General features: G+C 44.8%; 1 protein-coding gene across 1 annotated transcript; it reads right to left on the reverse strand.

Moving 5' to 3' along the window:
* Positions 1–366: 366 nt before the first annotated feature.
* FAM20C (FAM20C golgi associated secretory pathway kinase) lies at positions 367–60,673 on the reverse strand. The gene is made up of 10 exons (XM_075767156.1): positions 58,942–60,673; positions 56,846–57,018; positions 47,809–47,887; positions 14,435–14,527; positions 12,539–12,654; positions 4,361–4,541; positions 3,636–3,745; positions 2,020–2,101; positions 1,868–1,927; positions 367–1,519 (listed from the first exon to the last, which is right to left on the reverse strand). The coding sequence occupies exons 1-10, from the start codon at positions 59,463–59,465 to the stop codon at positions 1,267–1,269; spliced, it is 1,671 nt and encodes a 556-aa protein (XP_075623271.1). The 5' UTR covers positions 59,466–60,673; the 3' UTR covers positions 367–1,266.
* Positions 60,674–72,089: the final 11,416 nt, after the last annotated feature.

Consider the following 72,089-nt stretch of genomic DNA (forward strand, 5'->3'; position numbering starts at 1 on the left):
GGCTTTTTGCTACCCAAGTCAGCAGCCCTGATGTATCGAAATCCTCTGGGCAGCGTGTCAAGCCATAATCTTTCAGAGGTGTTGCTCTAGAGCTTGTTTCTACAGCTGTAATTGCCGGAGGAAGGGATGCTGAAATGATAATCAAAACAATGCTTTCATATGAAAGATTAGCCCTTTTCAACACCAAGGTCCTTATCGGAGCTGTAATGCGTATTAATCACCAATTCCCTACCTCAGCTCGATTTGCTGTTGCTACAAAAGGGGACGACAATTTAAACGACTACTTCTGGAATCCTTGGCTGGCGTGCACAGCTTTGCTCTGAACAAGATTTCCAGTGAAAAATGAATCCGTTTAGACACAATGGCTACACGTTTTGCCATATCTTTATTGCACTTTTACCACGTTGCAAACAATTCCACAAAAATGCTGCAAAAGTAAGCCTAGAGCTGCTGATAGCAGCTTTTTACCCATATATGTATATATTTACACAAAACTATCAAAAGCAAAGTTGAAAAGTAGCAGCTCAGCTATGATAGTCTAGAAAGATAAGAGCTGCCACCTCGTTATGGACAAATAGTACAACTTGTCATTTTACATCACTTTGTAAAACCAACATTCAAGTATTCCTGTCAATGCACAATTAGTGAAATTCCCTTCTGGTAACCACTGTATTTATTATAATAATAATTATTATTTTTTGCCTTTAAAAGTTCATAATGCCTTAACCCTTTAAATGCTGAGTAGCTGGGGGGAAAAAAAAGCATTCGATTTAAATAAGATACAGTGGATTAGAGCACTTAAAGGGTTAACACAAAATACTAAGTGGACTGTCACCACAAATAAAGTGTGAGTCACAAAACTATGCTGTCCCTCTTAGTTAAATTTGGTAGGTAGGTCTGGGGTTTCATAGATATACCATATATAAATACAAAATATTAAGTAAAGGCCTCCTTTCTATACAAAAAGGACAGGAGGTGTTTTGCTATCAGACTGTTGTCTGGCAATGATCTGAGTATTTTCTGAATCTTTTCATAATCTCTCTTTAGGAACTAATGAAAAGCATCACATTAGACTTATTTTTCTTAATGAACTAATCCTTTGCAGAGTCTACACTTTACCTACTTTGGGAACAATTATATCTCATTTCTGAATTCACTGAATTCACAAAGTGGCATACACAGTCTTTTGCAAGACTTTTTTTTTTTTTCTTTTTCCTCTTTGAATCTTCTTTACTTGGCTGGTAAAAACGTAGTCTTGCGATTTCACTACCTCTCGGTCGTAACAGTGTTAACATCAGTGTTAAAGTCATTTTCAACCACATTGTCATAACCATCCTTTTCTATACAGTCACTAACAGCCTTGAGGACAATCCGCAGCCGCCTGTCCATCGCCTCCAAGTGAGGCTGGTAGAGAATGGGAGCTATTTTATCTTTTAGTAAAGATTCCTTCATCAAGACACTGAGTTTGTATTCCTCCTTGGCTAACAACTGTAATCGCAGATAGGTAGACTTCCTTATTCTAAGAGAAAAAGGAGAAAAAAAAAAAAAGAAAATCAGTATTTTCATCACTATCGATCTCGACAGGGCTAAAAGGCTTATAGTCGGCACAGCAATAATAGTGTAAGAACCTTATCGTGTGACCCAAAACGGCAAGAACCAGGCAAGACCCTTCCGCAGGGTCCCGATCTCAGCAAAGCACTGGAGGTGTCCGTGCCAGTGCTCAGGGCTAGCTCGGGTCAGGCTCCCTGGGCAGGACCGTAACATCTCCACCTCCCCATGGGACGCAGTAAAGGGTTCACTTAACATTTCAGTCCTATTAGTGGAAACAACTAAATAAATGGGACACGATTCTGAAGATGAAACGTACCTGCAGCACTGGTTTAAAGGCACCAATATGGAAAGTTCGTCGTGGGAATATTTTCCAAACCTATTTAAAGATAACAGCAAGAATATTACAAAGGCTGTTTTAAAGACTTTTTTCTTGCCCCCCACCCCTGAAAGATTATTAAAGGTATTTACCCTCTTCCATTATCTAAGTGGATAATAAATGTTTCATTTCCAAACTTCTCAAAGGTTTCGTAGTGATGTCGATCCATGTTACCTATGGAATAAAGAGAAAAAAGACCGTTCTCACTCGGCTTGCTGCTGAGCCGGCAGACCAGGACAATACAAAAGCCACGGTTCAGCGAGAAGCCCAGCACTCCCCAACCGCGACGGCTCTGCAGGGCAGAGAAAGCAACGAACGGATCTACGGAGCTCCATTGCCTCTACTGTGGAAACCCCAAAGTGTGCGATCCTGGAGGATGGGCTGTTCTGCCCCTCCAAGCTTTTCCAGCTCCCTGGAGTTATACTTAAGGTCTAGAGGACCCATCAAGAGACAAAACAAACCTTCCCACCCTCCAGCAACCCCTCCTGCGGTGCGCCAAGGAAATCCATCTCGAGGACGATGGCATCTCAACAGCTTCAGGAGCCTGGTCTTCTGTGAGGTAGCTATGTCCTGAGCCAGCAGAGCTTCATCAGTGCAAAGGAGCCCTGCCGCTCCAGCCCCGGTCAGCACGGCGTGCAAAGCAGCCGTGGTACGTGTGTGCCAGGGGCGAGGCTGAGCTTAGGGAGGGCAAATCGCATCCTTCAAGCAGGGATGTTAGTCCATATGACTTTGCTAATATTGTATTAAACTTTTTGAACCATGACCAAACATCTTGTTTTTTCCTCAAATAAGAACTTTGTCCAAATTTCTGGCTGCCTGAAAAGCCAAAAGGATAATACGGCCGTAACATATGGATCGGGATGCTACTGCAGTGGTACAGCTGAAGAGCTCTCTTTGGGCACCCGTGGCAGGCAGACGCGTGATCTGCTTTTTGAGGTCCATGCGCACAGTACTGGTGCCAAGCTATGAATTTTGTCGTCATGGCGGGGGTCTTGAGCCACTTATAGATGCCACATATGGCTCCTGAGCTGTGATTTGGCCTCTCCCGCTGCAGCCTATTGCAGAAATCTCAGTAGCGACACTGCCAGAGCTGTCCATGCTGGCACGTGTCCGAGGATCAAGTATGTATGTTGGCACCTTACAGGTATATTAGCTGCAGCAGAGCAGGGTTCATGTAAGAATGTCTCAGTGTTAATCACTGAGTAGGCTTGGAATGGGTCACTATTACCTTCTTGTTAATAATTATTTTATTCCCATCAGGTTATATAAACAGCAGAAAACTTCCTGATACGTACCACAGCTGCCTTTGTGACAACACGACACTTTTTTTTTTTTTCTTTCCCCTCTGACGGGTTAAAAACAATGAAAATAATGAACAGCCCTTGGATGCAGGAGCCACACGTTACAATGGCAAAGCACTCACTGAAGCAAACTGTGAAGCCCTTAACTGTTGCGAAGGAGACTAGCCTGACCTGCATTCATCATCACTCGGCATTTCTGAACATGTTTGTTCCTTTAATCTGCACTGATGGGAATACGTAACCGTGTAAATCTGCATTTTCTCATAATCATCTAGAACGGCACATACAGTAAATGCAGCTTCAACCATGCTTTAGCAAACTGCTGAGCTATGCAGAGCGATGTAGAAAGAAATGGTTCTTATTCTAATTAAATGTTGCATTTAATTTTTGAAAGAGATGAAACATACCCATTAGGAAATCAAAAACTGTCATATCCATTATATCCAGAATTCTGGTCCCACTGTCATACGGGGGTGTTTGTTTAACCTCTTCGCAATAATCTGGATCAACTTCCCATCTGGAAAAGCCAATATTTTGATATTTTATGTGACATACAAAGCTTACTGAGTATTAAAAAAAAAAAAAAAAGTTATTTTGCAAAGATGTTGTTGTATCATGTTCAATTGAGGGCAGGGTCAGGTAGAGGCAGCAAATTCTTCAGGCTGCTTCCGATAATGCAGGCAACCAATAAAGACTGTGACTGATGAAAAAGGAAGAAAATCACAAGATTGAAAACTATCTGGCTAACAGCTTCAAGATTTAGGAGACCAGCTGCGCCATCAGCCGTGTAATGAAAACGTTTGAGACGTGGTTAGGGCTGCTGACAGCAGTGAATCTTCCTCCCTCTGACAGGACTTAGATGGGTCCCGTTGCATCCTGTCAAAACCACGGGAGGTGTCTGTGCCACGAGGGAATTACGCCATCGAAGGTCCTTTCCGGTTCAGGACCATAAGCTGGAGCTCCTTGCAAGTGTAAGTACTCCGGCCCTTCCCAGGAGCTGGACCCGCTGAGGAAATGCAGATGCTCTCCTAAGCCTCAACGCTTTAGATAAGGCAAGGGCAGTAACCGCAGCGCTGCTTTACCTCCCTCCCGCCCTTCGCAGCTGGCGCAGCCTTTGCTCACCACTACTCACTCTGCTTTCTTGCGCTTGTGGTAGGAACGTCTCCAAGGGTTTCTCCAGGTTTTCCTTTTAGCTAAAGACAAATCAGGTAGGAAAGCAGCAAGAGAGCCTTCGATCTGGTCTGGTTTTCCGCACAGGGCGTGCTCTGTTGAGCAGTAGTAGGAGCATTCCCCGTAGAAGCAGATGTTGTTGGCTGGTAAAGAAACGAAAAGAGTTTTAAAACCTACCCTTAAATTAGTGTTCAAGAATTCATAAAAGCAATGATGTATGGATGAGCAGAAATAAATCTCGGACCCAAAACCCCATTACCACACATAGTTTTCTTCCACCGAAACCACTGGGAAGACATTCATGTCAGGGGCTGGGATCATGCGCTGTGCTGAGCTCTCTGTTACTATTTCCAGTCTATTCATATTCCAAAAGCCCAATTTTTTTTTTTTTTAATCCTTTCCCTTCTCCTTTCATTTTCCCAGACTGATACATCCTTTGGGATCTATTTGTTACCCCAGGCTGGAACCTCAAATCCCACAGCTGAACAAGTGGCGCGTGCCCAAAATCAAGTCACCTTTCAAAATCTTGGCTTGTTTCTTTAAGAACAGACAACAACATTTCATTCATTTACTTGCTGCTATGAGAAGAACCGGCAGTTTTACTACGGAGAATTGTTTACCATGAAGACTCCTGTGGGGGTGTGTGTGGAAGTGGGAATAGCACAGATGTAACTCTGTCAGCACGCATCCCAAACACAAATTTCTTCCTCCACGCATCACGTTACTCCAAGAACCACAGAAAAAGAACCTGCAGCAGGTTTTGGAGCGTCTGTTACCTTAAAACCTCCCCAAAGCTGCCACCACTTATTTCTGTACCAACAGGAACGCCCACCTCTTTACGAGAACCCCCTTCCCGTGTGAATTCGCTGGAGGTGGGAGGGAGCAGCTCATCCCCAAACCCCACCAACGCTGGACTACGAACAAGAACAGGAGCACAATGCTGATCTTCTTGTTGATGTGCTACAACTCTTTTGACATTGCTTCATGCAGATAAAATGTCACCAGAGGAAGAGCGTGCCCTTTCCTTATGGTAACGCGTGGAGCTGAGAAGTCACTTGTTTCCTCATTCCCCACAAGGCCTCGAAATTCAAATATTGCATCTGCGCTGCTCCCGCTTCGGGCAGGCTCAGTACAGATGAGGCAGGAAGGGCTGTAGAACAGAGGGGGGGATGTTCTGCCTGCCACAGGAGACCACGCGGCTCAGAAAGGTAACCGGGGGGGTTTCATCTCCTGGCGGAGATGGCACGCTGCCGGTGGGCAATGCAAGGGAGGCGGCGAGTCAAGAGGACAGGGAGCAATACCGGTGCTACGGAGATAGCAGGAGGCAACGGGGCAAGGAGCTGCAACTGCGGAAGGAGGAGAAGGAGAACGTGGAAGAGAAATAAGGTCTCGTGATGTTTTTGATCATATTAATTAACCGTATTATCCGAGACCAACTGCGAACCTTGGATTTACATCGTCTAATTGGACTAAAAGGCTGGTGTGTTACTACTTGACAGTTTGTCTCAGCTCTTCATTTCCAAGCCTCTATCGATGGCCATCAGATTTGTCCACTAAGTTGTGATTACTTTACTCTGGACGCAGCCTTTTCAAAATCCTCTGTTGTCACTGGCTCATGAGGGCCAACTCCAACCCGAACTGTATATTGACATTCACAGGGCTGGCTCATACGGGTTAAATATGTCCTGACCCAGTCCAGAAATATTTACCCTGCGGTCAAAAACCTCGTTGACAATTACCGAAAGAAAAGTACTTCAGGGAAGAGAAAATGAAGAACAGAAATTACAAAAGGAAGGAAGGGAGCACTCAGCATGTCCGTACCTTTCATTTTGTAATTTAAAGTGTTTTACCATGCAGAATACCCTTTCTTAAAAATTATTTTAAAAGCTTTTTCTTACATATAAGACATACTTAGTCCCTTCACATTTTAATTAAAGGAACAATAGTTCAATACTTCCCATGAGCTAAGAAGTGACCAGGTCCTCGACCACCAAGCCACTCGGCTTGGCAATTTCCTGTGAACCTTGGTGCTGCTCATCACACGATACATCTATTAATTTCTAAACAGAAATCTCACTCATTCTTCCTTTTAAGCAACTCAGTAATATAACTCACATCTCTAAAGGTGAAGTTTTGAAAATCTTTTTACAAACCTCATGGGGAAAGAGCAATCGTGGTTAGGGAAGCTTGGGTTGGAAGGGACTCTGGAGGCCTCTGGTCCAAGCTACATCTTCAGGCCACCACTACCATCAGAGTCATCAGACCGGTGTTGCCTTCTCTTGTCCAGGCTAAACAAAGCTGAAACCCTCAGCTTCTCCCCTTCCATCAGATGCACCAGCTCCAGGACCACCTCAGTGGCCCTCCTTCGGACTCCCTCATTTCCTCAGTCTAAACTCAAGTGTAAAGTCAACATCCAGACAAACCCAACCTAACGCAAGCCCTGGGCGCGCTGCCCTGCGGTCTACAACCACTCTCGAGATTTCTTTTCAAAAACACTATGGCAGGATGGACGTGGCAAAGCTTTTGCAGGGCAAACACAGGTGCCCCAACTTCGCCTTTGATCATCCTGGCAAAACCAGGAGGGCTTCATGCCTCCCTGGGAACTTCTGCCATAATTCAGGATGCAAGCGAAGAGCTGTCCAAGCACCTGTGGGCAGCGCTGCCAGCTGCAGATGGTCTGCAAACAGAAGGATCGCGCTGGGCTGTTAGGAAGGTTGGGATATTCTCGGCCAATAAAAACTGGGGGAAAACATCTGTGATTTATACCCTTAAAAAAAAATTATTGCAGAAAAAATATTTAAAGGGATTCCAGGCCGCCCCAAGGGATGATTTACAAGAAATCACGTACCGATGCTCTTTGCTGCAGGCCAGCACACAGGAGCTGGGAGATACAAAGAGATCCCTCACTTCCCAGGTGTCTGCTGCCTCGGTGGGAAGGCAAGGCTCCCCCCGCACTGCAGCGAGGATTTATGTTTCCAGTGATCTGAAGCTGCAGTGGGGCTGGTGCTTCAATTCAGCTGTGTCAGCATCACCTGCTCGTCTGCGAAGGGAGGGAACCTATACAGATTTATCTTGATCGCCTGAGACAACTTATCTTCCAGGGTTTCTATGACCTGACTTCCACCTGGCAGCGGGAAGCTGATGCTCGGTTATCTGCCACCGTAACTGTTTTTTAAAGAGCAAAAGACCCAGCAATGCCTCTCCCACGCTATCGCAGCCTCTGCTGCTCACTATGTAAATCTGACCTTTCAAAAAAGGAATTATATTAAACACAGCATTTTGCACAGTGGGAAGATAAATACTGTGTTTAATAGTTTGCTTCTGAATTTAACTTTGGGAACAATGAAACCCTGGTCTGTATTGTCAACGAAAGCAACTGGGACTAATCATTTGACAGTAATCACACACTCGTATCCAGATAAATCTTCAGGAAAGCTCGGGGGCCAGGGCAGCGATGGCATTTGCTGCTGCAGAGTGACACAGCTGGCACGTGCGCTGCCTGCACCACGCCGGGCCGTTCAGCCCCGCTCCTGCCGGGCTCCTCCGGCTACTGATTTTCCCACAGAGCCCCCACCGCCTGCAACGGGACTCCAGTCCTCCGAGCGATGGCAGGATGCGTCCTGTCGTTAAGACAGCAAACTTGCGGTAAAACTGCAAATGTATTTCTCGGTGAGAAGTTACTTTCAATGGCAAAGCTTTTTCTGCCGGTTGTTATTCTCCCCGTGGGCTGGGGTACTTAGGTCCATGGCTCCTGTGTGATTTCTGAGGGTAGTGGAGGTGAAAGGATGCTGTATCTCAAGTTGCTATTAAAGTAATTAACTGCTTTGATTGCTACAGAATAGAAATCCTGATATGTCTACCCTAGTTCTTATACATAGGCAGTGAGATGAAGCAGCCTGAATTATCTGGGGAAACATTCATTTTTAACATTTCTTAAAAACGTAGCAAAAAAAGAGGTACCAAATATAGAAAAACACAGTTCTCATTTAAGACTTCAAGGTGCCGTAGCAAGCCTTTTTCTTTGAAACCTAAGTAGGTGACCCACATTCTGCGCAGCAGGCTGAGGGTGAATTTCCAGCTAGAGACACGAGCCCAGTGCTTCGCCGGCAATCTCACGCTAAGAGCAGGGTTTGGCTTTTCGAAGGCAAAAATCAAAGGCAAAAGGGAGACCAGGTCTAACTGGAGTGTGGTCCTTCTCCTCCAGTTAAAATTTCTCAGCCCATATGTTCCTTTCTCATATGATATAGGTGCTTCTGTACAGCCCCCCGTCCCTACGTACACCTGCAAAAGAAGCGACCGCAGGAATTTGTGCTCCTGGAGAGCGGGTAGAACCGGCAACAGCAGCAGTGCCGGTAAACCAGAAAGGGAGGGATGCTTATATATGCTGAAATGTTCAAATGCTGCAAATCTGCCACATGCAAACTCCTTCTTTAAAAACCAGAATTGTTTCCTCAAAGCACTAGAGAGGCAAGAGAATCGCAAACGGTGTTGCAAATGTCTGATTTTCATTATCTGAGGATGAATGGATACGATTCGTAATGAAATCCACACAAAAATCATGGTCTGGTGATCGAAACTCCAACTAATTATAACAATTAAGAACCAGAGTGCCTGTGTACTCGTCTGCACATTTTCTGTGCGTCATCCCGATAGCTGAACAATAATTCTTCTCAGGAAGAAAAGGAACAAGTGGAGATACCTTAAAGCAAATTGCTTGGCAGAGCAATTCTTTTATTGAGATTTGCATGATTCTTAATAGAAGACATTTAGCAAGCCTGTGCAACTGGAGTACTGGAAAGAATCCTGAATATTTACTAAAGCAATGCATGAAAAGATCTTTCTTTTACCTGCTCAAAATAATAGCTAATTCAGAATTGCTATTGTTTGCTGAGAGGGGAAAAAAAAAATCCATAATCCCTTGGAATTGGTTAATATGAACAAAAACATAGTGCTTACTAGCTGTGTAACATTGATTTCTTTAAGCTGCTGCCTCAATTACTTCCAAAACGAAGGCTGACATCATTAATATGTCTCTTTTTTCCTAGCAAATTACCATTCATTTGTAAGAGTAGCAGGGCTACTGCAGTCTGCCCTACTGCAAAGGATGTAAAATTAATTTAAATAATTACTGACCTAATTCCATTTCTCATGTTTAGTCCAAACTGCCTGGAAGTGCACTTTTCTGCAATCTGCTTTCTCTCCGAACGCAGCCTAATGCATCAAGTGACCTGTCTGCTCGCAGCCATTCCCATTTCCGCTGGAAGAAGGGATGCTGCTCTGCAGCGCGCTCTGGAGCCAGAACTGCCTGCACCCTCCTGGCCCCGATTTCCAAGCCTGATGAGACAAGCGAAGTGGCCCTGCGTGGAAATGCAGTGAGGTTTCTTCCAACACATCCCCGCGCTGGTCCAGGGAGTAACACGGTGTAGTGATGAGCATCATCGATATTTACCCTCTGCGGGTTTCCACTGCCAACAGCGGTCTCCCAGCCCGAGGGGAAGAGCTTTCTATAGAATCAATTACATTTAGTGCTCGTTTAATTTTAAGAGATGTATATGGGTGCCCGGAGAGGGATACATTGCCAGCGGACGCCGCGTGTCCCCATGACCATTAATCGTCCCTGAGCACGGCTGGGGATGGAGATGCAGAGACACAGCCACCTGAAAGGGAGTCCCGGGGGGGCCTCCATAGCTTAACGCGGGTGCAGACTGGTTCTCGCAAGCATCTACACATCACACCTCAACTGCTCAGCTGTGTAACCAGTCCTCCCTCAGAACCAGCTGACGGTGGTGCCCCTCTTCTGCCAGAGGGGACAAGCCAGCTTCTTCCAGTCCTCCCCAGGCTCCCTGGTCCCTCTCCATCCTCACCTCCCCAGGCCACGGGGCTCATCCCAGCACCCTCCTCTTTTAACCTTTTCCACCCGCAATCTGCTGCTTCAGCTGCCTGCGAGGTTTGTGACTTTGTTTCTAAATGCTTAATTTAGAACCCTTATTACTTTTTCATTAAGCATTAATTAATGCCTGCCTTTTAAGGTCAGTATGAAATACAAGATGGAGGTTGGGCATATGTTAATGAAAATCCGACTAATTAAACTGGGGACTTGTAGGGAAGAACTCTGACAAGTAACCAACATGATTTAAGCAAAGTACATTGATTTAGGAAATGTAAAATTGAAAGAAAAATTAATTGCTTAAGCATTTCCTTCTCCAGAAAAGCCTGATTCATAGTTAATCAAATATTTTAATTGAACTTATCTGAGGCCTCTAAATAAATTTGAATAAAGGATTATGCTTGGATCATCCCTTGGATGACTGGAATTTCATAATGGCAAGATAAAGATCTTCATCCGAACCAGCGGCCTTAACTCTGCATTGCCATGCTCTGGCTGCTGTAAGCTGCTCAGTACTTGAGTACAGTTTTGTAATTCTCAGAAATCACTCAAGTTCACCCCTAAGCCTTGATATATAACCTGGGAAGACTAAAAAAGCAAGCAAACCTACTAATCCATCTTACTTGCTAAAACGGGAATAAAATGGCTTATATTTCAAATGAGCCGAAGTACCTTGTGCCCACAAACAGTCACAAGATTTTTTTTGCCATCTTTTGTGTGTGATATTGTTTGCCTCCAAAAAACAAAAAGTAGAGAGAGAGACAGAGAGGGAGAGAAAGCAACTGAGGCACAAGAGCCTGGCTGGAGCACGCAGAAGTGTCTGCACATCAGGTTTGATGAACACTGTCACCACGCACTGTCACCACTGTCACCACGACTGCACAGGTAAAACTGGAGGGCTCCTACCACGGGGTAGGATGAAACCTCTTGTAATTATGTAATGTATTTTACAAGTGAAGTTACTGGAATAAATAATTGTCTGCTCAACTGTGTCCTGCAGAGCTGAACATAAATATGAAGTTAAAAATAACAGCCATAGTAATGACTTTATTGGTGATCACAAAAGTGTGATAAACATTTTAAGAGAGAAAGCTCTGCAATGACAGGGCTCTTGTTTCTAGCTAACAGCAATAAATTACAGTTACGTTGGGAAAAACTGTAATTAAGTCTTTGGATCTTGACTTCAGGGATCTGGGATAAAGAGCTTCGGGCCAATCACACGCAGTGCAAGGGAGAGCTCTCCGGAGGTTTCTGCCCCAGATTGCCTGGTACACAAGACACAGCCCCAGTTCAGCAAAGCACATTTGTGCACAGCTGAAATAATATGAGTTATGCTCACTGGAACATGGTTACGTGCTTTAAATTGAACGTTTCCCTACATATTCTTCCTCTAAGAACACACTTCAGGATGTACTTTTGTACTTAACTCAGAGCCTTAATTTCCCATCTCAGCACCCCAGATGCTGAACAGAGATGATACCGCTTCCTCCCACCCTTTGCCCATCTTTACCCATTCCAGCTGTATATTCTGGTGAGCAGGGCACGGTTTTACCCCGTGTTGGTACAATTCCCACCTGGTGGAGCTCCATCCTTGGCTGAGGCCACCAGATGATGTGAAAGAGTGAAGAGTAATAGAGAACGGTATCGGTTCCTGGGGTCAGCCCTCAAAGCAAGGACGAGGACTGGGAACAATTCAGGTCACTTCTACTCTGGCCTCTGCCCAGTGGAGAATTGGAGCTGGAAGTGGGATATGTTACACAGCTATTTGCTTGATTTCTTTCAAACTCCTGTTGTAATAAAAACTGAAGTACATGACTCTGAGAAAATTAGGTTTTGGTCCTCCAGTCAAAACCGAGAAATAAATGCATCTGACCAATAGAAGTGATGGATCACATTGCAGTAGAAAAAAAAAAAAAGTCTAAATAACTAATGGGCTAAGTAATAAGGTTTTGGGTAAACTGAGAGCAACAGAAGAAATTGCTTTAGAAATTGCTCTACATAAACCATTTGTTGAATACCTTGCTTTTGTGAACATAAAAGCCTGTCTCTGTGGATAATTTGTCAAGGGGAAAAGGCACTCAATTCAAAACAATAAAGTCTTCTTTGTAGGCTATGTCTCCACATTTATTTTTATTCAAAGGTCTAGAAGACAGTTCTATTAGAAATATCTGAGCAATTAAGCAATCTACATATCGTTCCCTTAAGTACATGTTCGGCGGGATAGAAAGAATACAGGGTTATTTCCAAGACTACCTGGTGAGATGAAAAACGTTCTCCACAGTTTCTTGTCACGCGTAACATCTCGTATTTCTCTCGTCATGTTAACCAGTCTACCTGCAACCGGTGGCACGCGACGGAAATCCAGGATCCTGGAAGAGAAAGAAAAGAGACAGTTTATGTAAAGGATTAAAATTTAATGATAGTGATAGGTTTTAGGAAGGTTCATTACATTCTGAAGGCACATTTATCTGTGGTCTTTAAGGAGTAAAAAGCCCATCAACTTTAAACTGGATAATCCTTCATATATTAAAACATCTGTCCTGCATATGATCAACTCTGATTTGTCTACATAGTATGGAGCAGATGCAAAATACAGAAGAGTATGGGGACACATTGTTCCATGAAAAAAATGAAGATACAGAGAAATCCAGAAATAAGAGACAGTAGAAACTTATTTTTGACTTTGTGCCACTTCAGGATTGTTATAAAATGCATTTTGCTCACCACATCTTTAAGTGACTTGAGGAATGGGATTTCAGCTTCTTTCCTCCATAAACACCATCTAATAGTAACTTTTTTTTCTCCTGACAGTCTTAGTATTTGTTTGATTTATTTGCTTCTGCTCTTCTCTGTTTTAATACCCTTATACTAACCCGAACAATCTCCCTGAGACTAAAAATTTTCCCACAGGCCAAGGCTGGATGAAGAGCCTTTCCCTACCCCAAACTTCCCCGCCTTAGTAGATCATTAAAAGCTCCCTACGAAGCATTGCTATTAGATACAGTAAAAGAGCAAAGTCCCCATACAAAGCCTCCCCATAGGTGGGATTTTTATGTCCACTATCTGCTGATAAGATTTTCTACATTGGGCAGCAACTGCTTTTTCTGCTTAGTGTGTGGATATTTAACATACCTCCCTGCAGGAACTCCATTAATGGTTTTTTTCCTATAGCACCATCTGCTTAAAATGGCAATATAAAATACAAAGCAGAAGGGATCAACACCAAGGTCAACAAAGATAAAACATGGAAGATCCTTCAAGGATCCGACCAGGGTGGCTCTTAATGGCACATGTACCCTGTGCCACGCGCTGGCAGGTTCCCTTACCCTGACCACCAACCCAGAAGGCAACAAAACTACAGGTACCCCCAAATAATTTGTGGCCCCAAAGGTTCAAGCTTTTGGAAGGATGTTTCTTGGCACTTCAGGGTGTGAAAGATGCTTCAGCTCTAACTCAGCCTGTGAAATGCCATTCTGTTAATAATTCATCACTAATTATTAATTCCCACTCCTAACCTGGGCAGGCTGAGAGGGCTGCAGTCCCTTCCCAGTCTTGCGGTATCCACCGTACCCCGCACTAACTCTGCCTGGGGGGACATTTCCAGCTAACAGGAGCATGGGATGACCATCAGCATCCTCTCCTTCCCACTAACTTGTGGCCTAAACATGCTCCTGATACGGGACGGCCCCGGCTTTCTGCTGTGAAACCAGAACTCCCTCCCCATCTCAATCATTGCTCTCCGAATACTCACACCATTGCCCACGTCTTGCGTGGATTTGCGTGCCCTGGAGCTAACTGGGGTGAGCCAGACTCCCGTCACACTGATCCGACGTGTTCCCCAAGAGATGGGTCCTCTCCATACGCACTTCAAGATCACAGGGGAAATTCATTTCTCAGCTTGTCTGCAATATCATTTCTCTTTCTTTTTGAGAATTACTTATTGCCCGGTTTCTCATTCCCAGAGCAAGTCACATTTCCTAATTATTAATCTACCCTTTCATCACCTGGCATTTCATTTATTCATGGCATTTGCCCACCTTCGTTCCATTTTCCCCTTTTTTCAAAGTAATTCAGTTACAGGGCTGGCCAAGTGCAGAAACTTATCACAATATTTCCACTTTTCTTTTAATGTAAATCCATTTTACTTGCCTGTCCAAATGAAATGCTGCTATTTCTGCATTATGTCTTTCATAGTCTGAGAAATAAAAAAAGTCAGGCGGGGTTTCTTGTTCTCTGGTTTGTCTGCAAAGCAAAACAAGGGAAGTGTTTTAATGAAGGGTTAGCATTTCTAAAGAGCAGTACTCAGTCATCAGCATGTTATTCAGGAGTTCAGCGTTGTTTGCTTAATGGAAGGCCTTTAAATACTTCACATGTGCGTTATTTGCCATGTAGCCTTCATTTTATCTTCTTTTTTAAACTACTGTAACAAAAAAAATAGGAATTCAAGACTTGTGCATGCAGGCTGCTGTCACAAAGCGATTCTGCTCAAGACTCTCACTCTATTTAACAAGATCTGTTTTATCACTCTCAAACATTTCATTAGTGATAGCGGTGAAGACAATGTCATTTCATTAAATTATCATTAACTGTAATTATGAAATTTCCAAAAGTAATAACATTTTTCTTTCATCTTTGGCAGCCGTGCAGCTCCTATCTAAAATATGACTCTCCCTTTGTATTACTTAGAGCCAAAAGTGACATGTTTTTCTCATTTCAGAAGAAATGGGATCATTGCAGTTTGACGGCCACAACACATGTCATGTTTCAAAGAACATTAACAAGACCGTGCTCCAGAGAGGATACAGAATTTGTTGTTTCTTCAGTTTAAGAACCAATAAAAAATGTCATTCTGATGGAAATAGAAAAGCTAAAGCTGCAACACCAAACTCCAAGGAAAACAGAAAGCTCTATATAACAGAGGAGCAAACCTCTTGTCTCCCTTTGGGCCATGTCCTCAGGCAGTGGACCAGCACAAGGTCTGGGCCCCTCCTCAACCTGCATTTTGAAGTCTTAAAAGGGAGATAAAAAAAGCTGTTCTGAGAGCATCTGCAAGGGAGGACAGCTCCCCAGAAGAGGAAAACAAAGCTCTTTCTCATTCCCCGCTGTCGCAGGTGGCCAGCTGACAGCTCGTGCGTCACCCATGCTACAGGCTGGCAATTAAAATACAGCTTCTGCACCGGGACCTTGTCGCGTGAAAGGCTCTGGGGTGGTGCTGGTGCAGAGATCAAACCTCCAGAGGATTTGCAGTAAGTTCTAATTATGGGGCTCGTTAGGAACCCAAAGCTGTGTCCACCCACCACCATGACTACCGAGACTGGTATCTACCCACCAGCCTTCCTGTATCCACATGGCTGGAGAAACCGGATAAATCTCATGGGTTTTGGCTGTATGAAAACTTTGCTGTGCCACCAGCAGGGTTTGAAAGGCTGATATTCCTTCTTAGACATTCTTCTTTATATTAATATCTTGGTGAGGTACACTATCTCGCTCTAAATGATGAACAATTGCCAGCATAGAGACAACATCAAGGTATTTGTCCAGTATAACTCAAGGTCGGAGTGTCCTCCAACACTCCAGCAATGCTCTGGCCAAAACAGCACCGACCGCTGTCATAGCAGCGGTCATGGAGGTGGCCAACGCTTGGCAGAAGTCCTGCTAGGGTGCTGCTGTGACTGCCAAGGGTTCACAAGGAGACAAGCTAAAAGTGAGCCTGGCATAAAACAAAAAAATACTATTTTGCTTTGTCTCCATAGTAAACACAAATGGAGAAGGGGCATGCCCACAAAGAGGAATATGGGAGAGCCAGAAACCTATGGCACGTCACGCAATACACCACGCAATCAAGACAAGACCTGGGAGAGCCGCAACCTCATTGTGCATGTTCCCCTCAAAAATGAAGAAATGAGCTCTGAATACAAATTCAAAGGAGAAGATTAACATATTTCTGTTGGGCAGAAAAATCACACATTTGTATATAACTTTCCCTCCCCTCCAGACTTTAAAATATTCAGTTTCTTCAACAAATCAGAGAAAGATTCATCCCAAGCTTTTGCAAACTTTACGCTGATAAGTTGCACAAAATATTACTAATTAGCTAATCAATGCCATCTGCTTTTTATCTCCTGAAGACTTGAAACAAATCACGGCTGTTCCTTTACATGAAAGTCTTGCTCCACAAAACCAGACTTAAATAAGGGCTAGATCTCAATCTGGCGAGCACAGCTATACCCCCAGCCCAGCTCCTTTGCGCTGCCTGCTCGACACGCTGGGCCGTCAGTACATCACCGCCGGGATAGTCCGGTCTCTCTAATTTCACTTTTCTATTTGCTCCCTGCCACCCCTGGCAACGGTTGGGGATATTATTCATTTGGGAGTAAGTATAGCTGTCCTGCAGGCTTAGACTTGTTTGTACATATTTCTCTGCTGTCATAATGTATTATTAAGTGGTAGCGCACCCTCCTAGAAAATCATGAACTTGGTTGTCCTAAAACCTTCCAAAATGGACACCAAATCCACAGTGCAATCTAGACAAAGGAAATATCGGTATTTTTTAAACCTGACTATACATCGTGAAACAAACTCCCAAGTTTCTTTGGTGCTTCAGGTACTTCCCTCTACAGAAAAACACCCTCCAGCCACAGTCCCCATGGTCCATGCCTGTGTCAAGCTGTTACAGCTCCCACTTTTCTGTCTCTTGGAAATATTGGGTTATTCTGAACGTAGACTGGAAGGAGCATTTATCAAATCCTTAATCTGCTTTACATGCCTTATGTTCCTTTGCAAAGTTCTGCAGAACTGGGATGTAGCAAAACCCTCTCGTGAAATACCCTTGAAAAATCCTTTCTGCTGACTTATTCCAATATCCCATCGAAAGAACTGGAACCTTGTTCCTTGGATCTAACTTTAGCTAGCAAGAGTTTGATTCAAACACACATTTATCGTTAATTAGATGTCTGCAGCAGCACCTCAAGAGATTCGTTGGTAATTCCTCAGCCACAGTATACCACCAGCAAATGCTAACACGCGTGATGATCATAGCCTACGGTACAGAACTGAATTTAAAAAGCCACATGACCCTCAAATGCCTTTGAATCAATGGAATCAATTGACTCTTAGGAGAATGGCTTTAATGGTGTCAGAAGGGCACCTACACCACAATCTATATTTTTTACTTTATCCAAATGTCTTTATACATTATTTTATTTTATCCACATTAGAAAACTTGCTATTTTTTAGTGTGCACAATCCAATCAATGGATTGCCTGGCTTTGGTGCTAATTCTTCTAATGATCTGATGTATATGTATGGAGATGTGGAAGATCAAACTCTGCTCTCGGCAACACGGGCGTACAGTCAGCAAGTCCTACGAGTTACTCCGGCTTTAGATCAAGGTAACTGTCCCTCAGGCTCTAAGGGACAGGCTGGGAAAGGGGCACGCACTCTGAGTACCTTCCAGGTCAAGTAAAGCATCTTAGAAAACAACACCGGACTCAATCCATCCCACAGCATGTTTGAAATCAGAACTGCATTTTAAAGGGGGAAAACCCCCCCACCCTCAAGTCATTTTGGTTTTATTACCTGATGGCTATTGAAGGTTATTTTCTAATAAAATGACACACATAATGATATACTTGAGCAAACAGACCGATATGCTGAACCCTCTGCAGAAGGGTACGCTTCCGAGGGACAACAAACTAAAGCAATGGTCAGAGCTCCTGGGTGCCGGCAGTGCCACCCCACCACGTGCAGGGGACAGGTTCTGCACAGGTTGCAGACGCTGGGAGAGGATTTCTGGCGGCGGCTCTTATTTTGCAAACAGTTGGAATCTGGTGATCCTCTCTTTGGAGAAGGATTTGGCAGATATTTATAACGGCAGGCTGGGAAGCTCTGGAGGAGAGACAGATGGAGGTCTGTTGGTACCGCACACAGTTAAAAATTACACCGTGGCACCAGACCAATTACAGCACGAGGAAAAGACAAATCAGCACGGTAACACTAGTAGAGGAGAAGTAAGAACTAAGGGGAAACCAAAGCCCGTAAAAATGTGCCCACCATGGCACAACTCGGAGAAAACACGGGAAGTAAAGAAGGATTTTAAACAGGACGGGGACATGTCTGCGTTGACGCAAGACGAGATGCAACTGTGAACCGATCTTATGGGTAGAAAAGCGAATCATGCTCACAACTAGAAGAAATAAAGCTACTCTGATAAGGGAACAGCCATGAATAAATCTGGTGAGTCGGCTCCATTCTAGCTACGGTTGGGACTTGTTTTGGTGTTCAGTAGTATTTGGATAAACTAACATAGTGATTTGCGTGCAGAAATAATTGCAAAGTCTCAAACTTTTCTTAACTGTTTCTGTAAACATTTTTTGGCCAATTACTTGATCCCCAAAATTTCTTGGGTTTTTTTTGTGCCATTCATGAACCTCATCTCCACAGTGAGTCTGCAGACTCTCTGCCATTTCAGAAAACATCATTATAGAAACTAAACCTTTAACGTGGAAATCTATATTTATTTTCTAGGATCGCTCGCATCCACCTGCCTAAATTACCAGGATTAATACCCACCAGGGCCATGTATTACTCAAAAGAATCCTGCCTCGATGCCAGACTTCCTCTGCTCTCGAGGGGTCCTATTATCTGTACAGCAGTCAAAAAGCTAGAAAATAGGGCAAACAGCCCAATCTGAGTCAAGTGCTATCCTGACAGACGCACGCTGCCTTCCTACGCCGCAGCCCAGAGACATTTCAGAGACAGCTTTTGTGTCAGACCCACGTACCTTAACTAACGAAAGGACGTGCCGCTGATTTGAAAACAGCCCCCTTTAAATAGGTTGCACTCCTGTTCTGGCCTGTAATCAGGGGAATCAGCCACAGGGATGAGGGATGATCGCGGATCACAACATATGGAGTGGGTTTGCTTGGGTTAGACCTTTTTTCAGATGGACACCCTCACCCTCTCCGGCCAGGGAAATTCGGCAGCAGTAAAAACACTAAGCGACGTGTCAGGCCAGCGAGGTATGGTGATTGCATTGGCATGGACACCGCTAACCTTGGTAAGAGCGTAATTTGGCTATCGGAACAGATAACTGGAGATTATCTGAGTCAACCCACAGCTGTAGGTTGCTATTCTTCTCCTTCGGAAAGCAGCTTTCCTCTCGTCTGATGGAGTATTTAAGGTGTTTAAATACCTGTTCTGGAGCTGAGTTGCAGGCTCAACAGTTAATATACAGTGCTACCTAAATGATAAAATACAGTTAATACAAGACTGAAAGGCTGCCAACCAGCACTTTGCTGCTCTTTCAACTACTTTGTGGCCTGGAAGGGACTTGGGGACTTCTTGCACTTGGAAGCACCGCGGTGGGGCTTTGTAGGCAGCCCCTTGCTCCGGCGAGCAACCGAAGCACAGATGCTCAGTCAGGTCTGGAAAGCTTTTCTTCCCACACAGACAGGCATGAAATCTCCCCAGCTCTCGCCTATGAACTTCTTTGTCCTAGTGGAAAACTCAGACTGAACGTCCGGTGCCTGCCTGGAAGATTTTCTTCCCTCCCCGCCCCCCTGCAACCCTTATGTCAAATTGGATTGTGCGGCAGTGGGATCTAGAGTGCCCGGAGATAACCTAAAGCTTATTATTCTAAGTGAAGGAGGCAGCCCGTGGAAAAAAACCCCGATGTCTCTGAGGCAGCCGCAGTCCTTAGGAGGGTACTTAGGTTTTGCATGCAGAGTCGTATCATCCAGGAGGGTTTTCTATGCGTTTGGCACCGCTTAGAACAGGTGGAAAAAATGCCACTTAATTTTATAGTACATTTTAGTGCCTTAGTCAGCCCTTCGGAAGATAAATGATAGCAGCTACCTCTACAGTAGCAAAGATATCTGGTGCCTATTTCTGACTCCTTATGGAGTCTTGGCAGCTGATGGCTTTGGCTTTATCAAAGCGTTCTGCTATAAAGAGCACTCCCAGGAATGATACGAGCTGTTTACAAGAGCAGAATACGGTCCAGAAAATGAGCGGCCAATCCAGGAATGCAAAGACATGCAATTTAAGTGGTACAGAAAGGATGTTTGGCCCATTTCATCGCTATCATCCAAATGACAATATGGGTCTCTGCAGGATATTCAGGCTTCTCCCGTTTAACTAGCAGTTCTGCAGCTAGAAAAAATGAGAGAATATTTACTGTGGCAGAAAGACAGAAATTCGCACAGGGATGTGATAGCAATAGGAATAATTAGCAAACCGCCAAAAGGATAAATACCAAGATCATGCTATTGCATGCCAGCCCTGGAGTGCTTTTCTCCCAAGCAGACGAAGAGAGCTTGACAACAGCACATGCTCAAGGACCAGTTAGCTTAATATAAATCATAAACTTCTTATGCAGAGAATAGCAATAAGCCTCCGAAAGAGCATTTGTGTATATAAATATCTTGTTACCTGGCACAGGAGGATAGTGAGGGGAAGAGGGAGAGAAAATGCACAGGGAAACAGTATATTAAGGTGGGTTTTTCCATTTCCAGTTGCAGAGTCAAAGAAAAAAAGGCTCAGGAGGTCACCTAACCCATCCCCTGGCCCCAGGGCGAGATCAGTTAGACCCAAACCGTTCTTGACAGACGTTGCTATAACGTGATCTTCAAAATGTCCTTTAGCAATCCCGTGGCTACGGCCCTCTCTTCCTTGTCCCCATGCCCTGCCCTTACTCTGCTGCTAACTTCCAGTCTCGCACTTCCTCCTCTCTCCACCATCAAGGCAAAACCATCACAGTAAGACTTGCTGCGTTTGATCCGAGTGCCTTTCCGAGGAAGGCATACTTGCGTAGACATGCCAGAACAACTGGCTCCCATTCCTGAAAAGAGCATCCCCAAGTCAAGACCTGGGAATTAAGCCTTAATGCCTTTAGACTGCAGATTCCTCAGCTCAGAGGCTCCTTCTTTACTAAGCACAAGTCATTTATTTTTAATTCATTAAAAACCCAAGCAACCCAAAGCCTTGAAAGCCTTCTTTAGGCTTTCTCCTTAAAATCAGCGCTGCTTCTAGAAGCAGCCTCTGATTCCTCTACATAGATCAGGGTGTTTGAGAAAAGGTTGTGCAAAACCAGTCCCTGGCTCAGAACAGCACCAGTGAAAGGTTCCTGCTGTCCCAGGCACGAGATGTAGATGTATATATTTTTTTATATATATATACAAGCAGATTTTCACCTGAACAAAACATGAGTTACCACAAGCAGATAGGATATGAAGGGATGAATAATCAGGGTAACTAATATGATCCAAGAATACGAAAGATTCATTTTATTCTCTACTAAAATATAAAAATAATAATAAACCCAGACGATTTCCTCCTCTTTGGGGCTTTTCTGTTCCTTCTGGCGATCTGGATTTAGTATTAATACCTCAAAATGTACCCTCTCCATACCGTTGCCTTCGCTGACATTGTGCTGACAGTAAAGTCAAGGCATAATCTCACCAATCATCATTTCATTGTCTACCAGCACAGAAGAATAACTCTTTTTTTTTTTTCATTCATTCTTTTGCACTTTCAGATACATAAGACATGAAGAGAATCTTGGATCAGCACAAAACACGTAAGAGTTTGATCAACTGGGAAAATTTCCCTCAGCAATTCAAAATATTACTTCCAGCTCTGCCTAGTAAGTAGCTGCCTGTCACCACGGGAAAAGCAAATGGAATAAAAATATTAGCGTAAGCACATTTGTCAGGATGTCTTCCCCACCCGTGCTTTTCGGCGCGACAGCCGGCGGTCCCCTTCCCGCTCCCAGGGAACGTGGCTAAAGAGAGGGGGTCCCTGTGCTGGGGGCTGCACTCTCAGCCTGGGCAGATCTCAGATTCACGGGTTGTTTATGTTGGGGTTTATTAATTAGTATTGTTATTGTTATTCTTTAGAAGACGGCTGAAAGGAAGGCAAAATGAAATGCTGTTACAAAACACGTAAATCATACAAAACCAGAGAGACGAACTCCAGTGCTACCAAACTGGAGATGGATGTACGTAGGTGCACTTAATGTATAATCCGACACATACATCAATATCCAATACCGCCTGCTGTGGTACTGCACACGATGTGATCAGACAAGTAGAATAATTCTTTATAATATTTGCCTGTATTTCTCCTGCACCCCACAAACAACTCAAATTTAAGAGGCAGCCACAGTGTTAGAAGGCATGCAAGTTTAAAATACTTGAGGTGAGACGAGTTTTTCCAACATTATGGGATAGACTTTGATCACGGTTAGTACCAAAAACGCTGGGGTAAGGGAAATAACGATGCTTTTCATGACTGCTTTTGCAAGCTGCGTACAAGGCTGCTTCTGTTCTAAGTAATGACACCCGGCTGCTTTTCAATCCGGCCAGTAGTGGGGATTGAAGTGTGTATCTCCAAAAGGAGAAGCTCAGGTCTTCATACCTTGATTTAAAGAAGCCTATGCTCTGCGCAGGGAGCTCAGCGGGAGGTATATAATCCATACTGGTATGCTGATTGTGCGAGAGGCGGCACACGCATGCAGAAGTTGCAGGTGTGCAAAGGTGTGGGTCTTGCTGCAAATTCACCTTCGTCTCCCTCTTTTGGAATGCTGGTGGGAAGAAGGGGTGTGGGATGGAGAACAGAAGAACACCGATGCCACGGTGGCTAAGTGGCAGTGCCTGTTGGCTAGAAATGTTTTTCTATCATCCAGAAAAAGCAGGGCTTGTACAGAAAAACAAATGAGTCACAGTAGGAAGAGAAAGGCAAGCTCTTGTCACTAATTCACTTGGCAGATCAAAAAAATTCTTAACCCAGAAATAAGGTTCGGTTCATCTCTGAGACAGAAACCTGACTTGACATAAAAGAATTGAAAGATTAAAAGGTACTTGACATCACAACAAAAGAGTTCCTAGTGCTAGCGTTAACATGGTCAATACTGTTGCCACAGCAGGGAGAAAAAAGCCTCACAGCAATTAAATAAGGAGGAAATATCATTAATGAGGTGCTGCAATGATATTTTCTGCCTTTCCTTAAGGTATCTTCATTAAGAAACTGTATCACTATATCACTATTTTCTGCCCCTGTAAGGCTTGGATTCCTTTGTATTCTTAAAGAAGTGGTGTGAGCATTTTTGCCATGCCAAGCCCATGCTATCTGTCATCTCTCCCCTTGATTTATCCCTTTGAGGCTCTGTTGTACATTGTCTGCTAGCCATAAATTGCAAACATGAAAAATGATATGGCTGCAAAAAGTATTTTTAAAAAAACAGGCAGTGCAAACAGGGCTCGGTGTGAGCCCAGGTACCTTCAGCCTTTCTTCAGGAAAAAGACTGCAGAGTATTTTCTACAGAGGTTTTTCAATATATAACATTTGTAGAGCTCTGAGAGCGCAGGAAGAAAAATATGTGTAAAATTAGAAGTCTGAAGTGTTTCTTCAGCCCTGAGAATGTTATTTAATATGTCTGGGGTCATTAAGGGTAGGGATTTAATGGAACAATAACATTAAACATATTAGAAGCATAGCAGAGCTCAAATTTCTTTCAGCTTCTTGGATTTTTTCTTTTCGCTGTACGTGATGTATGTGCCATTGAAATTCCAGGGTTCACAATAGGTTCCAGTTCAAAATAGGTTGGAAAAAGTAATTACTGTGGACCTGATGTATCGATACGCAACTTCTTCCTTTTTATTCATGAGTTTCCTTGCCATCATTACGAGAACCATGAATGCTAGTAAGTTTGTCCTCAAAATCTCCCAGGAAGCAGGGAAATATTAGCCCCGTTTTTCAGCAAAAGCTGCAAAACATGGAACTATTAAGGATTCAGCACTGCCGTGAGCGAAGCACTCTAGCCTCATTAAGCACATGCTTAACTTTGGGCACATATAGCCAGTGAACTCTGCGTGTCCTTGACAGTCAAGCATAGACTTAATACTTCCTTGGAGCTCTTTTGTGCTCAGCACTTTGGAAGAACAAGTCAGTGATAAGCACCAGATCCCCGCAGCAGCTCTGGCCGCTCACCCCGTCCGCTTCCAGCCTCGCACTTGTTTTTTCTTCTTCTTCTTTCACCCACGACAACAACTACTTTGGGAAAAAAATGTGTCATTCAGCCAAAAGTACAAATCGGTTTGGCCATGGGCTTTGGCAGCCCCAGATGTCACCGTTCAGGTTGACGGTGAGGGCTGGAGGTCCTAGGTGTGCTGAAGACTCCTTGTACCCAAACAACTGTACCATGCAGAGCACTGCAACCCCTCTAAACAAAAAACAGTATTACTTTTCTTACTGGTATTGCCAGACTAACCAGAAATAAGGCTCAAATCCTGGCTTTCAATGTGCCTCCTGCCCCACACATGGAAATATGAATGTATCTAGCAAAGCACAGATAATATTTATGTGCTCTTATCTTCCAGAAACTCCGTTTGAGCTGCACCAGGTACAGGAACAGGCCAAGGGGCCACAGACAGTATGTATGAGCAATACAGACCCAACGTTTTCCTCTCCAGCCCAAGTGGAAGAAGTTGTTTGGACTGACTAGTGACACAACTAGAGGCACCACAGTGTTTGTATTCAGCCCATTTGGTACAGGCCCCCTCTTGCAGTTTGTAGATTGACTTCTCTTCTCTCACAAATGAAACATTTGCAGTTCTTAATATCGTATAATAGGGATAAAACCTAACACAATCACAGCTCTCTATTAGCCATACAATGAGGCTGTCATTTTATTGTGGCTTGGAAGAATAAATAAAAAGATGCTCAGGCTCCAGCTACGAAAGTGAAAATTCCTTTAAATTTCACTGGTTAGTGTCATGGGTGACCTGCCTATCTGCATTTGTGTAGGGGAGCTCCACTCTCCCGAGGACCCAAAGGAGAGACCATGCTAACTTAGGGCATGCTTCCTCCTCCCTTCCCACCTACCCATGCAGAAGTGAAACACTTTTGGCTTTTTGTTTACAGTTTACCATTCAAGAGCTACTGGATACTGAATTACACTGAGTTAAGTGCCCAAGATTTTGCAGATAAATAATTACCGTCAAAATCATTAATAGGACAGAGCCTACAGGGTGTGTATGTGTAGACCAATACACAAAAAAAGAGCGTGAAATTCTCATTTTGTACAGTGAGCTGCTTTTACCAGCTATGGATCTCAAAGTCTGGGTGCTGTTCTCACATCCAGTACAAGATGAGATCAGAACAGTGAAGCATCATGTGCAATTCGCCCCTGCAAACCTCAGACCTGGGTGCCAGCAGACAGCTCAGCTCAAGCCACTACACATGGGTCCCCCAGGAGCACCCAGCACAGGGGTCCAGAGGATGTGCTGGTGCCCAGTCCTTGGGCTGGTCACAGGGGGATATTTCCCAAGAGAACTCCAAGGTTTGCTTTTCAAGCTTGTTGCAATCCCAAATCCTGAGAACCTTCCCTAATTATGCCACTGAGGAGAGCAGGCATGTGGTTACTGCGAGATAATCGCTCCCCAGGGCTGAGTGGATCTAATTCCTCGGAGGTGTGATTTCCCAATAAAGCACACGCACCCCCGAACTCGTCTCACCGCTGCTATTAACATTCCTTAATGTGCGGCAAAGGGTGACGTGCCTCTCTGAGCTGGAAAGAAGATGTAATTGCCTGTTTCAGACTACTTTGTGGTTACAAACGAAATGGGAATTGCTTTGATATGGCGTGGTATTTCATTGCTCTAATACAGCAAACTGGGTGACCTCTCTTTTTTTCTTTTTTTTTTTATTTATTTATCTTATTTCTACTCCTGTCTGATTACTACTCCTCCTGTCAGCAAACAAGATCTCCGTGAAGGGTGTCTAACTTATTCTTCGCCCTAAGCTGGTTCTGCAGTTCGCAGGTAAACTTCCTTTTTTTTAACGTGTTTCTTCCCAAGCAAAATTTTGCCTAAACGCAGAATACAGAACAGCACTTCGTTGCTGGCCATTCCCGGGGTGTGCATGGGCACCGGCCCCGTCCTGCTGCAAAACTCAGTAGCTGATCAACACCTCCCTGAGGCTGATTTTCCTTGACAGACACGTGTCCCACCTGGGTTATTCCCTTCTGCAAAGCGTTACATGTTTGGGAATGTACTGACATCACCGCTTGGCCATTTTGAGCATTTCTCAAGCAGTTACCTTCTGAGCGGCAGCTGCCGAGGTGATTTACAAGCGCAAATACTCCAGGGTGCTCCTAAACCTCTTGAGTACTCGGAACAGCGGTTCTCAGCCTCGGTCAGAGGATGCCCTATGTTTTCACGAAGAAAGAATCCATAGACCATCTTAGTATTAACCCAAATGTTTCACTCCCTGGCTACATTTGAATTAACTAACTGTATCTTTCTCAACCTTGGTTGTTCATTTTTTGCATGAGTTAGGGCATACTGGGTTGGGAGCCCTTTTTGTAGCCATTTCACGGATTCATTGTGCTGCTTTGCAAAACTATAAAAAAACCCTTTACTTTCTCTCTAAACTTCTCTTCTTCCAGGCTGGAACCCCCCACCGTTAATCCACATTTTATATTAAGGGCACCACACGAGTCACAAATTCCATTGGAAATGACATATCAGGGTGCTTTTAGCTTGTAACCGCCTGGATGAAGGGTGGGTTAACGCTTCGCAGCCCACGGGCAGTCACTGTGTTACTCCCAGGGGAAAATCAAGCCGTATTAGCATCTCTTCCCTCTTCTGCATCTCCGCTGAGAATGAGGATTTTAAACTCCCGGCCTCCACGCGGGCCCTGGTGCTGCTGGGGGCTGCAAGCATGGTCCCCGCTCTCCACAGAGCATCATCCCTCTCCTCCTTTAATCCTAGTTATAGACACGGCATTTTAGGGAAAAAATGGAGGTGGAGGTTTTAAGGAGCATCACTTAAAAGGAGAGTAGATGCAGGATTTCAAAAGGGCTCAGTATTGGCCTAACTGGCTCTTCTTAATTAAAAAAAGACCTATTGAAAACTCTGAGAAATATCCCATATGGAAGAATTAAGAGCAGAAGGATGCTAGGGGAACTGCTGCATGGCACTACGAGGGAAGGAAGACTCTCGCTGGCTTGGCTGCCCAGGGCAATTGCTGTTGTATATAAATATCTCCCATGGAGTGCAATGCATTTGATGAACTCCCACGCTGAAGGTGCAGAGAAATAGTCATGCTTGGTGGATCGCAAAAACGCATCCACCAAGATAAAGAAGGGTGAAAGATAAAGAAGGGTGAAAGATAAAGAAGGGTATATGTGTGCGTATGTACAGGCAAGAGAGGGGAACGCTTCTCACCGGCGAGACTCAGCTGAGTTAGTGTTCCATGTGAAACACGTGTGTTCCCCTTCACGAGACTCAGAAATTAGTTTCCGGTAATTTAAACTTCAAAGCTTACCTGTGTTGAGGTTGCTTGATAAGATAAGGGGAGATTACAATAAAGTACGCAAGGGTTGATAACAAAAGCAGAGCTTAGAAAAAACAGCCCGAGAAAAAAAGAGACAGGAGTAAGGACAAGAGAAGGGAGGAAAAATCTGCAAAGTATGTGCAGTAAAACCTTTAGTGAAATGACATTGTTGCCAAAATTTTTTTTGCCAAGCTGATTTATGACATGCAGCTGCTTTTCTCTAACAGTGCATCTCTGGCTACTTCTCGAATTTTTAACTGTGTTTAAATGTCTGCAAAATATGAAGCTTATCTATTGTGCAGTGCAATAGGTATGTGTGTGCATAGCCCACAGGAGTTTTGTGAGAGTCTGGTTTCAAAGAAAGGACTATGTCCTAAAGCCAAGGATGCTTCTATTTCAGTTTTCCTACCTTTTAATATGAACTGTGAGGATAAGTATATGGTGAAGCAAAGCGATCGCATAATTTAATCTTTGAACTTCATCATCCCATTCCTTCAGCACTTACTGTTTTTCTCTGGGTTTGATCCAACTTTCCTTCTACTCAGCGAAAGGTCTCCCACTGAGTTCAAGATGAGCTGGATCAAGGAGGACAGAGCCAGTTCATGAACTGGGATCCATACTCAAATTTAAAGGCCAGTAAAGTCATGGGAAAAGCTCCTCGTTGACTTCAGTGGAGTGTGGAGCAGATGCAGATTAAAGTCAATAACTAAATGAGCAGTCTATGACAGTAAACACCCCCTTCTTGTCCATGCCTGGATGTGAGGGACAGAAGATACAACCTCTGGTTTCAGTATTTAGTTTAAATACGTCCATGACATCTTCCACAGCTCTTGCTAATATCAAGGCGGATATTGCAGGATTAAGCAAGAGTAGGAGTAGAAGGGTCTTAAATTAATATTGGAATTTCAACTCTATCCAAAGTACACTGTGTGTCTGACACATTCAGGACTGAGATCTTGGATAAAAAAAGAATACACAAGCCACCTTCTTGTGTTTTATTCCAGGTCCCTCGAGTTCCCTCCTTAGCACTCTCCAGCAGGCTGCTATTACCAAATGCCTGAGTAAATTCCAATAAAGTTGAGTGAAGATCTTCATTTTATCACAAATATTGGTAAGAATGAATCCTGTGTAGGTTTTTTTTTCTGGGCACCATTTTCAATGCAGCTCACAGGCAATGACTGTATTGACAGAAATGCTCAACAGCAATATGAATGTCAAGAAAGTATTACAGAATTATTTACAGACAGTCAGACTACTTTCTGACTGAATCAGCTTATTGGTTCAAACAGGTAGAAGGGGAAAACAAAGGAAAAAAAATAAAGTGGGTTTATTGCTCGCCTACAGGAATACCTGCAAAATGACCCAAAGGTGCAAAGCAGGATTAAATTTGCCATTCCATTCTTCTACACACATATAGATCTTTTTAGTCACATCTTTAGCTTCACCCTTTGATTTCCAGCATCGCATACACTGGTGCCATACCATCACATCAATCCCATTCTTTAAATTAGGGATTTCACCTATATAACGACTGTGCAGTCTGAGAGCGGGAGAGGGACTGCCCTGGGAATCTCGGGGCATTGCCACCTCCTGCTCCCACCGCCCAGCTCTGGTCCAACTCCACTAACAGGGAGCAGAGGACAGAGCAGCGCCAACATTGAAAACCAAAAAAAAAAAATAAAAGCCCTGCCGTAAAGTCCTATAAAAATTAAACACTCAGTTGGTTTTAACCTTTTACACCCCGAGGGGAGAATAAGAGAACAAGCCGTACCTGGCAGATACCAGTCTCTCGGCTCAGTGCTGTTGGAAAGCACTGAAAAACCTGTACAGACTAGACTAGACTAAAGCAGGCTCAGCCAGGGTTGGAAAACAGGCTTTCCAAAAGCTCTGCACCAGCGCAGGTTGCTCCATAGCTTGCCGGAAGGGACGAGGGAGCAATGGAGCGAGTCAGTCTCTAAGGAAGCGCAATCAGTACAACGTTCATCGTCACTAAAAACCCAGGTCATCCCCACTAAAGACTCTTTATTGGCTTCACACCTGTGAAGCCAAGTCTTTTAGGCCATATTTCCAGATACACCTTTTCCTCCCCCAACATACAGTAAGTCTTTACGCCACATCCTAAATCCGATTGCTTGTGTAGCAGGCCGGTAAGCACCATGGCCAAACAGCAGATCTGTTTTTGATATGACCTTAATAGTTAAATCCCGCCATTAGGTACAGGCACACAGCTCCTGGGGACATAGCAAGACTTCCCTTCATCTTGCAGTGCTGGTTTTCCTAATGATTAATGTTCAGTTCTGTAAGTTTAATGAAGACATCGTTTCCACTTATCTACAGGTCAGATGGCAATTGCAAAACAACTTACTTGTTAGACGGCTGCGGATTCCCAGCTGATACGTCTGCCTATTTATGCACAATGTGCATTTCCAAACAGATGACCATATTCAATTATATGCTTCTGCCTTATTATTTCATGAGTTTTAATGGTTTTCCGTTCCTTTGTTATTAGAAAGAAGAAATAGTCACTCATGCTAATGATGTGCTGTAGCTGTGTTTTACATCTGCATCTCTAAAGTTACTGGAAATTCTTTCTAAAGGCATATCAAAGAGCAACTGCCTGAAATTGTTGATTTTTATCACGAAAATGAAGACGAGAAAACAGATTGAGGCTTTTTTCCAAAGACAGTGAGATTTTTTGACTTTTTGACCTATTCTCAGAGATCCAGCAAAAACTTTTCACACACGAGCCTCGCGCTCAGCTGACTTCACTCCTGCACAAAGTCCCTTTGTACCAGTTACTCCTAACTCCAACTCTGAAAACTAATCTGTTCCACAACCTCCAGGCAAACACGCGCACTCCACGTGGGTACCACCTTGGAGGGATGGGAAAACCTAACCCGGGTTGCCAGAGAGCAGACGCAGTCCGCTTCCAAACCAGAGCGGGTGGCTCCAACTTGGCAAAACCCATTCGAGCTGGGAGGGAAGAAGGAAAGGCACAAAGACACACGGAGCTGCTTTGTGGGAGTTTAAAGTCTGTCTCTGAGCCGCAACTCATTGATCCGCAATTAGACAGGCAGCCCCATGGCATTAGCGATTCAGCTTCTCCTCCAGGGACATTGAGGGTGGGGACATTAAGGTTTGAAATGAAATCCAGCAAGAAAGGTCTGCAGGAGAATTTTCTTCCTTCTTTATAAATGCAACTACTCCTGCAACATTATTTAACTAAAAATAACCAAGTCAGTTCCAGCTCAAAATGTGATCAGCCCATAAATAGTTAGTTAAACTCCTTCCAGGCACATCACGTACTTGATTTCCATTTGCAACACGTACTAAAGCTGTGCTTATGCATTAGTAATGCCTACGAATGGTAGACGGTAAATTTTCCATCTTAAACATACAAAACACTCCTTACTGAGCAAAGGGACATGACTGTGCTTTTCTACACTGGCTATCTTTGCTGCCCAAACACTGCAAGAGCAACCACTATTTTTGCAGAGGAGATATTTTAACATCTGAATTGCAGATTTCAAATAGGAACGTGCTCTCAAACAAAAACAAGTGTGCGAGGAATTTATGGGGACCTTTTATTTCCAAAACTGTTCAAATGAAGTTTCGTTTTCATTAAGCTTATCGACTGTGTGTGTTTGGAGTGGCAGGGGAAGCTCTAGAGCTTTTCATTTCACTTCCCTTTATTTTTTTTTTTTATGTCCCTCCAAGTCCTAACCCTGGGTTACAAATTCGGAGCCCACTTTGATGGATCATACTTTGACTGCCATGACGTTAAGTTAAACAACAGTCTCGTTCCACGCTATAATTACTGCAAACAATTTCATCGTCTGAGGTGTGCTTTGGAGGGTTATGTATTAGCTGATGCTGCTTCTGTCACTGTTCATCACATGAATATTCTCTTTACCTGCTGTGTCTGTGTGTGCCTGAAAGAACCGTGTCATTTTTAATGGCATAATTTCCTGGGATGAACTGAAAAGCAGCACAGCATGGTCTGCATTATTTATATGCTGAGCCCTACAAACAGCAAGGAAAATACTGTAGATTTCCTGGAAATAAATATATTAATTATACAGAAGCCTTGTGCATAATCGACTATGCCACTGAAAGAATTTAATTACTACCTCAAAAGTGTCTTCATCTTGCTAGATTTGTAACAAAAAGAAGAGTGTCAAGACATGTTTTGATTCCTTACCCACCCAAAATATCCCACGTTGATAAATCTAGAAACATGCCCTACTGCTGCTAATCAGTAGAAAATTCTTAGCATTTTTACAGCATGAAATAAATTGTAGAGCGAGCCAATTGGGAATACTAATGACAGAAGCCATAAAATATTTTGTAACATCAATTACGACTAAAGGAAAAGGACTTGCACCATAGATCAGCAGAATATTTTGCAACCGTGCTTCATTTAAGACTATGATTCCTGAACATGATTTGGGAGTTGATTTGCCAAGAAGGATGTTCAGGAATATGTAATTGGCAGCTATGCAATTGTGGTGCTCCTGCAATTCAGCTGTAGCAGCAGAATTAGCTTAGAAGGGGAGATGCAGGGCTATTGAACCTGCCTGACAAAACTCCAGACTCTAGCGGAGTTTCCCAAATCATACTGGAACCAATAATAAATAACCTGATTTTGGATAAAGCCTTAAAATGGTATGTTAGGTTCAGTCCAGATCTAAAAAGTGATCTGAGAATGAAGAAAATCCTCTTTTTAAAGCTCAGATTTGGTTTTACGCGTTCCTTGTTGTTATGCACAGACTACCTCCCTGACCACACTCAATAGTCAGATTCCAGGGAGATGACTTTCTGCCTTCTGACGTGCAGGATTTATCAGAGGCGGCCACTATTTTCTGCTTTACACGCTATCATATGCAGTAAAATTAATTTCAAGTCATCACTGTAATTTTACCAGCTTGTTTTTAAAAACCTGCTTGTGAGGGTCTTTCCATCCAGATGGAATTGCCATTTTAAAAATAGAGAGTATAACCAGAGGAATAAATTGAAAGAGGGGCTGTGGCAAGGAGAAAAGTTACAGGGGAAAAAAAGCAACAGCTAGGCTTAAATTTCCTTCCCTCTTCCCCATCATACAAAACTTGTCTCCTTGCCCCAAAATAAACAAATCAGTGGATTCTGAAACAACGTATTTGAAAAAGCCTGTTTTCATCCTGATGCAGAATACATTTCCAATAACTATACACTACGGGAGAATAATTTCCCACCCAGATGCAGCTCGTACCTGCTGCAGCTCCACACTCAAGACGGGCAATATTTGGTCACAAGGTGGTTAAATTAAATCTCTCCTCAACACCGAGAAGCTATCCATATTCAGCCTACAATGTTCCAGCCAAATAATGCTTTGCTAATGATGTCTGCAGTTAGATGACAAATCAGGCTATTTAAATTGCTTCAGCACATACATCCTTTACAGGCAGGGTATCCAGGTAACCATTCTAGCACGGCTTCGAGGTGGGAGGGAGAAAGCAATAGCTAATTTCTTCAGCTAGGTGGAAAATTAATCCTGAAGAGATTTGTCTGGTTTGTTATGGTCAATTTGAAGAAAAACAATTTAAAAATAATTATTTGAAAATGTATTTTAAAATGTGTAGTTATGCAAGAAAGGACAAAATAATTGTCCTTCAAAAATACAATAATGGCTAGGTTTATTTCTGAAAATAATTAAAAAATATTTTAAAGCCCCCACTAGAAGGTTTTCTGTACTTTAATACAAGTTAGCATCAAAATACTTCAAACGACATGAAAAATATCAGTTCAGACTTTCAGGTGCTGCCACCAATCACCTTTTTGTAAGTTTAATGCTAAGTAAAATATCAAATAATCAATTGTCTTTTTTTCTTCCTCCCTAGAACAAGCTCAATAATAATTTAAAAACCCAGATAAGGAAATGTTATTGCTGACCAGCATTAGACGCTATTATGGCTCCACTTGAGAGACGCCTTCTAACGTCCTCGCGAGCCTTTGGCAAGGTTTGGCTACCTGGGTGATGTTGGTTTGGGTGGAGATGGGGGACACGGCGCCTTTTTCCTGCCCTGCCCTGGGCTGAGGCTTGCTCAGGGTTTCAGAAGGGGTTTCTCCGGCGAGGAGCCGCGCGGAGAGGCAGGAGATGGGACAGGCTCCCCATCTCCACTGTGGTCTCCAGTTTGGGGACCTCGAATTTCTCCTTTTCTGTGATTCCTCCCTCGGGCATCCTGAATGTTTTCAGTCAGGGGAAGGGGATTCCTCCAGCTGATTCACAAACAGAAATGCTGAGGTAAGACGAGAGGCCAGATCTGGCTCCCTCTGAAACCCAGGAGAGTCCTTCCACCGTGCCTGAGAGCCCCAGACCCCTGAAGATCAACGTGACCCCTCTTACAGTCCACCCAGGGGGTGAAGGAGGGGAAAAAAGCCTTCTGCTCTGCCTGCAAACCTGCCCCGGGCAGGAGACATGCTGCTCTCCTCCACCCTTCAGGCAAGGAGGACGCCTGGGTCCGTCCCCGCACCAGTCCAAGGGACAGCCACAGCATTCAACTCACGAAGGAGGCCATGAAGCTGATCTGGGGGCTGGAGCACCTCTGCTATGAGGACAGGCTGAGAGAGTTGGGGTTGTTCAGTTGGGGAGAAGAGAAGGCTCCAGGGAGATCTGATTGCGGCCTACCAGTACCTGAAGGGGCCTACAGGAGAGATGGTGAGGGACTGTTTATCAGGGAGTGTAGTGACAGGACAAGGAGTAGTGATTTTAAACTGAAAGAGGGCAGATTTACATTAGATATTAGGAAGAAATTCTTTACTGTGAGGGAGGTGAGGCACTGGCACAGGTTGCCCAAAGAGGTTGTGGAGGCCCCATCCCTGGCAGTGTTCAAGGCCAGGTTGGATGGGGCTTTGGGCAACCTGGTCTGGTGGAGGGTGTCCCTGCCCATGGCAGGGGGTGGAACTGGATGGGCTGTGAGGTCCCTTCCAACCCAAACTGTTCTGTGATTCTGTGTGACCCCACACAGGACAGAGGGGTGGGACAGGGATGGGACCATCACAGCCTGCACCGTCCCTGGGGCAGCGACACACGCTCCTTGATACCTGCCAGCTATAAAGGCATTTGCCTTTGCCAAGGCAATGGGAATATTCACACTCTGGTGGTGCTTCTCTTGCGACACAGACCATTTTCAAGTATTCACCAGATCTATTAAACAGGAAAATACAAACAACTTCTGATATTCCTTTCCTTGAAAACTATTTTGGAAAATATGACTCATTTACTTCTCTTCTAAACAGGAGAAGTAATATTTTCCAGCACTCCCTGAGGATGCATTTAACCAGAAGCTAAGCCAGATGTAGAAACGTCTGCAGAGGTTTTCGTTCCTTTCATAAAAAAAAGAGGAAAAAAAAAAGAGGAAAAAAAAAAAGAGAAGAAAACTGTAAAGCAAGAGTCAAGGTATTATTGGGTTTTAAAGCACTGCTGGCCTTTTGATTACCCTTAAAATCAGATCAGATCACAGAGAAAACACAGCATATGACCAGCTGGAGAAGGTCACATTGCAAAAGAATGCAGGTGGTCTCATTTTTTAACGGTTAACGTAATAGAAGCACAAATCTTTCAGCCACCAAAGAGGCTCTCCTGGTTTGGCAATTGCCACGTATAATATCTGATGAACTCCTGTGTCTCACTGCTCAAGGATAAAATCCCAGCAGGCAGGGGCTGAAGGAACAGCTACACAGTCAGAGGGAAAAAATCTTGTATTATTACAGCAGCCACTTATTTTATTCGCCAGAATTAAAACCTCTTCACAGATAAAAGTGGGGATTTTTTTTTCATCCCACAAAGCAATTTTAGATTTCTATAGAATCATTCAAAAGCAATTAAAATCCTGCTCTTGTTGATGGATTTGTATTCCTTGCTTGCAGTGATGTCAGGCTTTGAAATTCAGGGCTGTTGAGTGCAATTCTTTGGGGCTTTGGAGTCACTGCCGAGTGCCAGAAAATACCTTCCCTAAGTTCACAGATATTAAATATCTTTGGTAACACCAAAATAGTTTCAAGGCCTGTAGCTATTAAAATCTAGAAGATATTGCAATAAAGAATTGGCGCAATATCAGGCAATTCAATACACTGCAATTTCACCCTTTTAGGGAGTGAATTTTTAGGGCAAGGGGGAGAAGAGAGAATCCAATAATCTAATAACAGTACAGTTAGATAAGAGGGACCAGGGAGCTTTTCCAAACTGTCCTACTGCATCGAAAGTGATAGACTTACATTGCCAGGGAAAAAAAAAAAAAAGAACAAAATCCTTCACAAACAAGCAAGTAAACAACTCAAACCCAGTATCTACACAAAAATGATTCACAGCCCTCATCCATTTAAAGGTCTGTGTTATTTAAACCAGAAAGTGAGCCTCCAATACCAGTGTTTGTTTTGGCTTCGTTTTATATAACAAAGGAAATTGTTGTTAAAAATGTAATTCAGATGTCAGCAACATGAAGCCGTTCCCAATTGCAAAGAAGCAAAATGGCAGGATTAATACTGCTGGGTCTGAAATTGCATGGGAGAGACGAATCCTGATCTACGACACTGAATGAAAGGAACGAGTCATGCCAAACATAATGGAGTTTAGGCATCTCCTGCAATGTCGGTACCACTCTGATCCCTGAGAAGGTCCTTCTCCTGCCAAAGGATGCAGCACATAATAGCAAAAGCACAGGGTCAACAATATTGGACACAAAACCTTGCCAAAACATCAGCAAAACACTGATCAGTGATTATGACTATTGGCTTATCAGCATCACTGATGTCTCATCGAGATTGGCGTCACCCCAAGAATCTGGTGTTTGTGGATAAACAGGACAATTTCTTTTCTTAAGACACATTTAGTCTACAGAATTGCTGCATTGTTGCTCCTTGAAAGGCAAATGCAGACAAAGTTAAATAAAACTATAATCATGGTGCTGTCTGACATGCAAGATTGTTAGAGGCCGCCAGGCAGAACGGGCAGAAGATAGGGGCTGGCTCAAAAGGATTAGAGCAAAATAAAGTCTCCAAGGACACCAGCAAAGCCCAGCTGAAGTCAGAATTTGTCCCTTCTGCTGCTGTTCTGGTGCAGCTCGTCACTTTAGCATGGCTTGGGCTATGGAGTACAGAGGAGAGGTTGTCACGCTGGGGCTAAACTGGAGAAGCAAGAATGGTTTTCTGTCCTAAATTTGGGCTGAAACCTTGAGTAGCATGGCCAGCCTAAAAGGAGGTATGTGACCATCCAGACGCTGAACCAGCGTTGTGTTACAGGCGGATCCTGTACCCTTCACGGAATCACATCCTATGCGGCAGGGAACAAGGGGAGGCTGAAAGGCAACAACTGTTCTTTTTTTTTCACGTTTCTCTTCCTCTGAACTCAGAGTAATAGACACAAATAGTCTCGCTGCTGCAAATCGTCTGTTTGAACTGTGGCTGTCAGGAAATGAAGGTGGCTGAAGGGGGGGCTATAAAAGGTTGTTCATTAGTCCTGCCTTCTTTACGAGCTTCTTCGGTCCCAAAGACAGATGGGTTTGGGACTGCAGCAGAACAGGGGACTCGTGTGTTCAAAGAAATGACGGGCTCCAGGCCTGCAAGGAATTCCTCCCCCTGTCCCTTCAGACTATGGGGTTAATTAATAACAGTTAATTAATGATGTGTCAATCATTATGAAGTGCACGCCTGTGTGAGAAAAGCTGCCCCTCGGGCTGATAAGCATTAAGGCCTTCCCTGGAGTTATGTTTTAAGGAAAACCCTTGTGACAATTTCTGTGAAGTCTCGAAGAGGACGCTTTAATCCTTTTATCTCAGGATTCAGTTCTGGCAAGAGCCAGCCTCTCACAGGGAACCACCTCGCAGGGGTAGTTAAAAAAAGAATTGCTGTGCTGTTGCCTTGAAGGTGAGTCTCTGGAGGACACAGGACAGTGCCGGGTGCTGGCTGTCCCCAACAAAATGGAGAACTTCGGCTGAAAGCATCTCAGAAACTACCTTGTCCTCGGTGATGGAGTAGCAGGAACCAGGGGGAGAATGTGGGGGTATCATCTCTGCTGCTCAACACCCCGTGCCCAAACCAGAAACCCACTGCCGTGCCCGCTCTTCCCATCGTAACTGCAGGAGAGACAGGCGTTTGGACATGAGCACCGAGGAGCTCTGCTCTCACTCCCCTCTGCCAGATGAACATCCCAGGCTCTTGGCTGCCGGGACATTCATGCCCATCTGCTTGCATGGCACAGTGCCCGCACACAAGTTGTCAGACAATTTCACGGGTGCCAAAAGAGCCTGGATTTGAATAGGTGGCCTGGATATGCTGCAAAACCCATCCCTTCTGCACGGCCTCGCCGACTGCTAACAGAGCAGGACCCGGCTGCGCTCACATCGCCCGGAGCTGTGGACTCGCTCCGGGTTGGCACTGCCCTGCCGTACCGCGGCACGAAAGCGGAGGCTTTGCCGCGGCTCCAGGTGAAGCATTAGTGCCCCGAGTGCTGCAGAAGCACATAAAAAGCAGCTTCTGTACCAAAATACCCTGTGCACGCCAAGATAACTTCAAGGCGCTGTGATACAATCGGCAGCACAAAAGCCCAACTCTCCGAAGCAAAGGCACTGGAGGAGCAGGAACCCTCACGGCTCGCCATGTCAGTGCCAAGTAGGTCAGGCAGAGCAAAAAAGGGCATGTTTTGGGCTAAATCCCAGCTCTTGTACCTGGGGTTAGGAGGCTGCAAAAAAAGATGGGAGCTCGCTCTGGGAATAAGAAAACTAGGCAGGCAATGGGGAAAGCAGGCTCTGCCCTCCTCGGGCACCCGGTTTTGCTGGTGTCAGAGCCCTGAGATGTCAGGCTGGCCGTCGCTGTGGATGGGGGGAGACACGGAGGCTCGTGGTGGCGCTGGGTCCATGCCGAAGGGGACAGCCACTGCCCCCACCTTGCCCAGGGCTAGCACGAGCCCCCGTCGCTGCACCCCATCCTTCTCGATCTTACGGAGAAAAAGAGGATTTTGCTTTAAGCTGCCTCTGCCATTGTCAGCCCCAGGAGGCAGAGCTGGCGCTGGAACCACGGCATCGCTCTCCTCCTCCTGGCTGAGGCTCACGCAGGGCCCTGACACAAAACCTGGGCTTGCAACATGAAAGGCTGAAAAACCTCTGGGTTTTAGGCCCCGGGAATCAGATTTTCTGCTTAATAAACCCCTAAAGAATCAGATGCAAAAGAGGTTTGTCTGAAAATTTTGGCCAGATTATCATATCACAGTGATTCGAACAGGCACAAAATACAGGGAAACACAAATACGCTGGGTTAAAATTCTCTTCTTGTGTGTCATGAGAATCAAACAAAATACAAGTCAGTCATACTGAAAACAAAAGGAAATAATAATAATCATTGCTAGATTTCCCAGTAAATCTACAGATTAATTTAACACCTTCATTTCTTTTGCTGCTTCATGCCAGCTTATCAAAGCAGTTCAAAATCCATACACAGACTGTGTGTATCTGCAGTCTGCGTGCAATATTTCTGCTCTTACAGGTCTCCATGCATGGCCATGGTGTTACTTGTCCTCTGGCTGGGTGACTACCCCTGCATGAAGAATTGGGACCACCGATTAGCAAGGTTTACAAAAGAAGCTTGAAGTGCTAACAGGATCAGTTGGATGCTGCTGCTGAGAACAGTATCTGGCTTATGTGCTGGCTTGGGGTATTTTATTATCCATAGCGCATAATCCATCACTTTAAATTGCTTCTATTTACAACAGTTTTGCTGTCCCCCCCTACTCTCCAGCTCCCACACATTTGCAGATGCTATTTACTCTGGGTTTCTGCTACTTCTTCACATGCAAATGAGTCTTTCAGGCTTTCTCACTTTTATTTACCCACATGCAGAACATTACAGCAGGGTGGAAAATTGTAAGTTAACAGGAAAAGTACTAATACTACTGAACCAGATATTGGGGGGGGGGAGTCAGAAATGTCCAGCGTGTCCTAAAGCTGTGTTATTAACAGCTATTACGGCTATTTTAAACACACTTTTTTTGTTTGTTTACAGCAGTGAGTCACCAATAGCACCATGCCAAGGGCGTAATTTGGACGTGCGCTGTGTGCTCTCTCAGTTTTGCCAAAACCTTCCTGTCTCGACCTGCAAGACACTGTTACTTTGGTCGTGAGTCCCTCCCGAATGCCACCCAGCTCTCGCATCCTTGCTGACCACAGCACAGTGACCTCCGGCAAAGCTGGACATGGGTCCTCAGCCACTAAACACGCTCTTTTGTCAGAGCCATTTCACTGCTGCTTATCTCCTGCCCCTCCTGACAGCCAGCAGCCCGAACTCAAGAAACCTGTAGAAATGTTGAGGGCTTTAACGAGCTGGACGTTAGAAAAGCAAACAAACGTCAAGTCAAACAAATCTTGGCCCAAGTGGCCAAATCCCCATTCGTATCCTCCGAAGCAATGGGGATCCCCAGAGCTATCCCTGCATGAGATAAGGACCAGGGGCAGAGGGGGAGCAATTGAGCTCCATAAAACATCCAAAAATAACTCCTCCCAAGGGGGGGAACGAGCACGGTGTAACTCGTCGCCAGGATAAAGCTGTGTGTGCTGCTCCAGAGGGAGAACAGCTTCAGCCTGTGGTTTACGCCACAACTCTTGCACAAATCATTTTCCCCTCCCTGAATTTCAGTCTCTCGAGCCTGGTTTAAGGATTATAAATTGTAGAGAAATGGAGACAAATTCCCATGAAATATTTCAGGGTAGCGGTATCTGCATATCCCACTGCAAACATTTTGGACACATTTTTTTCCTTAGATTTACTAAGGACATCTTACCTCACTGCTACACCAACGAGTCCCCTGTGTGCCAAGCCCTGTTACTTAGCAGTAAATTACAGGTTATGCATTTCATGCCAGCTCTTCCCTCGATAACGTTTGCTGCTTTTCTGCACTGCCAATACAGGGTAAGAAATAAGAAACTGAGGAGCTGAAAGTGGGTCTCTAATTAAAAGGCAAAGCCACAGGATTGCATTTCTGGGTATGTAGAAAATTAAAATGAAGAAGTAGCTTGATGAAAATCAGAGACTGAAGATGTGTCCTTCCTAATACACTATGGCAACATGGAAAAAAAAAGTTAGCTGCTGCAACAACTGGCTTTTAAAGAAAAAATAAACACCAGCATATCTTTGATCCCGAAGACTAATTAGCAAGATTCTATAAGCACTTAGATAGAAGGTGGCTAATCAAGCTGAGACACTTGACTACTGTAAAGTATGACTGCCCACTCAGCTCTCCTTAAGGCGGCGATAAGGGGCAGGTACAGTCAGTACCGGTGGCCATTTGTGTCTGCGTAAGACAAGAGCAAAAATAGATATTGAGCATCGTGTTATCATCTGCTGGAGAAACCCCAACAAACGAGTTGAAGAAAAATGCAAGGATTGAATTATTTGTGCGAAAAGCCTCAGTCACAGAGACCATGGGGCTGCTGTTTCTGTAAGCTGCGGAGTGAAGTCTTCTCCTGCCAGGAGCTGGAGATGCCACGGGGAAGTCAGGGGAGAGGGATCTGGGGGAGAATTCGCCAGCAGCGGCTTTCCTGTGCCGGGAAGCAGGATGGGGCTGAACCCCCGGACAAGGTGATACCCAGCAAAACAGCCCTGGCGTGCTGGAGGAAGGTCTGCTCCCTCCCACCGCTGGGACTCGTATTGTCCCAGACTGGCTCAGAGCAGCTCCTGCCCAGCACCGGGAGGAATAACCCAGCGCAGCTCGGCTTGGGACAGCACAACAGAGCTGATGCCAAAAGAGAGGGAGAGAAGTTTGTTCTCCCCTTCTGACTGCCAGCATGGTGAAACGCTGCTGTCACGGGTCCCTGCAGATCCTAATCTAAATGGACAACCTTTGAGCTACCTGGACTTTGCAGACTTTGACTCTGGGGTCATTTCATAAACATGCTTTCAGAATTTGAGAACGAATTTCTCCTGGGCTGGATGGGATTGATCAATATTTCAGGCAGCAGTTGCTGAACTGTGGCAAGGGGAAATGCAGTGTGCAGTGACAGACAGAAGACTGGTTTTCACTGCTGTCCAGGGCCATCAGTCAGCTTCAATCCTGATCCAACTGTCCTTGAAGTCACCGCAAATTTTCCTATCTGCATAAATGAGATTCGGACCAGACGCGCTGCTGAGTCCTAAACCTCAATTTGTATTGAAATACTGAAGAGGTCTGATCTGATGAACAGGATTAGTTATAAAAAACAGTTCATGCATAATATACAAAAAGTTAAAGAACTAAAATAATACACAGCAACCTCTACTTATTTAGGACCACATTCAGATCTCATGTACTTTAAATATCAAGTGATATAATTCATCCAGTTTACTCCAGATTTATTCCTGATGTAAGCACAATCAAATCTGCCTGTCAGTCTCACTCAGGTAAACATTTCAGCAGGGATTTGGGAGGTAAAGGATTTGAATGCCCTCAAAAAGTCCAAAATGTCCTGGCTGAGGTCCACAGAATATCTGATTACGGATTGTTATGTCCAGCAACAAAGCAAGCATTTCTTCTTCGCCATGTAACGAGACAGCACTTCTTGCAATTTTAAAATACACCTATATAAACTGAATACTGGGATTACTAACTTCAACCATTCCAACCAGTTTATTCAACCTTAGGTCTCCAGTAACACACCTTGCGCAGAACCAGCGCTCTCCAGTGACCGGTACAGTAACACGGCTTGAGGCCAGTGACAAAACATAGCGGCTGGGTTTGTACTTTGACCAGGGACTGCTCGGCCGGGTTTCGCGCGGCACATTCCAGCGTGCCGAAGTGTTAATCCTGAAAGGCTTCTAGCATAGCAGCTACTGTATGCATATCTCACTTCTCTAGCTGCTCAGAGAAAACATTGCAATTTGATTTAATTGCTATGTTGACTTATAACAGTATGTTTATACTGGATGCCTGCCAGCTGAAATGCAACAGGTTTGCAAAATGTATTTCCTCAAAACAGCATGATATGCAATGTAATAAGGAAAGCAATCTTCCGGCGGCCCCGATTCTGAAGTTCATTTTAACTCCTCTGACTTGGAAGCAATGCTACCAATTCGGAAGAATTACACCAGCCTAATTGATATGATAATCAGGCCCGGGGGCTGCATTTTGCAGGTACAACAGTCACGCTGCAGCTTCGGAAAGGGAATATAACTATAGGAAATTAAAGCGATTAACAGTTGTTTGTATTACAGCGATTGTTTGGCCTATTTAATATCCCTATCAAAAGATGCATTATTTGTTGAGAAATCCTAAAAGAAAATCAAAGGGAAACTTAAAGAACATTGCTAATCCTTTGTTGCCGTGACGTTTAAAAGCCAGTAAAAAGCTGTGCTTTGCCAATCGAAACAAAAATATTATCTTCCCCATGACCTTGGCTGCTAGATTTCAGCCCAGCTAACAGTGCCCCTGTCTTTGAGCCAAAAAATATGCTATAGGAATGTTACAGAAGCAGAGAGGTGAGTGTGCTAGTTTTATTTCTGTAGAGCACTAGCTTTGCACTAGACCGTGACCACCAGTTTATTTTGTGGCTGGCACTGGGATGGGTCGTGTCTCTGAGGGCTGCAGGAACCAGGAGATGCTCCCAGTGGGTAGTGTGATTTCTGCAGCAGTGAGCTTCAGGAGGGATGGCAAGGCAAAAAAGGACAAAAAAAAAAATTGGTCTGCAGTGTTTGATCAGTTAATGCATGGGATTTCATGAGACAATCGCCTGTGATTCAAGGAGATGACCCCCGAAGTCTCCTCTGGCCTGATATCACCCTGATGCTAATTGGTTCTACTTTAATAAAGACTTTAACTGTGAACCTCAGCTACTAGAAGAAACAGCCGCGCGGCTCTTACCAATCCTGTACTGTGACTTGTAAAAACACAAGAAAAGAAACAAGATGTTAAAAATATCTGGAAAAATCTAAAGTTGGAACAGAACTGGCTTTTATCTCAGTTTCAGTCAAATGTGAGTTCACTAGATACAGGACTATTTCTTTGAATGGAAAAAATAAACCTCAACGATTTTATAATGAATACCCTTTCTACACATTTCTACGAAGCAGTCTATAAAACTGGGAATGAGAGATGTCATTCTTAAACATATACCACAGGACACTTTTCTCACAACTCCAGTAACAGGGTATCATTTTCTATTCGATCCTGTTTGGCTTTTCCATAAGAACTGTACAAAACTCTCTCAAACTCCTGGCCCCAGTGTACGCAACAGGAATCCTAACACTGACTCTGCTGGAGCAGAATCTCCCCCTTCAAGAATAAAGCCTTGGGAGGAAAAAAAATAGTGTGTTGGTTTTGTTGCTGAGCCAGCTATTTAACTTCACCAGCTAGCAGAAACAAAGGGAAACCAAATAAAACTATAAAGCGCATGTTCGTTCTGGACAAATAAGCCAAAACTCTTTGAAATTTATGGCTCTGCACCATCCCTACCTGATAAGTCATGTAGAAAGCTATGGTTGCAGATATCAGCGATCACGTAAATAAATTTTATTATGCTATACAATACTAGTACAGTTAGACACACTAATCACGGGAGAAGGGGAGGTTGCTATTTTTTTCCTGTCCCATATGGTAATAATTTTGTATGATCGAACTGTTATGAGCTAAATAAAACTACACATTAACTGTAAGATACATTGCAAATACATTAAATCTTCCCTGGAGTTTTAGCAAATATTCGCTTTTTCTATGATGCATTTGGAATTAGCAAAGGAATCTACGCTGGGCCATAGGATTTATAAATAGATTTGGCTTCCTCTGCAATACTTTATGGGCAATTATTTCAGAAATGAAGATGCAGAGCCACGAATAAATAAAATAATTGCAGATGATCAGGCTTTATTTACCGCTATCACATTTCCCTGACTGTTAAGCTTCCCTCCTCTCCTTTGCTCCACTAGCCTGAATTAATGACCAGATGAAGAGTCGTCAATTAATGTCAAACACTGAGCACAAAAGGTATCAAAGAGAGATTCTGGTTTCCCCATTTCCAAATCCTGCCTGGGCCTTTCTGGAGCTGGCTTGCTCCCTGGATAAATTCAATGCAGAATTGGGAGGCTGGGAAAGGGCAGAGCAAGTCAGATGAGTTCTGCAGGGTTTCAAGTGATTTGCCAGGGAGTAGGGTTTGCACTGACTGTCCTGCAGAAGTCACTGCAAAGGTCTGCAGACCTCCCCTTCCACCAGCAGATGCCCAGCCGAGTCAGGGGAGGGTTTGCACGGTCTCCCCTGTCTGCTGCAATCCTGCTCAAGCAGGTGTTAATTCAGTTTGGAAGATGCCGAGTACAGCTGTGTATAGCAAAACCAGCTTTCCAGATAGTTCAAATGCATCAAATCCAGGTAGAGACTGGCCTCATGTCTACATATTACCCTGTCTGTACCTCACGCCATTCAGCTTTCAGTACTTCGGATCCCAGACAGGGTGGGAAATGCTGGATTATCAATTTTCCTTGGGATCAGGCCTGAATTCCTACTGATGCCAACTCTGTTCTCTAAAAAGCAGTGGCTCAGTTCAGTTTTTAACATGGAGGTGCAATTATATTGCTCCCTCCAGTACCAAAGGGATGAACTGAAGCCCCAGTTTTCAATTGCAGCTGGGCACTCAGTGCTATGTAATGGTTGTGTTACCTCGGATGCACGAAGAAGGCTGCTCGTATGACTTCTGCTGTTTTGAAAAGCCATGGAGCTGGTAACAACTGAAACACATAGGAGATGTCCTGACTATCCTCCAAGGGCTTCCTTCAATGAGCTGATCTTAGAAATAGCCACCAGGATGATATTTTATGGTCCTCAAATTAAACTATTTAGAAAAAAATGTCCTTTACACTGCCGGTCCTGATGACCAGAGATGCCTGGCTCTGATCTGTGAGGTCCCTACAGCCTCCTGTCCTGGGAAGGCACACCCAGCTTTGTGAAGCCTGGATCAGAAGGGTACCCTGCAGAAAAGAGGGAGCACCAGAAACAGCCTGGAAGGTGTCCAAGGCCTGAAGAAAGTCCTACAAGAAGTCTCATAGCTTTAAACCCTGATTATTTTTTTTTTTTGTAGTTCTAGGCTGCTTATTTCTGTATAAAGGAATGATGCTGCAAACCTCTTCAAGAACTTCATCAACAACGGTTCATAAGCTGGAGAAAGAGGCCAATGGGACCAGAGGCCAAAGCAGCTAGGAAGATTTATGCTAGCTGAGCATCTGGCTCCCTGTTCACTCTTATGAGAATGAAGACGAATGCTTGCAAACGTCCTTATTCAAAATCACTAATGTGTTCAGCGATGCTCAGCACAAACACAGCAGCATTGCTCCTGGAAGGTGTGGTGCCTGGGAACACAGCTGCTGAATGCTCTAACACTGCTTTTTCCAGTGGTGTATGTGACGCAAAGAGTAGTGAGAAAATAGGGTGCTGCTGCCCTTCAAATCAAGCAAAGGGAATGATTAAGACATCATCATTTTCTGTTATTGTTCTAGCGGATGGTAGTAATTGCTTCTACACAGGAACGTGGCTATATGTCTATTGTCATCCATCATCTTGCCAAGGCAGTGTATAGTACAGTAGAAACAGTACGCTTTTGATTTGACCTCATTAGCATTCCCAGAATTACAATGTCATACCAATGATAAAGATTGAGATTATCTGCATCTGAGCAAATGGAGAAGAAACAAATCACATGCTATGTAAAAAGCCAACAGCGCAACCACGATTCTGCCAAATACTTAAAGGCTGCTCAAACCCGCCTGGTTCCTGATTTCGCACGTGGGACAAGACGCAATTAAGGATTGTGCCTATATGCATCAAACTTGCAGACACAGGGGATGGACCCATGCACTGATGATCTGATGGCCTCAGCATTCGGGGAGAGGAAGGGAAGATGTTGGAGTAGATGCTCTCCGACACCACCTTCCCTCGTGACTTGTCAGTATTATCTGTGCTTCCTCTGACCTCTCCCAGGCAATCAGTGGTCCACTAGAAACATGGAAAAACTTGTGTGCAATTTGGGAAAAATAACACAGAGGCATCTGGCCTTTGCACGAATGCCTTGTGCTGCCTGGACGGGCACAGGATTTCCTTGTGGTTCCCAGGACGAATGCACATAAGGAGGGTTCCTGCTCAAACTTGGATTGAAGGAAAGTGGGATCGATTTTTTGGCCCTTCTGGCAGTCAAATAGGATCAAGTCAAATCTGTACTTGTCTGAGGTCAGTCTATAGCAACATCCATAGTGAAACAGGGAATTTCTCAGTCTCCAGCCAGCAGCGTACCACCTGAGCTGTGCTCCCCGCTACAGCTGTAACACTATGCCAACACATATTCCAAACCACTCGTTCTCGGTTACTTTAGTCTTTTATGGACCATCTTTGAGAAAATTAACTCAAATTCCCTACAGTGGGAACAAAAGAAGGAAATGAATTTATTATTCCAGTGGTACCCTTGACACAGATACTGAGTAGCTTCATTAAACATTCTGCAGCCCCGAGTGTCTTTGCTAAACCCTCTACAATAAGCACGGAGTCATTTTCCTTACTACAACACAAACATACAGGTCAGGATTCAGAACTCATTTACATCTGCTTTGTATCTGAATAACTTCCCTCATGTCAATGGGAGCTGGGCAGGAACAAACCAAGGCTGCACCACCCGACTCCTTCCCTTTCTCTCTAGATTCATTACCTTGCAATACCACTCGCAGATAAACTCATTTTCACAGAGTCAGCATAGCCACAGCCAAATGACTAGTACATCCCTTTAATACAAACAACAATAAATCAACGGATTAAATTATAATTTATCAGACAAATACTATTTAGCTCTTCCCAAAGCTGTTCTGAACCATCTCTCTTGTCTGGTCATATTCCAGGGGAACACTGATAAAGCTCAGACCTGCGGAGGACGTTTACATACGAAAGAAATGCTGAAAACATCCTGTATTTATGAAGGGAGATTTCACAGACTGAATAACATTCCTGAGAAGACTGTAATGTATCTGAAGCCTCCTCAGTATCTCTTCCAAAGACCAGTCTAGTAGTGCAAGGTTTCAACAGCTCCACGTTCAGCAGCAAGCCCAGGGAACCAGACACATTAACCTTGAGAGGTACCACAGCAAACTTTTAACTGCTTTGAAAACGGCAACAGGGTATTCCCCCCACAACTTCACTTTACAACACAGACTTTTTTTTTACTTACTTCATGGGTTTGAACAATGCTTGTCCGTAATTCTGGAACGTCATGATCAGCTTCAGCTGGGTGCCTCCTGATTTCATAGCTGTGGGAAAAAAGCAAAACCGCTTTAAAATCCGACATGTGGATCTACTTACAGTCAGCTTCCTTGACACAAAATCGTCTATCTTTTGCTCTGTATTAGATTCGGCACTGCGGTATCTGAGCAGCGAGCAGGGTAATCCTAACTGGACAACAGATTATTCAGCGGGTGCAGAGCACAGGGGAGGGCTTTGAGCTGCCGACCAGGACTAAAAAGGAACTGTACTCCCTGAGATGTCTTTGTCTTCTTCAATTGACCACTACAGGCTCCATAAGCACCCTAACTGTACAGCATGTATAGGAGCAGATCGTTGGAGTCTTGTTTTCTCCAATTTCAAGCACTTTTGGAGTTCCTTTTAACAACGGACCCACATTGGGAAAGGAGGTGGGGTGCTTTTGAAGGCAACTGTAGCTGGGATGTACAGTCCACTGCGCAGCAGACATCCCCTTAATTAAAAGCATGAGCAGATACTACAGCAATCTCTGATGTCTGCTGCGATTTTAATAATTGTTGCTGAGCAGTAGAGGTATGTAAATTCCTCTCCTCTATGCACAATGGGTATGTATCCAAGCCCAGCCATTAACTTCAAGGGATCTCAAGGTGGCTCGTACAGGAGAGCAGAGCGGGTGGCTGGGAGGGTAGGAGGGGGCCCGCGGAGGCGGCAGGGGCTGGGGTCCGCTCGGCACACCGAGGGCCGTCTTGGCTCAGACAGTAAATGCGCTCACTTCCCAGATGAGAGCTAACGGGTATTTAAGATTGACTTGTAGTCATACCAGTCTGAACCATATGGATGATATCATGTAAACGGCCAGATTATAGTGTTCCCAAAGTCAGACCAAATTTTTTTTAATATAAGAATTCATGAAAATGCATTTTACTTAATGATAAGACTACTTAAAAAAGATAAATACACACTTTGGCAAACCAGCTGGTTTTTTACCATCTCAATCAATCAAAACTGCTCTGAATAAATGAAATGACCTATGCCCTGACTCCTTAATTCACTTCTGTGTTCAGAGAGGCAGACTATGGCAGTCGTGTCTATGTGGATGAGTCAGTCCTTTAAAAGTGCTTCCTACGAACAATCAGCTAATCAATCCCTTTCTTTTCAGTCCTGACAAAACCTGTGTCAACTGGAGAACTACATAAATGTCAAGTTACCCTGCTCTGTAAATTTGGGCTTAGAACTGCCCTTGTTCCACCCATATAGCTTGTACATTTTTTTTTCTCTAACCAATGCCAAGCTGCACATCCTTTTAATTACTCATCTCTGTGTCTTATTACTGATAGGTCATCAGCTCTTTTTCAGCACTTGTAATCTATATCTTTGCAACAAAATGCTATGCAAATCTGGTCAGTGTAATTATACTTCTCCTAGAATAAAATCCCTCCTGCCTTGCTGTTTTGCTGACCCCAGCCTTCTCTTGCATTTCCAGTTTATCCCAAAGGAACAAATAAATAATTAGAAATTAAAGGGCATTAAATAACTTGCACTGAACAGGTAAAGCAGAAGCACGTGGCTTTCACATATTAAACTCCCTCTCTTGGGGAGAACAGGTCAGTTGAGCTGCACCTGAGGGAAGAAGGACCAGTAGGCATTTCCACACCTAGCCCAGAGCCTGAAGGCAATGAAAAGCAGCAATGCCCCAGCCAAAAACCTGCATCTGCTGCCTTAGGACCACCAACGGCCGTGCCCAGGATCACCTTCGCTGCCCAGCTGCCACCGAAGGCACGGGGTTTGCCCAGCTCTTTAAGGTATAAACTGTATTTGCACCCTGTTCACGTGGGCTATCTCCATTTAGGTCAGTAATACCAGCCTCAGTACCAAAGGGCAGAATTGCCTCCTTTCTGTCAGATGTAACTCTCCCCACCTCCACCGACCTCATCATAACTGCTTGCAGACTGCTCACACCAACTGAAGATCAAATGTTTTTTTTCTCTAAAATGGATATGGTTAATGCTTCTTCATTCAATTCTGAGGAGCTCGGGGCTTAGAGGTTGGCTCCGTGTCCTCCATGACACATATATGTCCAAATAGCAAAGATTCTGTAAACCCATCAGAGAAAAGGGAAGGATGGAACCTATTTGGAGGTACAGCTGGGAAGCCAAGCGTTCGGGAAATCACAGCAATGCAAAGAAGAAGAAAAAATTATGTTCCAGCATGCCCTTTTCTAAGCAGAAAGTTTCAGATACACTAAGAGGACTGGTTTCTCAGCAAATTGAAGCCACTCAACAGATAATGATTTTGTTAGCAGCCGAACTCAACAATGAGTGTGTCATCACCAAGCACGGAAATGTATGAAGAAGATTAACAATTCAGAATAATTCTTCCATGAGACACAAAGGCCTGGTTTCCTGTCAGAAGGAATTGAGCTGAAGTAAGACAAAAACATCTCCCTGGTCTTTTTAGATCCATCTTATTGTATTGCCTTAATTGGTTGCAATAGTAGCCCCGACTGAACACAAGTTTTGCTGGCACGTTGTCCCTCCACTGCTGCTAGGAGTAACCTTTGGACTTCCCAAAACCAGAAGGTGACATTGGTGGGCACGGTGTCCCATCGTGCCTTATGGCAGGGCATGCCAGAAGCCACAGGCATCGTGGACAACAACCCATGCAGAGCTCCACGCTGGCTTTCCCCCACATCATCTGGACTCGCGTGCAGATATTCCCACTTTGGCTGCTCGTTCGGTGCCGCAGATGTGCCGGCCAGGCTGGAGGTGATTCAAAGCCACCCTCCAAGTCCAGACTAGAGCCTAACATTGTAATCCCTGCAGAGAGGGAAGCAAATGAACTTAAGGCTGTTCTTTTCAACTCAACAAGACCCTTCATGCACCTCTAAACTAAGCAGACTGGGGAGCAGTCCAGGGTGCCCAAATCTTGGGGGTGACGACACCAGACAAGAGCAGATCTCATTGGAAATGGTTCACTCAGACATCTAGGTCTCGTCCTAACTTAGTGTTACATCTGCGGGCTGGCTTCCCTCCCCTTTTCTGAGTTGTATTCCTTCTGGAACTCCCTGTCCTGCTTAGACATCAGTTAAACACGTCCCTCTGGCCATCATGGCCAACCAGCGGGAGCCCCGTCATCTTCCAGGAGCTTATCCCGAATAAACACCGTTTGCTTCTCTGGAGGTGCCCTTGTCCCTTCGCCCATCAGAATGTTTCAGAAGAATTGATAGTACCCAGAAGCAGCATATACAATTTTCCAGGAAACTGGAGGATGCTGCACCACTGCAGTCTGTCACGTCTACAATCAGCAGGCTTAGGTATTTTTAAAAAGCCCTTGCAACATAAGGCTGTACTGACTCCAAGGGAAACTCTAGTCACACTCTGAATTCACCTTTCTTTTTTAAGGTTTCTGAATATACTGTAACATCACAGGTCATGAACAACTCTGTAAAAGACTTTATAAACCTGCTAGCTCCCAGCAGGTACCTCAAATCAAGTCTCACACAGCTCCTGGACGTACTGGCACAGTGTTAAAAACAATCCCAATACAATCATGACTTTTTATCCTCCGGCAACTCACAGTCTCTCTTTTCCCCCAAAGCAGAAGGAAATGGAAAGCAGTATGAATCTTTCCCACTAACCCAGTGCAAGGCCTTGCTTTTGGGTGTGAACACAAATCTTTCTAATTTTAGGAGTCTTTGCAAAAAATTCCCTGAGATATCTTTTTGCTTGAGTGTCTGTGGGATTAGAGTCTTGTCCAAAGACCAGTGAAATTAGTGAGATTCCTTCTGTTTTTTCTGATAGACTTTGGATCCAGGCTCCAAAAGTCCCTGCTCCATTTACATCCACGAGCCTGTTGTCACGGCCACATGCCATGCCTGCTACTTCACCACCTTGTCCCCTCACCAATACCAGACCTGAATTCCCCTGCTGATCCACAGACACCATCCAATATAAAAGACGGACTGTCCATCATCGCTCAATTATCTTTTTATAACTGTATGCTAGGGGGCTTCTGACTCTCTCTTGTAAAGCATCTGGTACTAACCTCTAGTAGAGACCCAATGTCACCCAAAGGGATTTGACCCAAAAGGATTTGGAATTTGAATTGATCTGGCTTTCCAGCTCCTCTGCTTTGCTGCAGGATAGCCCTCATCCTACTGGTTTGTCTAGACCGTGAGGTCTTCTGATGGAGAGTGAGAGTGCCAGCAGGACCTCTGAACCTGGCTTTTGGTCCGAATCCAACCAACATTATAAAATGTGTGCCATTATGCAATGCTAATGCCTGAGAAGGGAGGTCCAGTCAACGCCTGGGATGCAGTTAACATCTGAAACAGAGGACGTTCAGATCCATTTTGAATTCCTATTTATAGATCAAGTTTAAATCTAACATAAACATGTTGATTGGCTTTAACAAGTAATACACTGCCCCAGGCTAGAGCCATGGCCCTGTACAAGCTGTAAAGAACATATTTCAAAACAAATTCAAACCCTCATCATCTCTTAATTTGTTCTTGTTCAGCCAATTCTGCTAACTTGTTTTTAAAGGCCTTTCTTGGTTTAGTCAAGAGACTAAAAGACTTCTGGAGGGGAAGAGATCTGTGAAATCATTTGGAGGCTTTGCTGTACATTTTAAAGTCCCCTCCTTTCATCTGGAATCATACATTAAATCAATCTGTTGACTCTTGGCAGATTCATCGTTTTCTTATACAGTAAATCAATGGTGCTACATTTCAATGTTTTTTACATGTTCTCAGCAGCACTTTTTCCTTTCCTTCGGATGAGATTTTTATAACTTCCTTTAGCATCAGAATTTAGGTACAATATTTAGCATCTTGTCTTTTTCCTTTTATTTTTTTTTCCCCTGACTTGAAGCAGAGTCCACCTTAGTTAATCGCAGCATTTATTCACTGCGTGGGTAATCTTGCGTGCTTGCTTTCTAATTACTGCCTGTACAAACTGAAGGCATCGCAGGTTCAGAAATTAACTCAGTCAGGTAATGTTTCCAAACCTTTCCCACCAGAGAATTTAAGGAATCAAAAAAATAAAACCCAGCGAAACACAGGAATTAGAAAAGCCTACGAATCCCACAGCACAGCTTCTCTGGACAGCAATAAAAGCAAGATCAAGACCGCACTGCCTCTACAATGCACCGGGCCATCTTCGTTGTTAAACTGCTGACAGTGCTGCTACAATTATGCACAGACGTCTTGTAAATATGAAAGAAAATAGCTAACTGTGGGTATTTATGCACGCAATAAACAGGCAGGAAAGGCAAAGGAGACGTGCAATTGCCTGTGCATGTGCTGCTTCTGAAAACTGGGTTTCAGTGCTCAGTGGAAAACCAATTCTCTCTAGGCTCCTATTTACGGCAAGAGGAACTTTTCAGTGAATTAAATCAAATTAAGAGCTATCCCTTTATGCTGAACAAAATGAATAGGAAATATACATCTATATATATACATTGATGCAGGGCACAGAATACATCCCCAGCTTGAAAGCTCTGGGTAACCCTGTCCTTTTCAAGACCAGCTCTAGGTGTCACTGTGGGAGCTGAATGTGATGCTCTTTCCCATCCATGGATTTGTTCCATTTAAACTTTAACATCAAGAAAATGTCACCTTGGTGCTCCCTGCTCTTGGGAATTGCTTCTGTCACCGTTTTCATTTTAAAATAACACCGCACGTTACAGAGTTGTGTGAGCGGTTCTGATAGATGGCACGGGATCAATCTGGTCACCACTCTCCTCCATAAATAATGCAAGCCGAGCGGAGAAATTACAGTGTGGCTAAGAAAGCTGTTTAGCTGCAGTTTGGATCTAATTACTGTAGGTATCAAGAACCTGCACAGCAAATCACGTAATTCTATTAGAGCCAAAGCAAATCTGAACACTAGGAAGAAACTGGATAAAGCAATATCCCATTTCATCTAATGTATGTAAGCCTGTATATTTAATTGTCTTGCTTGCAAAAAAGATTGGACATTATTAAGATTTCCATTTATTTTATACTTCTAACCTGGTATCTTTGCAGCTGCCTTAAAAAAAAGAAATCAAAAAGCAAAACAACAAAAATTGACCATAAAGAAAAAACCCCAGACGAATTAGAAGATCTGCAGGAATATGCAAAAGAATGTAACAGCCCTATAAATGTCCTTTGGTCAAATACATTGCTCTCTATTAAACAGCTTACATGCTTTTGAATCTCTCCTGCTGCTCTGCAGCAAAGCTGAAAACTGGCAGGTATTATTTTAAAAAATATATTTTTAAACACCCAAAGAATTTTCAACATAAAATAAGAGATGCTGCACTGTGCAATTAAAAAAAAAAAAAAAAAGTATATTAACAATATGCTCTTTCTTGCCTTGCAACCTGAGTGAAAGCTCCTGAACCCCCCCAGAGGCAAACAATGGATGCCACCAGCAAAATTCAGATCCTGGCATCTCTACATGTCCCCTTCCATTTCCGTACGCTTGATTTTAGACTGGGATTTATGTGTAGGAATCATTCCCTGTCAGCTCTCACAGCAATCGATACCAAACGTACCTCACATTTTAGCATATGGAAACCATACCGAACCATCGACAGAAACCATGGCGCTCTGCTTTTGTTAGAGGTGTAAGAGGCCCTACCGTGCTCTGAAGGGCCTTGTTCAAACATTAACAGAGAGATAATCCCACAGGAAATCGCTAATAACAATCATAAATCTTCCTCTGCGGTCCCGTGGCCCTTTCCCCACCGTTGATCTGAAAGCTCTATCAAAATCCTAATTAATGGAAACCTCGCAGCACATCTACATGACACGTTAGGTGAAATCATGGCCCCAGGGAAGTAAATGGCAAAACTTCCACTTACGTCACCGGGGTCAGGATTTCACTCCTACTTTTTTACGATAACCATTTTGCTGCTAGGTTAACTGAAGCATAGAGAGGTTACGCAACGTGCCCAGAAGCACAAGTGAAGATCAAGCCCAGCAGACCAAGTGAGGAGTGATTACTAAACCATTATTTCTCATCCTACCTCCCTTTTTCTCCCACCAGCTTCTACGTCCCTACATCAACCTCAACCATCCCACTGCTCTGCAAAAGTGACAGACTTCACGGCTCGAACGCTGCCGAGTTTGCTGGAAACACTGCTCTCCTCCCGCACAGACACCACCGCTGAGCTCTGAGAGGTAAACGAAGATCGATAAACTTAGCAGCCGTGCAGTACAAAACACCGCTACGGCCGATGCATTCTGCGTACACCTCAACAGATAAGCCAGGAGGTGGTTTGGTCGAGCATCACCTCTGCACAGAGCTGGGCACAGCCTGGTCACTGCTGCTCTCAGCCAGGGGGCAGGGAAGGGCACAGCCTCCATCTTTTCCTCCTTAATGGATGTGCTCAAAGAGCAACGTTAGCCCATGTGTCACAAAGTGCTGGCTCAATCCCTGTTCACACGTGTCACTAATATTCCAGAAACTGGTTGGTATTGAGAGGAGAGGTCAGGAAAGGGGAGGGCTATGTCAAGGAGACAATCACCCAGGCCATGTCGGGACTCTGCCCCCGTTCCCCTCCAGCGCAGGGCAGAGCCGCCGCTACCTGCGGTGTCACCTCTCAGCTACGGAAGGGACCGTACATGGGGTTCAAGTACATCTGAGCTCCTTAATTAATCAGAGTTTTGGGGACAGAAAACCCATGATAGGTTAATAAACGAGCCTGTGTTTGTCCTCTGTCATGAGCTGGGTGTCCAACGGACCCCCGAATCCAACACGTGGGACGGCACCTGGGTACCGCAAACCGCTTTATCCCCAACCCTGCCCCAGCAGAGCTCAGAGCTGAGCCCTGTGCCCAGTACAGCCCCAGGGCAGCTCGATTCACGGAGGCGAAGCTCTCCTGTGGCACCCTGCATTTTACACCTACTCCATCCGGACCAGCCAAACCAGCCCACTCTTGGTGACCCAGGATCTCCTTATCCCTGCTCAGCAGCCGCTGTGATTCACACGATGGAAAATGTAAACCTTAGGGCTGCTCGTGCTATTCTTGCACAGGCCGTTTCCTGCTGAAGCCAGGGGAATTTTTGCCTAGCAGGGTTAAAGACCTGCTGACCTCATCCCGCGGTGCCAACACACCATCAGCACTTTTACAGAGCTCCGGCTATTTCATCCCTCCGAAACGGACTTAGCAACTTTGTGGTCAGCGCAAGTAACTTCATTTTCTGTGCGGCCGCCGGAAACCGCTGGCTGTGCTGCAGCTCTCTACCTCTGGAAACCACGGGCTGTGCATTTGTTTAGTATCCCAGGGCTTTCGTTTAGGGGTGTGGGGTTTTTCCCCCCCCCTCCCTGCGCAGCTAGGCAGCTAAATTCAAGGGGACACGCGTTGTCATTAAACAGCCCTGGAGAAAAGCCCCGAACTGTGTCACCTTGTTTAACCAGAGCCAAAGGTTGACATGGGCACATCCCCGTCGTGGATTTACAAGCAGAATAAACAGAGCTGAACTCTGCTCAGCGGGAGGCTGGCTTGCCTGGAGCTCCCTGCGCGACGCCCGGGGAAGCTGCAGCTCCGCAGAGCCCCGCGGTGCCGGATGCTCCCGCAGCCATCGCCGCAGGGCTGCAGGTCAGCCGCCTCTCTCGGAAAGATGAACGCTGCCAGACACAGCCTTTTAAATAACAATCAGCTAATAACAGAAATCTAGCTCGTGCAAGAGGCTGTCTGCTTTTTTGCCATCCTTTTTTGCTTTTTATTATCATATTTATTTTCAAGAACTGAGTAGGTCACTTTCAGCCTGATCGTGACTAAGAGATCTCTGGAATGAATGGGGTTTGCCTTGCTGGCAGACTTTGCAATTATTCAGGTAATACAGAGCTGGCAATATCTCGTTATGTTTAACAGGGAAAATGAGCGCAGAAGTCAGGAAGCAATGTTGTAGGCAGGCCGGGGAGAAGCCATGCAAAATATTCATTAATATTCAAACAGCAACGAGATCCTGAACAATAAGCAAATAATCATAAAAAATGATATATATCCGAACATACCAACACTGGTTATCTTTTGGGAGACCAGGTCTTGTAGTAAAGCCTCAATTGCAGGATTATGTCGGGAATACAACTCGTACCGATTAATGCCAATGTGGAATTTTAACCAGTTTGGGTAGGAGTCTATGGAGGTTTCTCCAGTTGGCAAAAATTCTTCATTATCTTCGTTTTGCCTACCACCAAAATAAAAAAAGAACAACACAACAAAAACCCAAAAATGAGGAGAAGAGAAATAATGTTACAGTTTGTAACAGGCATCAAGAAACAGGGCTTCAAAACGCGACACCTTGGGAAGGCAAAGCACTGCAGAGGTGGGAGAAGTCCCGGGTTTGTCCCCGCGCCGGCTGCGCGCCAGGAGCCTGCTTCCACCCGGGGCCAAGGGGAGATGGATTTGCACCTCCACTCTTCACGCCCGATTCAAAGCCCGTGGAAACCAGGAGCAAAACTGGGAGTGACATCACTCAGCGTTAGCAGAGGCCCTTATACAGCAGAAACAGAGAGCTGCGAGTTTTCTATCGCGTCTACGTTGTATTATGTTGCGCACAACTTTTACAAGTTTGACCCAAGCCACAGCACCATCCTGAACCTTTATTGAACAGGGACCTGGGTCAGGAAACGGAGCGCGCAGCAGTAACTTGACCTGTCGTACCAAATGCTCCCACTCTCTCTTCTTGGCTTTTTTAAACACAGAGAATGAGCAGAAACTGCATCACTCTGAGCCGGTCGCTGAAGAATAGCTCTGGATGGTGTTGCCCCTTCCCTAGCAGTAGGATACTATTACAGAATTGTTAAAATGACTTTTAACTCCTAAATTTCATGTTAGTTCTGTGAACTTTGGCTGCAGCCACTAAGGAAGACATGTACAACAGGCAGCTGCATTGTGGCTATCAATGACAAATTCATTCTTCACCTACTGGGTACACAATCGTGTATCTTCCATCCAGAAGCCCTCTGTGCTTTTAGTCATCTCCAGATGTTCGTACATTTGTGATTTTTTTTTTATTTTTTTTTTTTCTCTCAGAGAAACCAGAACTGTTCCAGGTTATTTCACTTCACAGTCAGTTTTGATTATTAGATGGAAGGGGCCTGGACAATTCGCATGCTCGTGGGGCGGAAATCAGAAATATTTATCCTCTCTTTCTGAAGGTTTAGATCATGCTGGCTGCTCTGCGGCTTGACAGAGCTTTTGCACGGTACAATGCAGCTGTTTAAACATTACAATGTCAGTGTGTTTGGAAGAGGGTGCTGTTGTATTAGACAAGCCTTTTGATTTTTCAGTCATTGAAATTTCTCAGCATTTCTTCCAAGCCAACAGGGCATACGATTCACAGAGGCAACTAACCGCTTTGAAGGCAGGAGAGCAGCAGAGGTGCTGGGACACTGGGAATTAATTGAGGATGAAAAATGTAGCACAGATCAGGTCCCGAAGCCAAAAATACCTGCTAGGATGAGTGCCTTTGTGGTACTAGGCCTTTTGAGAAAAGTTAATGTATTGCTGCCTGGTCTCGCCGCTCAGCCCCTACGCCTCTGCGTGGGGGGCTGGGAGGGTGCTGGACAGGCAGGCTCACCCTGCGCTCGCCCTCTCTCCTGCACCGGTTTTCTGGCAGCATCTGCCCCTGGCTCCAGCTGGAGACGGGACATGGGGGCACGGGGACCCTTGGGGCTCGGTACTCCAGCCTTCTCCTGCTCCTGTGTTTAGTCGCTATTTCGTGGCGCTTTTTTCTCTTTTTTTTTTTTTTTTTTTTTTTTTTTTGAAGGAACACAACCGGTCAAGCCTGTGTCCGATTTCTCTTTTTCCTGGTGACACCGAACCGCTCTGTTTAACCCTCTGCCTACTCCGACCCAGTCGCTACATCGATTCCCGTGAGCGCCCGGGTAAAAACCCACATTATGGAACGGAAGGCAGCGACCCAGCCGTGCCACGTTAACACACCGACCGCCCAGCGCCCCGCCGGGCCTCCCCCACCCCAGACACCCCCCCCCCAAGGGGCCACCCCTGCCCGGGCCAAACCGCACGCTTGGTCCCGAGCCCCCCCCGCCCCGAGCCAAACCGGGCCGGGTCCCCGTGTGTGTCCCCCCCCCGCCCCGGTACTCACCACTCGGGCTGCTCGGCCGCCCGGGGGTTGAACCTGATGTCGCTGTTGACATTGAAGAGGAGGTCGCCGTCGGCCAGCGGGGGCAGGGCGGCGCGGTAGAGCGGGTGCTGGAAGAGGGCGGCCAGCGGGGCGGCGGCGGCGGGGGGCGGCGGGCGCGGCGCCCCGGGGGCGATCAACCGCCTCGGCCGCGCCGCCGCCGCCGCCGCCGCCGCCCCCCCGCCGCCCGCTCCTCCGCCGGCGCCGGCCGCCGCTCGCTCCGCCGCTTCCCGCGACTGCGAGGAGAGGTTGGAGCCCGGCTCGGCGCTGAAGTCCTGCAGGATCCGCAGCGTGTGCTTGCTGGGCCAGCGCGGGGCGGCGCGGGGCGGCGCGGCGGCGGCGGGCGGCGGGCAGGAGCAGCCGGGGCGGCCCTCGGTCCCCCGCCGCTCCAACCGCGGCAGCAGGTCGATCATGATGTGCATGGTGCAGGCGACGAGGAACACCATGAGGATCAGCACCCGGAACTTGCGGACCAGGAGCATTTTCATGGCCGGGGCGGCTAATAAATTACCGGGGGAGGGGGAGGGAGGGGAGGCGGCGGGGTCGGTCGGGAGCGCTTTCGCGGAAAAAGCCCGGGCGGGCGTGGGTCTTCCAGCCCCCCCGCCGGGGGTTTGGCTTTCTCCTTTCGGATCGGGAAGCGAGCGATCAAGTCAATAAAGTTATCTCCATAGGCGCCGAGAAATAAACAGGCTAAAAACAATAGGTCCTCATTTCTCAGTATCATCAAGAACTTAGGAGGAGGAGGGGAAAAATAAAAAAATGAAAGGAAAAAAAAAATTTTAAAAAAGGAGGACCGGATCGAGCCTTTAAAATCAATAGGAAAACAATGCTAGCGGCATTGCAATATATAAAGCCATCTGTTCACGATTTCTCTCTCTTTTTATTACAGGGATCACAACAAATAGGGAAAGCTGGTTCTTGAAGAGAAACCGGCATCTGACACTAGCTGTGATTAAATAAAATTTAAAAAAAAAAAAACAACAAAACAAAAACCAAAACAACAAACAAAAACGGGGAGGAGGGGAAGGAAGAATAATATTAAGAAAACCTGTACGGAAAGGCGACAGAAGAAAAAAAATCATCCATAATATTTGGCTGTGCTGGAAACGCTGACTCCCTTCCTTTGAATTTGCCCAGTGATGCAGCAGAAGCGCTCTCCCGCTCGCTCTCGCTCCCTTCTCTTCTCTCAGACTGTTTAAGAACATTGGCTGGAAAATAATTTTCTTAGAGCGGTTCCAGTTTCTTCATCCATCGCGTCCAGTGCTTGGGAGAGATTAATATGTTCAACTGAGATCAAGTCTGGGTGGCTGCTGTATCCGAGCTGGGCTTTTGCTTTGGCTTAGGTTGGTTTTTTTTGGCTGCAAAACTGTCTGATGGCACAACTGCAACATAAAGGTTAAATATGGCACAGAAAAAAAAGAGGGGGGAGGGAGGAGGATTAGAGGAAAGAAACTAATATAAATCAGTAGAGGTTCTTTTTAGCAAACAGGTCCCGTCTTTGATCTCTGCTGGGTCTTACAGATCTGCCTTTTAGAGAGAGAGAGAAAGGAAGAGAGAAGGGGGAGAGAAGGGAAGAGGGGGGAGAGATCTTTGGCAGGTGCAGAGTGAAAACCTCTTTCAGCTACACTGAATTCTGGAGACTGGTTGGACTAGTAGCTCTGCAGCTCCAGCTTTCAGTGGGTGTGTTAAATATTATGAGCGAGCCATGATTCCTGCCTTCCTCACGTCATAGTTAGGAGATTGGCTAAATAAACGCTACAGTGATAGTAACAGGAAAACCTCAACCAAAAGCGTTTTTTTTTTTTTCCCCTCCTCTCCTCCCTCTTTCCCACCCCCCTTTTCATTCTACTGCAGCTCCAACTGGGGCAAGGAGAGGGCGTCTGTTCCACAAAGGTTTGCAAAATAAATAAATAAAAAATAATAAAAAAAAAGAAAAAAATAATAATAAAGTGGTAGTAGAGAGGGGAATCTGCGGTAATAGCGTTGCAAAGCGTGAGCGCTGTCTTTGTGCCCAGGCTGGGAGCAGCGATTCTGCTCTGTCATTGTCTGGGCTGGAGAGCGGCCGCCCGCTTCCCCTCGCCCCCAGCCCCTCGCCGGAGCAAGGTCAACACGGAAAGCTGTGTGCTCCGCTCCCTCCGGAGGAACGGTCTTTATTTTTAATCCGAGATCCTGTGGGCTGTGATAATCCGTGAGCGTGCTGCGGGGTAATCTGCCCTCCCTTCTGCTGCCGTTAGCTGCACAGGCGGCTCCGTGGCTGGGTGGCCTAATGGCTAATGGAGCCGGTGGTCCCAGGGCCAGGGCAGCCTCCGGAGCCCAGCGAGTGCCGTTGATGGTTGCCTAAGGTCGAGGGCAGAACGGCCGTTCAGGTGAATGCTCTGGGCTGCTGACTTTGTGTTTGGGAGGGGGGGTCCCCTGTATTTTCTGGTCCTTAGCAGGGCTCAAACGGTCATCAAGTGGGACTGCAGGAGGAACAAGAAAGGTGACGTGCTTCTGCCTACCCACCACCACCTTTCTGCCGAATCATCTCAATGCTGATAGTGCCGGCCCATTTTTCTCTGGATTAAGCAACATTGAAGTATTGCTTCCCCAAAAAAAGTATTTGCCCCCCCAGCCCCAGCTCAATCCAACACTGTTCCCTCACTGGCAGCTTCTGCAGAGCCTTGTGCCCCGCGCTCCCCTGAAGCACATCCATGTACTGTACAGTGTCACCGTGTTCTGCACAAGGAAAATCACCGCTTTTCCAACAGGAAAAAAAAGACTGAGGAAAAAAAGAGCTGACAGAGCCACGATCCTATGGACCGCTCTGTACCTCTGTGGAGGAACAAGGCTTGCTGTCCTAGGGGGACCTCTTGGTACCAGGGTTCAGATGTACAGCTCACTGCAGATGCAGCACTTTGATTCTTGTGGAAGCCATTATGTCACCCTGGAGCTTTCAAGTACAGGTGTACTTAATCATAGCAAAGCAGTTTGCGATGGAGCCAGAAGCAAGCCTTTCCATCTTTTTCCACTTTTTCACCAAGCTCAGCTCAGTCAAAGGACGTCTGATTAGTTGGCTGTGAGGACAGTAACACTGGTTCCTGCGTGCCACTGCCTCCCACCACCACTCACTAGCAGGTATGGTTCTGTATTTGGAAAATGAGTTCAGTTCATAAGTTAACTACCTCTCTATGCAGTGAACTAAACTTCATCTTATTTTTAACCTAATTGAGCAAGTTGACATTTTAGGTCCATCAGGAAGAGCCTGGCAGTTTTGGTTCAACTGGGGAGCCCACCACTGCTGGAAGGGGATATGATATGTGATGGGGGTACAGCATGAATGGCATGTGGAAGACTATCTCTTTGGTTTGGGGGGGGGGGGGGGTGCCTGCCTGTGGCTGCAGCCTTTCTCCTGCTGACCTTCTGGTGCTGTCTGGTAGGGAACTCAGCTGGGCTGGATTATCAATCAAGGCCAAAGAGACAAAAGGAGGCAGGTGGAAACTAGAACCTGTGTCCCAGGGAGAGGTGTGATGGAGGAGAGCAGCCGAAGCCAGTGCTCCGGGAAGGGTGAGTGCAGGGTACACAGCTCCCTGTGTATCACTTGTATTCCTTTTGATATGACCTTTTTTTAAGGGTTCTGGGTGAGCTATGTGTAGTATTTTGTGTAAGGATAGATAATATGTTATCTACTTTAGCATGGCACAGTAGGGTTTGTAGCTTACAGGTTGTAGCTACAGGGATTTTTTTTTTCTTAGTGTCTGACCTACTAAAGCTGAAGGCTATGGTGTCAGATGGGAGGTGAGCCTTAACAGGTATGATGAAGCAAAAGTTGAAAATTACTTATATATGTTCTTTAAGTTAAGGTTGTTTGAAGTCTTTTGTTCTCATCAGTATGACCTTTGGCTATTTGGTTAAGTATGGTTTCATCCAAATCATGTCTGCCTGTGAACTGAATGTCCCTAACTCTCTTCCATGAGCTTTTTTGTTCCTTGAGCCTTTCAAACATTTGAGTTTCACCTGAAAATGGGAGAATGGTGGATGTACCCTATTCTTTTCTGTAACTGACCTTTGTGGACAAGTTTTGCCAAGATTAAAGTTCCCTAGAGATGTTAAAGGAGAGCTGTCTTAACTCTCTGCATTTCTTCTCTCATCTTCCTTCTTTCTTGTGGGATTCAGAAGAACTGAGTCTCACTTTTGAAAGATGGTACTTATCTTGGTACTTTAGGGGGGCTTTCCTATAGTGTAAATAGCACCCATATGCTAGCAAAGTCAAGATGTTGAAACAGCAAGTGATGCCAGCTGGAGAATCTCCTGTGATGATCTGTGATGACCTGCAGTGGAGTGAAGGCTCTATTGGCCTGCAGCTAACTGCTTGGAGGTCCCCATCAAGAGCAAAAGACACCTCACCCCAGCTTGCTAAATAAGCAGTAACACCTGCTTTTAGCAAGCCTGATTTTTTTTAAAAAAAAAAACATGGTGGTTTTTAATACGCTGTTCTCAAGTGCCCCTCACTCTCTGGTGATGTAGGATGAAGAGTGCTGCTAACCCAGATGTGGGCAGCACAGGAGGGCAGCTCCTGCTGTGACCCTCCTGTGGGTCCTTTGGGCAGATGCCATTCTTGTATGGACAGGAAGATGTCTTTTAGCTCTGGTCCCAGCCTCCTCGAAGTCTTGAGCATTATCTTACAAACTGGTGAACTTGGGCTGTCTTCAGCGTGAAGCTCTCCGTTCCTGTTGACAGTCTGCAGGTATATTTTTCCTTAAATTGAAGCCTGAAAGGTATCGGGCAGCCTTTCCCAGCAGGGATGAGCAGATACTGTTGCCTGAATCAGATTTTTCTTTTGTCTTCTTATTTAAGGCAGTAAAGCAAGCTTTAAAGGAAAATAATGTCAGATAATTCTTTTTCTCAACTCCAGTATCTTCAAACACCTTTGCCCATCGATATGGTCATCTGTGAAATAAGGCACCCTGGCTAGCTGACAAACACTAGCAGAGAGGGAGCTTGTGGCTTCACTTTGGATTAAGGAGCAAAGTGTAATTCTCTTTCCTGAGCCTTTCTTCCTCCATCCTGGAGACTGTTAGTGATCAGCACCGGTAGTATATCACAGCCCCTCTGTGCCTGTAAGCTGTGCTGGTTGGTAAAGCAAGGGAATGAAGCCAAGACACATCCAGCTTTTCCCTTTCCTGTGTGGGCTCCATCTCTAGCACATCTCAACATGAGGAAGATACCAGCCTCCCTGCTTTCCCATTGATCTTTCCCATGAATAGCTGCAAGAATACAACCCTGATCTTGTTTTGGAGCTGATACACCTTGGGTGTGAGTGAAGGAGCTCCTCCTGCCTCTAATCATCTGTTTGGGAACACAGAGTGACAATCTCAGGTTTGCGTTCCTGTTGGTGGTCCCGTGGGGCTGGCAGGGAGCCTGGTGGTTGGGCCAGGCTGGAGAACCTGAATATCTGCTGGGTTGGGAGGGCTGAGGTGGCTCGTGGTCAGGAAGCCACAGATTGTAGATGCATGAAGCCAGCGAGATAAGTCAGGAGCTGGGCTGCAGGTTGGGCTAGCCTGGAAATTGGGCAGCAGGTACAAGATAAGGAGCAGGCGGGCTGAGGGACCAGGTCTAAGGGCTACTGAGACTGGTGCAACTTCCCAGGATGACCTCATTGCTGACTCTGGGCAAGTGTGAGCTAGATGTGGGAGAGCTTTCAGGGTTGTGCTGGGATCTGAGGTGTGTGGGACCCACCCTCAGTACAGCATGGTTTCCTTTTCCTCCTGCAAGGGAAGAAATGGGGATTTGTGTCCAGCCAGCTGGATTTCGGCTCTCCCTCCCTGTCTAGTGCCTTGCTGCCTCGGCCCCTTCACTTTCAGTGCAAGTGCAGCAGTTGAATGCAAGTTACTTCCCTGGTTTCAAATATTTGCATTCAAGACTTGGCGTTGATGGGGAAAACAAAAATTTTGGTAACTGCTGACTGCTATTCAACTCTTTCTTCACACAAGCTTTTAACCACAGAACTGGTGTGCATAGAGCCATAGAGGCTTTGTAATAATGCCCGATTTGGGTAGTTTCAGAAGTTAGTTGTTTATTAATTTACTTGCCAAGGTCTTGGGCTCAGTAAGAAAAAATGTAAATATTTCTCCTTATGTGAACTCTGTCTTCATATGGAATTCCAGTACGTGGCCAACAGCTTTTCATTTCTGCTGTGCTGTGTGTTGTACCAGCATTCCCCCTATAATTGCTAGCATTATGTAAACAAGGAAATAATAAGTTCTTAATGGAATATTATGACATTAATAAGTTATTGCATACATCTCACTTCAATCATTTCAATGAAATCAAGACCCTTACATCAACTCTCTATTTTCTTTTTTTTTTGGCCATTGAATTAAAATATTTCCTCTGTTTTCTTGGAAGTATTTGAATGTGATTGGAAATTTCACATTGAATTACTAAATCACAAGCCAAGATTGCTTTGGATCTAACAGGCTTTTTAATTTGGTATTACGCATTAACGCTAAGCACACTTTTTTGCACGTTCTACCTCTTGCTTTTCTTTAATAACACAATGAAGAATTCAGGAGTGGTTATTGTCGTAGATCCTGGCATTTCTTCATTGTTTTGTGCATGAATTAATAGCTTATCTGCTGGTGAAATCAGATGTTTATTTTCCCCATTTTTGTCTGCTTGCCTCACTGTGCAGTAACAATGGTCAGTGTATGTGATAATGTATTCAGGTAAATAAATGAAGCATGGTTTTGGGTGAGTAAACATACCCAGCTATTATTTTCTGTTATAACGGTTTACAGCTTTCTGATGTAAAGCCTGAATGCAGCAGGGCAAACTGTAAGTCAGGCCTGATTGCACATTTTCAATCAATGTAATATTTTTATTGTTACTTCTAATGGAAAAATGGATTTTGCCTTTCTGAAAACTTCTATCTATGATGCTGGGAGTCCTGAGGGCATCATGTGCCTTGCCTGGTCCCTGCAGTGATGCTGCCTAAGGTGCTCTTTCTGCTCTCCTCCTCTTTCCTCCCTCTGAAGATTTATGTGCTGACCCAATTTATTGGTGCTTTGCCTTATAAACACAGATCACACTGGCAATCTAATGGGTACTGCATATTAACTTCCCACACTGTGACAATCACCTTTATTGCTAAGGATTATGCTTGACACTGAACAGAAGGGAATTCCATAAGCTTGTCTTCATAGTCAACTTCTTGTTGGTGTATCAAAGATCAGTGTTACCTGTTTCAAGTGGTGTGTTAATATATTGTTTAAAAAAAAATATAAAGCAAGCAAATGTTGTCTCGGTTGCCTTCCAGCCCAGGATTTTGTTGGCTATGTGATATTTTTTGAACAAAACCTGACCAAATCTCTCCCTACCCAATTAAACAGGCAGTGTGGCCAGCCATTCCTTCCTGTAATGGTTTTGCTAAGGTTAACTAAGAGGGGCATTGAGCTGCAAGCTTGAGCTAAATGGTGATGAAAGGAGGGATGTGTGATTGGCTTCCCCTGTCACCAGCAGAACTGGCTGGTACTGTCAAATCCTCAGTGCTGGGCAAAGGGCAGCTCATCCTGGAAATGCATCACCAGCCTCAACTATTTCAGAGAGCCAAAGCTCCCAGCTCCAGCCTTTGGGTGTTCCCATTCTTTAATTTGGTATTCTGGATGATCCAAAAACCCAGGGATTGCTTGATTAAACCTGTTGAAAGTGAAGAACTCATTATTACATTAAGGCAATGAGACCCAAGGCTTTTTCCTGCCTGTTTATTACTCCTCAGCTGTTGGTGCTGCAGATCAAGGGTTAGCTCCTCAGCTGGTATCAGCTGGCCTTGGTTTCAATGAGATGCCATCTAATTATATCAGCTGAGGATCTGGTCCACAATGCTTAATTCTTCCATTGGCTGGAACAAAGAGCTGCCTGGCAATGCAAGAACAAAACCTGTTGTTGTTGTTGCTAGAGCAGTGTGATTGGCTTGTGGAGGGATTGCATTTGCTCTAGTCATTCAAGTGGAGTAGTAATCTTGCGTATAGCTGCATTACAGAGGGGCTGAAAAACTACCTTCTTAAGTGGTAGGATATCATAAAGAAAATTAATGTTAGGAGGTTGTGTTCTTATCTAAGAATGATTATTTAAACTAAGTCAAAACAAATTCTCTTGGTATGCATGACATAAGAGCATGCACTACTGGAGTTATTGTAATTTCATCTTCCTGTAATAACTGATTCCTTTAAAAAGAATTGTGATCAAATAACCTGTATTCCTTGTGGACTTTCTGAGTTCAGGTAATAGTGCATGAATCTCTTTAAAGTGTATAAAACATGGCTTGCTAAATTACACACAAAATCATTTTGCAGATTCATTGATGAAGCTCCATGATTTATGCCTGGAGAAAATGTGTCCTGATGCTAAAACAAGATGTAGTTACACATACACGCAGGAAGCTTCTGCACGCCGCAGTGTGCAGAGCTGCACACAGACCCATTTGAGTGCATACAAAGACATGAATGCATGCATACATGAACAAGTTTAATTGTATACTGAAGAAGTTCTTCTGGGAATTCTTTTTTTTTTGTTGCTGTCTAATTTTGACTTGTATGGATGTTTTGACTTCTTGAGCTTTTTTCCTCTTGGCTGGCTGAATTTTCAATTAGATAATTTAAAAAATAAATCCTGAGGAAGTAAGAGCAAACCACAAAGACATTTTGAGCATGCCACAGCCTGAAATAGAAATTAAAATACTAATAAAAAACCCTCATGGGAGAGTCTTACAACTAGGCGGTGTAACCTAACAGGCTGCGAATTATTTTGCACCCAGGAGACGCCAGGACTCTGCCTAACTCGATGCTCCCTGGCAATGTGATGCTGGAAAGCTGCTTCAGTTGTTTCCTCATCTGATAGGAAGGGTACCCTAGAGCATCTTGAGATCTAGTAATGAAAGGCACTACAGGAGAGAGACAATGATGATATTTTAGGTCTCACTTCTTTGGCAAATAACTTATACTCCTGACTTTAACCCCACAAGAAACTCAAACTCTTAAGAATATTCTATCTAGAAAGGTTTGAAACACTGGGACTTCAGGTGAGTCCTTGAGTCGTGACACCCATTAAATGTAGTAGTGTCCTTGTATACATAAGGACAGCGTGATGTGACTGGAAGTGCAAAGCACAGTGAGTCTCTAACGAGGGGCTCGTGAGAACCTCCTCGCGTGTTCTCTGTTCCCCAGTCCCTTCTGGTTTCCTGCTTTCCCCTGTTTTTATTGCATCCTCTCCTTAAAGTGTTTTCCTGAATGCTGTTCAGGCACAATCACAGATCCACTGCTGGTGATTTGACATTAAAGACACTGAAAGCTTCGGCCATGAAGGATTCCTGTGCAATAGCTGTCACTGGGGAAAAAAATAAATCTTTCCCAAGAGTTGATATTTTGTTGTCTAATCAAGCCTTGCCATAAAACTCACTGCAAGCTTAGAGAAAGGCAGGCACTTACAAAGGGTGCTTGAGTTTCCAGCAGCCCTTTTTCTTTCTCACCTTATGAATTGTTGCCCAGTAGGTCATAGTGGAAACATAATTTTGTAAAAATGCAAATATATACCCTCTCTGTATTCCTAGTCCCTAACAAATAGGGGTGTTCTTATTAGCTTGGTGTGAGATTCCTTTCTAACGAATTGCCGCTTGCACTGTTGTTGAGCCTCTCCTTGCCTGACTCTGTCAGGGCATCCTGGTGCTGCTCTAATGCTGCCGAGACAGCAGCTCTACCCCCAGCCTGCTCCCCACCTTTGACATCTGAATTAAATCATTCTAGCCTGAGTTAAGGTGGGGGCAAGGCTTGCTGGGCCTTTTGCTTGATGAAGATAAGAGGAGTCCACTGCTGACTTGCCAAGGGAGGTGGTGAGGGTCTCTGGTGTCTTGTTCCCTTCCTTCCCATCAGCAGGACGGGGTTTCCTGGAACTGTTTTGTTGTCAGTGATTTCCACTCTTGATCCTAAATTTGTCTGTTTCCCTAAGGGTTTTTCACACTGTCTCACTTCCTTGGGTTGTTCTGTTGATATGTAGCAATAGTAAACTCTAGCGATTAAATATGGTTATTGTGCATTTGCCGTTGGAGGTGGGAGGATGTGTGTAGCCCTCATGGTAAAGCAGCTGTGCTGTTACGAGGAAGGGATGATCTATGAGTATGGGAGTGTGTCAGGGTGCTGGGGGCAGGTTTGTTTTCTGTCTCTTTAATTTCTTGTCGGGTCTTGGGCTTCTCCAAGGGATGGGCTCAAACACTGAGACAGCTGAGGTGCCTGAGCTGGAAGCATAATTGCCATAGACTCCCTTGTAAGTCAGACCTAATTGCCTTTGGGGTTCTCATTTAGTTGAGACACCAACACCGATTTCCATATATCGCTTGGAGTAATAAGACTTGATTTATCTGCTCGGTCGTTTCAGAGGGGGAACACTTTGAGGCAGGGACTGTCCTTTACTCTGTGTCTGTGCAGTGCCCGCAGCAGGCGAGCAGCGTCCTCGGGTGGAATACAGGTTAGAAGAAGGATGGGGATAAGATATGCGCAGTGCCTGTGATCCAGCGGTGAAAGCAGTTGCTTGCTTTCCTTCTCTGCTGGAAGATAAAAACTTTGGGCAGTGGCCAAGAAATGTGTCAAGGTTATAACTCTCAGGTGGGCTGTGAACACGAATGTCAGGCGTGCAAAGTGAAAGTGGTTTCAAGTGCAGGCTTTTTTCCTCCTCTGGCTCTTTGAAGAATAAGGGAACTTAGGGGGGGAAAAAGGTTTCTATGGAAATTTGTGAAACCAAAGGAGTGAATATTAGTGTGCGCTTTGTTCTGTGTTCTTCGTAACTGATAGAAGTCACAGCGTAAATGGACCCAACTGCTGAGTGACCTCTGACAAAACCAGATAGGAAGTCTTTGTTGTTGTTGTCAGTGATGGCGATTCTTTTTTCAAGGTAAGAAGTCTTTTTCAGTGAAGTGATTCACTGGTTTTAACTGAAACTTTGAGACGGGGACATGGTGACAAGATAGAGATTGCTGTGAGTAACAAGGCTCAGTCAATTATTGACTAGCCCATCTCAGCACCTTTGTTTTCTTTGCTGACAAAATATCACGACCTTTGTATACAGAGCTGAGCCTGCAGGAACCAAGCATTGACCGGTCTGGGTGACACTGAGAAATGACCATTTTCTTGTTATAAAGTGAATTGAATTCTCTCCTTGCAAAGCTTTTCCTATTATCTTTTAGATTAGCGTTCTGTACATGGCTGTCTGCTCTGATTTCTGTCCTTTCTCATAGGAAAACATGCAGAATAGGTACAAGCCAGTGCAGTAGCTGTTGCCTTGTAAAATATTTCAGGAGTGCCAAGTAAAGCTAGCTAAAGCAGGGCTAGTGTGGCCCAGATCTCAGCTGGGACCCCTTAGACATGACTGCCATGCATACAAATGCTAATATGGTGACTCATATAAATATGAATCCTTCTTCAAATGGCACATCTGCTATTTCTACTGGAGCTAATCGTTTCGAGAGCACAAGGGGGTTGTAGTAACGGTGGCTGCAAAGCTCTGCTAGGCTCACGTTTTGCCATGTGAAGGTACACATCTCTGTCTCTGCTTTCCAGCAGTCTCCAGATACAGATCAGTCCCTTCTGGCAGGTTAGTCAGGGCACAGGGACTGGACTTCTCTGTGCCTTTTGCACAGGTGTTACTCCTTTCAGTGCTGTTGTAGCTGAAAAAGGGCCAATGCTTGAGGTCCCTGAAGGGGCGGTGCCATGCCCCTGGAGGTCCTTGCCTTGATGTGTTGGGAAGAGGCTGTTGCAGTTGGATCGGTTCCCCTCAGCTTGAGGTGGCAGCAAAACCTGGCTGTCCTCCTCAGTTGCTTGCTGAAGCCAACAGAAGCTTTGATCGTGGATCTTCAGCTTGGCAGTTGATATTCAAGGGCTGAATGGATTGAATTGGAAGGTTGGCATAGCTCTTGTGCTAATGCTATCACTGGGAGGAGAGGTCCTGCTCGACTCACTAATGGTCAAAGCTTTGCTGGACTAACTTCTGCAAGGCCCATGTTCAAATTATTTGAGACCCTCATATAATATAAGGCCACAAAAATCTCTTTGCTTGTTATCCATAAAGTCCACTTTAGAATTCCAGTCTACAAATGGAGATGAGGTAGGTAAGTCAAGTTCTAGGGGTAATAAAGTGAAAATTAAACTTAATATTTGTATTTAGTTAAGATGTGGAGTGATGCAATAAGGTTCCCGGTATCTGATTGCTTCTGTGCCACAGATAAGAAATAAGCCAGCAAGAAAAATAAAAATTGCATGAAAAGCAAAGTAGTAGCAAATCCAAAAATGCTTCAAAGACAGCACATTGAAACTGGTAGGGTTTAAAAAAAAAGCTTTTGGAAAGAAACATTAAAAGGATAAACATCAAAGGAAGAACAAAAGGAAATAGGGACAAATAAGTTAAAGAACAGAATTATGAAGCAAAAGAACAAAATGTCTTATACAGAAGGACTGAAAATGAAGGACACAAAGAAATAATGAAACAAGGGAATAACAAAGAATGAGATGCGGCTTTGAGTATCATTTGCGTAGGTGCTCACAGTCCAATATGAACACTTGCTTTATACTTCCTATTTTATTTTCTTTCATTTATTTTATTATTCCTTAACCCAGAGAAGATAATTATAGGTTCCTTCTAATAATTACAGGTAAGCTGTGCCTTCTACCTCTGGTCTTAGGCATACTGTAGAAATAGCACTGTGGGTAGTCAAGAACTGCTTGGATGCTCTGTGGCAGCAGCAGAAGTGGGCAGGGGGGTTGCGGATGGTGAAGGGCAGAGCACTAGTGTGTGCGCTTGAATTTGGGTAGGACTTGGGGATGTGCATCACGGTAGGGTGAGGCTGCTTTCCCCTGCTTTCCCCTCCCTCCTCTTTGATGGAGGTCTGACAATGTGAGACTTCTCCATCTGCCACCTATGGAGAGGTGCAGAAGATGACGTGAAGTACCACTGCCAGTAAAGTCCATAGGGTTACTTTATGCACTAAGGAAGATGCTACTTCCCAGTCTCTTGGCGTATAGCTGTTACTTGAAAACTTGATGTGGAGATCAGCATATAAATTAGGGCCAAAAGGTCCTTCTGTGCAGCTGCTC

Source organism: Balearica regulorum, chromosome 15 (assembly GCF_011004875.1).
Source record: "Balearica regulorum gibbericeps isolate bBalReg1 chromosome 15, bBalReg1.pri, whole genome shotgun sequence".
Lineage (NCBI taxonomy): Eukaryota > Metazoa > Chordata > Aves > Gruiformes > Gruidae > Balearica > Balearica regulorum.

Coding starts and splice junctions, on each gene's coding strand:
- FAM20C (XM_075767156.1), bottom strand. CDS start 59,465: ATGAAAATGCTCCTGGTCCGCAAGTTCCGGGTGCTGATCCTCATGGTG. Junction 14,528..47,808: donor GCATTGTTCAAACCCATGAA/GTAAGTAAAAAA, acceptor TTTGCTTTGCAG/ACAAACCAGAGAACAAGAAA. Junction 1,928..2,019: donor CACTTAGATAATGGAAGAGG/GTAAATACCTTT, acceptor ATCTTTAAATAG/GTTTGGAAAATATTCCCACG.